Source organism: Pezoporus wallicus, unplaced genomic scaffold (genome assembly GCF_028554395.1).
Source record: "Pezoporus wallicus isolate ANWC-B61680 ecotype Strahan unplaced genomic scaffold, APGP_CSIRO_Pwel_v1 contig_3952, whole genome shotgun sequence".
Lineage (NCBI taxonomy): Eukaryota > Metazoa > Chordata > Aves > Psittaciformes > Psittacidae > Pezoporus > Pezoporus wallicus.
The window spans coordinates 963273-1035361 of record NW_026635034.1 but is presented as its reverse complement, the minus strand read 5'-3'; the positions used below and the strand labels follow the sequence as shown (position 1 = coordinate 1035361).

Below are 72089 nucleotides of genomic sequence, written 5' to 3'. Positions count from 1 at the left end.
GTCCAAATGACCACTCTCCAGCCACACAATAGGATGAGATGATCTATTGCAACAGCATGCTACTTGAATAATTTTGTCTTCCATCTTAATTTATGTTTAAATGTACAAAGTGTATTAAACTATTCCTAGAAAATAATTGTCATTAGATTACAGTAGTTTGCATTTTGACCTTATATATTGTTCAGTTCTCTGCAAGACTGGGGGCTAAAGATACTATTTACTTGCAGGCAGCTATAAACACAACCCCGAAAGCACAACTCTTCAAGTTAAAGATGAACATGGTCTGTCCATCTTACAGCTTAGGCTTTGTGTATGTTATACCTTTTTCAATTAATGAAAGCTCAACATGCAGAGGTACTATGAAATATGGCTTTCTATGAATGGATTCCAACCCATGCTGATCAACTAGACTGGAAATCTTATTTCCTGATATTTTAAAAGTGCATTTCCTTCCTAATTAGCAAGCAGAACATGGAGCACTGTAAGTATACAGTTCCCTCTCATAATTATTTTATCTCTATTTTAAAAACAGAATACTCTAATCATTTACTTAGAGATCATTTAAAAGACAGGAGCTTATGCCCATTAGAAAGAGAACTCCTCTCTGAAAACTGACTTTGTGTCACCAAAATACTTGTGAGGTTCTAAAAATATTTTGACACATTTTACTTTTCAGTCGGTATAAAAGAATTTTTTGGTACATATTCCTATTGTGTCCTCATTTCCAGAATTGTTTTTAATTAAAAAAAAAGACTGTTTTGTTACAATGGATGTTTTCAACCCAAAAAATATCCTATTGTGCTTGCTATCAAAACAAACAGGTGCACACAGCAGCGTGCACGGTATGCAGTGCAATTGAGCAAACCGTTTATGTAAAGATTTAAGCTCATCTGAACAATGTGAGTTCAAGTGATATGAATTGAAGCCAAGTATTCTGGATGAAGGGCTCAGTTCTGAGGGGCTCTGGATGGCGCCCAGAACCTGTTGATCTTTGTGGGAACTGTGGGAGCTTTGTACCATGTCAGAGATGACAGCCTCTGTCGGGATTAGTTTCTCGGTTTGAAATACCTATGAATTTTTATCAACAGGAGAGCTACTTTTCTATTGAAACACCATGCTCCCTCCTGCCCACATATGAAAAACTCTTTCTGCTCAGATGTTTGCTGAGGCTTCACAAGATAGGAAGATACTGAAGCAGAAATCTGCTAGAAGTCAAAGTAAAGATGACTAGAAGTTAAATAAAGATATCTGTGAAGTTTCAGGACGTATCGATTTCCTATGTGGTTGTCCTTTACGGATGATAAAATTAATTATTTTTATTCCTGGACTGCCAAGGTACTCAGTATTAAATTCTCATGGAGAAAACACAGTTTACAGCAATTGTGCCTTTCCTTCCTGCAGTCTGAGTTGTGAGGGTAGGGAAAACAAAGGGACAATGATAGAGTAAAATTCTTCTTACTAAAAGTTAAAGCAACCTGTCCTTTACTGACAGTGTGTCGTGTGGCTGTCTATGAATATTTCATTAATGCTGGGCTAGGGCCACTGATTCAGATCAGACTCCCAATTAGCACTCTGCACCTAACTGTCTGTTGTTATCTCTTTTTACTCTTCTATGATGTCTTCATTTATCTCAAGTGGATGGTTCCTTTCTGTCTCACCCTTCCTACTCTTCTGCTCCCTTTCATGATATTGTGATGCCTGTAAGTTCTTGTGTCCTCGTCCTGCAATGGAAAGAGCTGCTTGCCAGGAATCCTTGGGAACTCTCTGGGGAAGGAGTTCATTGTCTCACTGTCCCACAGACATCCTGATCATAATAGCAGTAAATATTTTCCTAACGTGGTCTGTGGTGTTACTGCTTTTACTGGCCAAATACCCTGATTTCTCAAATTGCTGAGGAACCCCTCCACCAGTTATCCCTTTCTCTCTCCTCTACATGAACAGTTGCTACATGCTGTTCTGGCTCTGATCTAGGTTTTAATCTCTTCTATATAAACCAAAACCTTTATTTGTTCTGAAGAAAGCTATGCACACCCGTAGTACAATTTCTATTAATAATATGAATTTATTCTAAAGCCCAGTTAGAATTAAACTTAGCTAGAGGTATTAAAGATAACAGGAAGGGATTCTACAAGTACATAGCAAATAAAAAACAGACTAGGGAGAATGTAGGCCCCCTCAGGAAACTCCCAGGAGAACTGGCTACACAGGATTTGGAGAAGGCTGAGGTTCTGAATGACTTCTTTGCCTCGGTCTTCACTGGCAAAGGCTCTGACCAAACCACCCAAGTCTTGGAAGGCAGATGCAGGGACTGTGAGAATGAAGACCTTGCGCCCGCTGTAGGAGAGGAACTGGTTCGAGACCATCTTAAAAATCTGAACGTGCACAAATCTGTGGGTCCTGATGAGATCCATCTGCGGGTCCTGAAGGAGCTGGCAAATGAAGTTGTGAAGCCGCTGGCCATCATATTTGAGAAATCATGGCAGTCAGGTGAAGTTCCCGATGACTGGAAAAAGGGAAATATAACCCCCATTTTCAAGAAGGGGAAAATGGATGACCTGGGGAATTACAGACCAGTCAGTCTCACTGGCAAAATCTTGGAGCAGATTCCCCTGGATGGCATGCTAAGGCACATGAAAATCAACATGGTGACAGCCAGCATGGCTTCACTAAGGGGAAATCCTGCCTGACCAATTTGGTGGCCTTCTATGATGGGGCTACAGAACTGATGGACAGGGGTAGAGCAGTTGATGTCATCTATCTGGACTTGTGCAAAGCGTTCGACACTGTCCCACATGACATCCTTGTCTCTAAATTGGAGAGACATCAATTTGATGGATGGAGCACTCGGTGGATAAAGAACTGGCTGGATGGCTGCACACAAAGAGTTGTGGTCAATGGCTCAATGTCCGGCTGGAGACCAGTAATGAGTGGTGTCCCTCAGGGATCAGTGTTGGGACCAGTCTTGTTTAACATCTTCGTCGCTGACATGGACAGTGGGATTGAGTGCACCCTCAGCAAGTTTGCCGATGACATCAAGCTGTGTGGTTCGGTTGATACCCTGAAGGGAAGGAATGCCATCCAGAGGGACCTCAACACACTTGTGAGGTGGGTGGGCTGATGCCAACCTCATGAAGTTTAACCATGCCAAGTTCAAGGTCCTACACCTGGGTCGGAGCAATCCCAGGCACAGCAACAGGTTGGGCAGAGAAGAGATTCAGAGCAGCCCTGAGGAGAAAAACTTGGTTGATGAGAAAATGAATATGAATTATTATCCAGTGTGCTCTTGCAGCCCAGAAAGCCAACTGTATCCTGGGCTGCATCAAAAGGAACGTGACCAGCAGGTCGAAGGAGGTGATCCTGCCCCTCTACTGTGCTCTTGTGAGACCTCACCTGGAGCATTGTGTGCAGTTCTGGTGTCCTCAACATAAAAAGGACATGGAACTGTTGGAACAAGTCCAGAGAAGGGCCACGAGGATGATCAGGGGACTGGAGCACCTCCTGTATGAAGACAGACTGAGAAAGTTGGGGCTGTTCAGCCTGGAGAAGGGAAGGCTGTGTGGAGACCTCATAGCAGCCTACCAGTATCTGAAGGGGGCCTATAAGGATGCTGGGGAGGGACCCTTCATTAGGGACTGTAGTGACAGGATAAGGGGTAACGGGTTAAAACTTAAACAGGGGAAGTTTAGATTGGATACAAGAAGGAAATTCTTTCCTGTTAGGGTGGTGAGGCACTGGAATGGGTTGCCCAGGGAGGTTGTGAATGCTCCATCCCTGGCAGTGTTCAAGGCCAGGTTGGACGAGGCCTTGGGTGATATGATTTAGTGTCAGGTGTCCCTGCCCACGGCAGGGGGGGCGGAACTGGATGATCTTAAGGTCCTTTCCAGCCCTAACTATTCTATGATTCTATTCTGGTCACGTACATTCCAGAAGATCCTGGACACAGCAAAAGATGACTCTCCCAGGGTCTGGAGATGTGGGATTCCCCAAAGTGAGTTGTGGTGTACAGTGATAATAAACAGAGCAACCTGGTCGAGTGGAAGGTGTCCCTGCCCATGGCAGGGGATTGGAACTAGATGATTTTTAAGGTCCTTTCCAACCCAAACCCTCCTATGACTCTGTTTTTATCTGAAAATGTTTGGAATTCTGAACTATACCAAATTGTTTTATTCTAAGATATTAAAAACATCTGAATCCCTGCAATTCAGCAAGTAGAAATTCCTCCACCTCGAAGTGGAGTTGGAGAGTGGAAGGAAGTAAGTGCTTTTCAATGTGAAACTCCTAAGTAGACAGTATCATTTTTCCCAATTAACTGTTACAGTGATCCCATACTTCTACACAGGAAAATACTTGACCATCAGAACGTAGTTATTGGCTCAAAGAAGGAGAAAACACATCTGTTCCTGATAGGTGCATGACTCATTACGTGTTAGCCTCTAATTCTGGATGGTCATTATAAAACTTTGACTATGCATACAGGGACAGGTACAGCCTTTGAGGGCAGGAGATGGTTTAGTTTTGTTCCTACTTTCATTAATTTCTACTTCTGTTATTTGAGAAAATCTTATATTGTAAAATATATGCTTATATTTATTTAGACACTATTACATGTGCATTCAGGTTGTATGTGAAGGGTCTTTATTCATCTACCATCTTGATATAGGATGTAATGGCTATAAGAGAGTAAATGGAAGACAAGTTTTTTCCTTGGAGAGCTGTAATGAGAGTTGTAAGCTTTATTAGATAAATTTAATCTCATAGACATTTTGTGAATAATTCTCCATGGGCTGGTTCCTTCTGGGTCCTTGCTTTTATTTCCAGTAGTCAAAGTATTAATAGGGTTAAAGGTGCTGGCATGGTGAATTTATGGTCGACATCTCATAGTCCGTTAAAGCAAGATCACTAATGGGTGACCTTGAGGTTCGGCTGTTCCAGACTCAGGAAGATCAAGTCTCAGACCCCTCCTGCAAGTGCTCTGACCTCTCCATTCTTCCCCTCCATGGCCTAACCTTTAACTCACTGATCTTTGACCAAATTATTAAGCAAACACCTGCTTAGGTCTCTGACCAAAGACTGTAGACCAGGAGAGCTACCATAATTTTATGTGAATTAGCTTTAATAATAACAATACTAGCCTAAGGAGAAAATCAGAGGGTAGGTTTACAGTAAATAATCATGCTGCTACAGAGCACATACAGAACGGACCCTTCAACAGCTCTTACCTACAGTAAATCAATGCTAATCTATTTGACTGTGATAATAACGGCTTGTCAGCAGATATAGTTTCTTTATTTGACTTGACTAGGACAATGACTAGGTGAAATTTATTTCCTATTACTAGAGCAAGACAAAGACTAAAATTAATCCTTTGATGCCAGGGATTTCCCGTTGGTAATATTGCACAAACTGCATTAGTGTTCAACACAGTTGCTAAGAGTAACTGGAACAGAAAAAAAGGGTGAAAAATATTAAGCCTGTGTAATGTTACCTGAATTACAAATGGGAAGAATGGTCTGAATTTCCCCAGATTTCCTTGGATTGCCTGTTCTTTTTTTAGCTCTTGAGGTGTGATTTTATAGATCTGCATCATCTGAGATTAACATGCACCTGAGTAATCCTACCATATGGATTCTTCCTCACTAAATTGACTGTGAATTTTTTTAAGATGTTAATCACAAAAAGTAGTGGAATCTGAATTATTACACAATAATAGCAGACCCGTAACAGACCAGTGTAATTTACTAAATATAGATTTTTCAGTTTAAGTTAAGACAATTATGAACACATGCTTACTCATAGCTGACTTTACCTGCTAGCTAACAACGGATGCCTTGTGCCTCTTCACAGAGGCAATCTGCATGGCATTTGCAAATGTAATTGTAATGGTCTCATGCAAAGTCCATCTTTTAACTCTCATCTTTAAAGAGAATTATGAAGATAGTTTATTGTGGTAGGGGATGGATTTAACCTTTAGTGCTGTTAATAGAAGAGGAAAATGAGATGAATTGGATGAGGTTTGGTTATAATGTTATGAGCAATTGAAACAAAGCTGCTTGGAGTTAGTGGATGCTATCGGATAAAAACCTCTCAAAGCTCTAAATATATGAATCAGTTGTGTGTTAGCCATTTTGAAAGTCAAGCAGTTTTAGTACCAACCTAAAGCTCACTAGAGTTAGAGGCTTTTTATTGACTGCTAAGGCAGTGCACCAGTCCTGTCTTTCCCCATGTGTGCAAACTTGCATGGCTCTCTTTCTGCATTACTTTGTGCTCTTTTGATCTGTTTTCCAGGATATTGTTGTCCTTCCCGAAGATGTATGGTTATATTTTCATTAGCAGAATAAAATCTAGCTAATAATATTGTGAATGAAATTAAAGGCAACTTAATAGACACCCATCTTCGGTCTGTAAAACAGCATTAAGTGTTTGTTTGATCAATGCATACTGTTTCCTGTGTACAGTGTTATTCAGACTGCCCAAGTTTAAACTGATTTGCATAGATTATTACTTTCCATTCCCTGACTGCATTAGTTGTAAGATTAAACCTGGTACGGTTGCCTAGATAATGTCATGGAGTACATGCACGTATATACTTGAGGATATTTGTAAGTCGCTTATATATGTGTATTCGCTAGTGCCAGGGGGGTTGGAACTAGGTGACTTTTGAGGTCCCTTCGAACCCAAACTCTTCTGTGATTCACTCCCAGAGAGGCCTGCAGAAGCTTTACAGGAGGTCCAGAAAAATGTTGGATAACGAAGTCTGTGGCATAAAATCTGCACTGGCTGGTACTGTGGCCTTAAACAAAATTGGTGGCTTCTTTTCTGGAGAAAAGAAATGGAATTACTTCTTGGTATTGGTTTGAGAGAGGAGGTAGGTTAAAAGGCAATCAATATTCAGTAAAAGTTACAAAGCCAGGACTGTAAAGAGTAAATGGATTTTAAAATGATGTTTGTTTGAATGCTCTTGCTTTACACAGCCATTAATTAGTAAAACACAAGACCAGATGATTACAGCACAACAGAGATGTTTAGTTAAACACATTGTCTATTTCTTTTCTTATCTGTCAGTATACAAGGTCAGCTTTTGCCCAGATTTACACAAATGCAGCATCGTTGAACTCATTTGCTGCCCTCAGTCAGATCAGACAATTCCACAGATGATGAATTTTTCCATTTAATGAAAAAATACACATAGTCAAGAGCTTGATTGAAAGCCCATTAGAATCACTGGAAATCTTTCCTTTGACCAGTTAGCTTTGAATCAAACCTTATATAGTTGTGAAATATCCATAAGATATTTGGCCTTGCATCAATCTGTGCTATACTGTATATTTGTATTTTATTGATATAATATTTTATTAATAAAATCTAGTTCACTTCACATTTTCTGTTACATGTGCAGAAATGGATGCTTAAGACGGGTCAGAATTGGATTGTGGGTGTGTTGGAAGTCATACAAATATGAGGAAAAATACTAGTCCATAAAGCTTTCAAATGTTTTAACATTTATTCCATGAATGATAGCACGCCTTCTTTGGAAAAAAAATAAAGAAGTAATGATAATATAAGAGTTTATTACTAATTTTTAATGTAGATGTGGGCAAGTCTTACTGGCATGTATTTAAGTTCTTTGTTGTTTATATCGTCCTGATGCATAAAGTAGCTAAATTTATAAACCCAGAAAATGTGTGTGTGTGTTGGGGAATGTGTTAAAGAAAGGTTTTCTTACAATAAGAAAGAAAAATAGAAATGTTTCTGCCTTTGTTCATATCTGCTCCTAGTGGTTAAAGGTTGCATTCATAACATTATAAAACAAGGATATATAACGTGATTTTATGTGAAGAGTGAAGTGATTTTGTGCTTACTGATAGCTCAGGCAGAGAACTGCAGGTAATGTCAAAAGGAAAGCAGGTGCTCTGGCATATGTAAGACTAGAAAAAGAGGGTATTCCTGAAAGAATCACATCAGTCAAAGGCATCAATAAATAAAGCTCTTTTTCATATGTAAATGGGAATTTCTGAAGTAAAGAAGGTATTGTTTTATAAATAGTGAGATAATATTCTTGAAAAAGGTTACCAGCGATTACATAAGTTATCTCTTCCATAAAGAAATTTAGAGCTCATAGTTGCTCTTTTCATTAAAAAGGCTTTCATCTACTCTTATGCAGAAAGCCAAGCTCTGCATTTTAATTAGAGATAATAAACAATTATATCACTTAGGAAACTGAAACTATTAAAGTCTTTTTCTGACACTGTATAGCTATATTTCTCTCTAAATATACAAGCATGTGTATTCAGCTTTTGATTCACAGATCATATTAATGGAGATATTATACTGCTCATATAAACATGAACAGTGTTCAGGGCCTTTTGACAAAGGGCAGAATACCTTTATATGGTTGCAGTAGAATAAAGCATCTTAAAATCTAACCAAACTGGCCAAAATATTAAGTGGCCTCAGTATAAATAAAAATAAAGACAATAACGCCCTCATCACTCCCTGCATCACCCTCCAAAAATATTGTACTTAGGAAATATCACATGATTGGATTTCAATGGGGAATATGTTCCCCTTGATGTCAGAAAACTTTGGATGAAGTCCTGCCAGAGCAAGAGAATGGTATCACTTTTAACACTGCTACCTCAGCTTTAAAGGAAATGCTGGATCCATCTCATTCGGTCTTCTAAGCATAAATTTCTCTTTCTTATCATCACACATAGGAGCATCCTCTCTGTCTGAAATTAGTGCACCAGAGTCAAGGGCAGAAAAAACTGCACAGACAGACTTCCCCAACTTATACACCCCACAGGGACCAGCTGACGTTGAAAAAGCAGAGAAGTGAGCCATTAAAGTACGGTTTGGGATTGACACTGACCTAGGCCTGCCATCCGGCATTGTCCTGCCATCTGCACAGACGTGAACTTTGCCTCTAAAATTTGGCTTCTCAATTAACATGTCCAGCTGGGGGGAGAATTCCGTCATTTGCCTAATATTATTATTGCCACTGCTCTGACATATTAATACTAAAAATATATGTGAACAGATCAAGGATTTGCCAAAGCACTTCTCTTTTTATTTCGCATAATAGGCAGGAGGTGAAAGAAGACACAATATAATTTGAAAAGCATAACCCTGATTAGGCAGTACACAGCTAGAGCTTACATTTAAAAACATTTTCATTATTAGCAATGCCTGTCAGATACAATTCTTCCTTTTTTTTCTCCCTGTTGTGCAAGTAGATGCAAGGTCATGTGATGTTCTGAGGTTTCAGTAAACTGAAAATGAGTTATATCTGACCAAGGTATTTGTAGAATAAACATTTTAAGATGGTATTTTTGCCAGCAGACATTCTTTTCTAATTGGTGATTTAGTGAAAGCTAGACGTGGCCTTCAGTTGCATTCACACAGGGTGGTGAAATCAGTGACTTCCCTGGGAACTGGATCAAGCCTTAGGATAAAGAATGAGACCTTAACTATTGGGAGCTGGGGAGACCGGAGGTAGTGTATGTTTGTAAATCTTGGCACGATGCAGCTTCTCCTAAGCTCAAAGATGCTTTAAATGGATAACTAATAATAACATTATATTTATTTCCAGTCCCCACTGGAGAAAATAACATGCTTTCCACAGCCTCTGCAACATTATACTGTATGCAATGTTGTGCTGCCTTCAACAAATGCTTTTAACATGAAGAAGTCACCTTGAAAATATTCATATTCTGCCTGCCTCCGAGTTCTGGGCTGTTTTAAGCCTTGAGCATGTAAACGTGTGCGTACTTGCTTACTTTTTATACCTCCGAGTAATCACATTGAACTCTCAACACCTTGTGAGTAAATCTAAATCTACCAATAACTGAACACCTCTCTGTGAAATCCACAAGCTCCGTTGAAAATTACTCCCTTCACGTGTTTGTAAAAGGTGGGAAATCTCACAAACATCTCAGTTGCTTACGCATACAAACATCAGTGGGTTACTAAGTCCCTATACTACCTACCTGACATACGCACTGACAAAAAAACCCAAAACAAAACCCCACAAACTAGTCTTTTTCCTACAAAATGCCGTTTTTCTCAGGTGTTTCCTTCTGACTTTTAAGTCATGGGTAATTCACTTCTCTGTTATAACTAGCCCTTTTGGTGCTAGATTAAATGGTGCTAGTTTCCAGATACTAATATGAGCCTTTATAGTGAATTTAATTATTTCTGGTCTTGTCTTAAATCAGTATCAGTGCAAAACACAGATGAGAACTGAGACTTCCATTAATAAAAGGTTCTGAGGATTAAATAGTTTCTCTAAATGTATCACATATTTTATCATAACAAAATAGGACTGTGTTGTCTGTCCCTTGTTGAAATATGCTTGTCTCTGATTTAATCTTAAATGAAAGAAGTTCTACGTCCTTATATTCTAGATGCAGTGGAGGACCTAATTTATGGCAACTTCTGCCTGTTAACCCTGAAGCCATGAAACTATTCCTGACGTTTACCCATGCAGTGCATTAGGTACACTGTAACTTCTTCTCAGAACGTTTTAACTCTGATGCAAAGTAGAAAAAGCAATAGAAAAGAAAACCAAAATAGAGTAGCAGTAGGAAGAAAATGCCTTTTAGGTACTGGCTGCAGAGAGCAGAAATTCCGTATCACTGTTTCTCCAAACTGTTTGGAGTGCTGCTGAGCACAGCCAGTCAGTGGCTGAGAGGAGATGGGAACAGCTGATAAACACGTGGCACATTCCCAACAAGGCAGTTTGTATCTTGGGGGTGTTTGTGTGGCCTTTTGTGACTTGAAATGTTATGAGTGATTCAATCTCCTTTTAAATCTTGCCTTAAACACGGTGGATTTGCTGTTGGATCTCCTCTGTAAGCTTGTCCTGCTGAAGTTGTTGGTATTTATTCAACTAACCTGTGTTAAAATGGCCGAGTGATCAGCTGCTGGCAGGGAGGCAACTCTAAGAGATAGATACTGATTTTCTCAGTAGTGTCTAGGCTGGGGATGTCCTCAGACACTACCCTCATCCCCTCCATGATTTCTTTCCCTTCTCAGTGAGAACAAATTTACCAGAAATGCTTCAAGCTTGGTTTTACAGCATTTTCAGCTGTTTCCTCCCTCCAGGGCTGTTTTTCTTTGAGAGGTAGATGATATCCCTGTTGCTGGGTTTATTTCCCCTTGTGAAAAATAAATCTTTTTCAGAAATGCTTCAGATACTTTCCTGTGGGCAATTCTGTCTTTTGTCTTACGCCCCAAAGGCACTCTGAGCTGAGCTGATTTAAGGATTTTGAAGAGGGACACTGGAAATGTTGATACACAGTATAACTGTAAGGCACCTTCTTAAGCATCTGCTAAAAATGGATTATGGCTTTTATTCTTTACTCACATTTCATTTTTCCAAATGGTTGATTACAGTTTTCCGCTGTTTATTTCAACATCATGTAGTGGGCAAGAAGAAATCTACATCCTGTTTCTGTTCCCAGCTTCTACTACTTATGATTGCAATCAGACCAGTAAGGACCATAGTTCAGAACTGGCCAGGAGCTGGTCTGGGTTTTGGTTTCCATGTTGACACGTGCAGCCTGGTCGTCAGAGGGTTTGAGCATCAATAAATGCAACAAAGCTGAGTGAGCCTAGGACTTCTAGAAATCACTGTAGTAAAAATATCTATAGTAAAAATAAAGCCAAAGTGATTGGAAATTTCTGGAAATATAATTTGTACATTCTTACAGTTTCCATTTGCCATACCAAAGAGTGATCCCAAATAATTTTACTGACACAGGTGAATTGGGCCTAAAAAATTACTGGAAAAGTATTTCAGATGACTGATAGCAAGTTGATACTTTGTTTTACTACATTCTTGGATTCCAGGGTATAGAAATTTTTTGAATGTAAGGCACATCTTTAGATTTATGTAACCTCTGGGTTGTAGTTGTCAAGGCAATTCTTCAATAAATTCAATAGTTGCATTTGGTCTTAGGAACTTATAGGGAAGGTCAGGATTACAGACCTTGGCTGAGAACACTGTAAATTCTACTTCTAAATATCCATTATAAAATGAGTTATTTTGTAATGGATTGAAAAAAACAAGTGTTTTCTGTAGATATTTTTGCTAAATCCTCCGGAATTTTGTGGGGTAAGCAGCACAATGGCAACAACACAATGACAATATATTTGGTGAAATAAGACCCTCAGAATTAATAGATGTCACAAATGCTGAAGGTTAAACTGAAGTCATCCTTTGTGGATCACATTTGTGTTGGTTCTTAGAGTTTCACCAAGATGTTTTGATATCCACGGTGTATGTGTTACCCTACTGATGCGGCTAAACCCAGGGCTTTATTCTTGATTCAGAGTCTTTTCTATTATCTGTTATAGCTTAGCAACAATTAACACATCTTCTCACTTTCATAGTTGGTACTTATTCTACCAACACTTTAGACAGTTTCAAAGGCTGTAACTTCGTTTTTTTTTTCCTCTTTGGCACATGAACTTCTCTGCCTTGTTCTTATTACATGGAAATGCTACATAACTATTGCAAGGAGGCTCAGACTGAAACTGGACCAGAAACATTAACTAGCTCAAATGAGAAATACAAACTAAAAAGCTGTCTGTCCATTTTGGAAACATGTAGATAATGTGTATGTCACTTGAAATTCACATGCATTTGGGATCTGCAAAGAAAAGTAATATACAGCAATGATATCTTTGATCATTGAAAGAACTCAGAAACATAGGAACTGTGTCGAGTGTTGTTATCATCAACCCATTTTCTATTCCCAGTGCACAAATCATTTCATGCATTCTACAACCCAAGCCACGATGCTGGGCTTCAAAAGCAATTTCAGCAGCAAAATAAGGTGCTTTTCTTCAATTTTCAAGCCATTTGTACGAGGTTAGTGTTGTTTACCCACCTGGTACACTGATATTTACATACCCCTTTAAAGAAAATTGGTAGGTATGATTTATGGAGTACTGTAAGAGCACAATTTTCCATGTAGTGCACCTAATCTGAAAGGGCACTTGCAAAGGTCACTCTGGCCATACAAATACCAAGTCTTCTCTTTGGAATAAGTTAGGATATTCATTTTTCTTGGAAAATGTCAGCAGTACCCTACTCCAGGGGTTAGTTTATGCAGATAAATGCGTAAGCCTTTAATCTTAAGGCAAAAATACTCCACACAAATGTAAGAGAAGTCCATCTATCACTGTTAAGATGTGTAATTTGTTTTTATTTAAATCCCAAGCCAGGGCAGCCTGGGCAACAAAATCGTTAACATGGTAGCTCACATCTGAGCCAAGATTAAAGTATATAAACATACATCTGCTTTCAACCTGGGTGAACAATACACCATGTCTTCTGAAAGCCATAATCTGGATTTTGAGCATCTTCAATATCTGTTCTTGTTGTGCTACTGTGAAGTCTCAGAGTGCCTGACCCTAGCATGTTAAATTGTCCAATAAGTGCACAGTGGATTTCCAGCATTTTATCTCTCAATGAAGAACAGTGACAAATGTTTTTATAGTAAACACACCATAACTAAAAAAAGGATTCATTTTCCAACTTTGGACAATAAGTACATAAACCTAAGAATTGCTTTAAATAATTCCAGTGCTATTTTTCATATAAAATATTGATTTTTTTTTTTTTTAATGTAGGGAATGCTTTATGTTTTTTTTTTTTTCCCATTTATAATGGCCTGTCTTAATCATTACTAGAAGTTGTTATTGACAACAAGAAATGCTTCCATCTTGATTGTTAATCCTAGCCACGTGGGAAGTTGTTTTTACAGATAGTTTTTCATGCCTTGTTTTAAATCATGTTGCAGAATACTTTATAATGAGGAGTCTCAGCTTTATTGGAGTTCTCTCAATAGCCAGAAACAACGAATGAGATCTTAATGAGGTCTAGGAGATTTTAAAATCAGATAAATGGAAATCATGTTGAAGTGCTTTTTAAAAGTGGTGTTTCAAATATCTAAACTAGGGAAACTAATGCATCTTTCCTTTTTTAGAAAATGCTGGTTGGTACTACTGAAATTTGTCATGGTCTATAGTATTTCATACTGCATAAGAATGATGAACATAGTTGGTGGATCCATGTCTACTGTTATCATCCTCCCACTTGTTTTTTTTCCTCCTATTTAAATAAGGAAAGGGTGATGCAATATATAATGCTTGTGCCTCCTATTTCACAGGAGCCATCTTAAAAGAGATCTGTACTTTGTGCAATTTATTACAACAATAGCAAAGATGTGCAGTTCAAATAAGGTGAACCAATGAATTAGGAAGCTCCCCAAGACTTCATGCAACACAATGGCTTCTTTGGAAGGATAAATCTCTTTCATGCATTGCAGAATGAGAAAATAGGACTTTAAAATGAAATCTTAATGCATGTTTTTGTTAGTTATCTTTGATTATCTCCTATGTGCCTTTTACCAGTTCTCTCTAAAGGTAGAGTCATTTCGTCTGCAAGGTGACATGCAGGTAAAACCTCAGACAAAAACCTATCTCCAAATCCAGTCCTTCCATGTCCTTAGTAACCTTGGATAATATCCTGGTCCCTTAAAGTCAAGACAGCATACACCTATGTATGAACACTGAGATACTAACGCTGTTGAATGCTTCTCAAAATAGGGATTGACCTATAGACTGAACCATAGTCCTGGCAGTGAAAATAAATCTTTAGAAGACACTTTTAATTGCAGAGAGCAAGAGGTAATTTTTTTTTCTTTCTAGATTTGTGGGTACTGTTGGGTTCATCTTCTCTTTGGTGCTTACTTTATCTGTACACTGTTTCACTTAGAAGCAATGCACCCATGAAATGGAGATAAGCTGTAGTACCTGAAACTTAATGGCTCTGTGAGCATATATTCATTAAGGTTATTAATCTTGAAGTAGCTCAGCTGTTTCTACAGGATACTGAACTACATAGTTATTTTGTAAGGCAAAAAAGGTCTCCATATATTCACAAAAGGTGTAACCACAAGACAGAAACGATTTGGGGACTGAAGTGCAGGTAGCCTTGTTACCATAAGAGATAGTAATTAGGAATAAGTGTGAACCTGAGTGAAAGCTGTGCAAAAAGGAACCCGCTCTGTACTGAAAGCTATGAGTGAACCAAAGAGCTGAAGTAGATGAAAACACTGGCTTAAAATCATTGTTTCATTTGAAACATCAAAAAACTCCACCAATGATCTTTTATAGGACTTGAGAATATGACACTCCTCAGAGGGCTTTTTTTTTTTAGATCAATCTGTTGTATTCTTTGCCTAATTAGAACAAACTCTAACATAAGGAAATGAAGTCCTTCCATGGAAGAATGCAAGGCTGGTCTTAATAGTTTAATTTTCTTTTTACTAATACCTCTGAAAGTGATGTAAAAAAATACTCCTGTTAGAGAATCTAAAACTTCCTCTATGGACCATGTTGAAATGTTCTTCAGCATCTCCATACTGCCATTACAAAGAGTAACACAAACTGGATGAGGTTCCAAACAGGCAATTAGTTTGCCATTGAAGCATAACCAATGCCTCAACTAAAACAAGCAAACAAGCAGTCAAACACGTTAACATAATTTTCTAGCATTTCTTTTTGATGTGGATCGGATGGAAAAAATCTGGGATGCAAGCCATGATGTAGATTTTCAAAATTGATTAGCATTTTTGGACAGGGGCAGCAATTTCTGTGGTGGGGTAATTTATTTTAAGCTAAAATTGATTAGTGTTTTTTTTGAAAAATGTGCACCAAAATTGCTATGCAAATCAAGGTAAATGGAGCCATGAAATGATGGTAGAAACACAAACTATAGTAACATGGAAGCTCAGCCTAGTGAAGGCCAGTCAATATGGCAGTATATATAAGATAACTGTGAAGAGTTTGCTTTGATTTTAGATTAGTGATTTATAATTGTGTAAACCATCATATTGTGGACGAAAGGTTGTTGTGCTCATTGTTGTAACATTAATAATGGATAAATTCACTTTAATTCTAGTGTGGATGAAAATATAATTCCATATAAATTCCATTTGTAGCTTAATGTTACTTTAATGTTTTGGTGACTTTAAGAATTGTCATTGTGAATGTTCAGTCAATCCCAGCTGACTGCTAGTATAAATGAATTGTATTTCTGCAGTTCTTTGACTTTCTCTCTATTTCCAAGATACACAAATGATCCATACAGAAACTATGTTCTTTTGGTGTTATCAAACAGAAACAGAAAGTTAAGGAGTGAGTCATACCAGGGCAATTCTCAAAAGAATGAGATCCTGCAAAGGTCAGCTTTTCTTGCTCATCAATTGTTGACATTTAAGCATTTATTTCAGACGTTGCTGATAATGTTTTTGGAGATAGTGGGGAAGAATTGCTGTGGTGGTATGCAATTATGAGCATAATGAGATGCAAAAATGCAAATAAGGTGATACGTGCCAGTCCTTTGGAGTGCCTTTTGTCAGAATTGCAGGCACCATGAGACTTTGATAGATACCATGTCAGTACTCATTGCTAAAGCTGTGATATCTTTTAAAGAAGCATCTCTAACATGTTATCACTGGATGCTAATTAGAAGTAACCTTTGAAGATGAAAAATCTAGAGGTCATATTCTCTAAACTCTAAAACCAGCATTGAACTAATTGTGTCAATATCATTTTGCTGCACAAGCCAGCACTACCCTTTTTTAGGCTGTATTTATACATCAACACTGTAATATCCAGTCCAGTGATACTCAGCATCCCTTCTCCCCCCTTTTTTCATGTGGTTATACCCTGCTCATTAAAGCTCTGCATTTTTGGGTAAACCTTGAAGATATATTTTTGCATATTTCTTAAAAGCTGTAGACACTGTCCAAGGTCTTCATAACTCAGGATGATATTAGATCAGACAAAGAACAGTTGGATAGAATGGATATGATAAGCTACAAATACACTGAGGCTGAAAATCAGAAAAAGAGCGGCTGCTGTAGTGGAGCAATGAAGCAATAGGTGTAAACTGTTTTGGTAATGTTAAGATGGAATTTACTACTTTTAAATTGTTTTTTTATGACATAGTTGCCTGCAGTAACTGGGACATGACTTTGATGAACTAGAAGGTCCCAAGTTCATAAAAAGTGCTGGATTTTCACACTCATGTACCATACCTTTTCAAGCAAACAAAACTATTTCATACTTTAGACTAGAATGAGCATGCTGGTCTGATAATGCTGATCTTTCAAAGCAGATGCTTTAAATTCAGCATTTCAATCATTCCATTAATTTTGGCATCCTGAATCACACTTCCTGGAATGACTTCCTACAGAGGAAGGCACTTAAAAAGTTCACCACTGTTTTGGAGCTGGTATTTCAGCCCATTAGAGATTCAGACTCAAAAGTCTTCATGGTTATTCCACCTTATAACATTGGGCATGGATCATATTTTGTTAAGTGATCATGACCTAGAAATGATAATTAAAAAGTTGTATCTGCAAGTTCTGCCCATCAGAGGAGCAGGATTCAGGCATGTGAAATGATTCACTGTTACAAACTCAAAATACACTCAAATGTCAGATCCAGGTAAATGTGAAATAAAAACAGAAAACAAAAGGAGGAAGTACTTTAAAACAGGGGACTGTCTTAATGAGTCCTTGTACCAGTTAGCTCTTGTAATTCCCCTAGAATCAGGGATGAATCAGTTCCTGAAATAATTTCTTCAAAAAATTGTTTCTGTTGCCAAATGTTCCTGTGAAACTGAGAAGAAAATTCCAAAGGCAAACACAGTTGTTCAGCAGCCACTGAAAAAGGGGGCATGTTGAGCTTAATTGCATAGAATAGCTACAGCTGTCAATACTTTATTCTCTTTTGCAGCATCTGATGTATTCAGATTTTAAGTTTTTGACATGGAAGCCTTGAAAGAAATAGAATATTTTCTCTGTTTGTGGGTTGTTTTGCATACAATATATATCAGCTTTGATGTTATTTCACCAGGGAGCTAGTTGTCAATCCCTGTGTATAATACTTTCCAAAACTTTTAATGTGGTTTTCTTTTATGATGCTCTCTCAGATAGAAAGCTAATGTACTTTGGCTACCAACTTAATCAATCCTCATTATAATTACACTGAGCATATTATCAACTTTGTATTGCAGTCAAAATTACTTGCCCCTGGGGAACAATGCTAATAAGAATACGAAACAGATCTCAGGCAAAACTTCTGTCTCTCATATTTCTTGAAGATTTAATTTTAGAGGGCTATCTTTGTCACTTTTGAAATAGAAGATGCTGCATTCTGAAAACCCCTTTCTTCCTCCGTCTTTCGTATTTGTCTGTGATAGGTTCTAACCATCATCTAAGGCTCCCATGTGCTATCATAATGAAAGTGATAATTTTTAGTGTTACTGGAAGACTGTTTTACCTCTGTCAGAAAAGCTTGGCTGTAATGCGAAATCTCTATTATACCAGGACCAACTAGATAAATTAAAGTGATGAGTGTACACCTGCTACTTTAGTCCTATTTTCTGCAGAATGTCAGTAAATTTAGGTTATAGGACTGTTAAACTAAAAAGATGTGGGGTGAAATCCTTACTGAATTTAGAAGGATAAAACCATTCACTACCCATGTTTGCAAAGTTTATTTCCAGTTGTCTAAATGAAAATTATACAATTCAACTGTTTTTACTGTCATACTTCCCAGTATTCCATTTCACTATCAAACTGGGACCAAACACATATAATCAAGATTTGTCCTTTGCAAGGATTGCTGCTCTGTGTTACAGTTCAGGGAGGGATACTATGAACCAGGGCATCCTTGTGTTGGATCTGTGTCTCATCACTGTTTATTCCTAAATATGCCAGTTCAGTTCTGCTACTGGGTGTACAGACACAAAGTCCAGCCTGTGCCTCATTCTGCCAGCTTTGTTTCTCATCCAGAAAAACATGAGCAGCTGCCAGGACTGGGTTCAACAAGGAGTGACTCAGTTTTGGAACTTACTGCATTTATTTGTGGCTTAATGACATTGCAGCAAGTAAAATTAATGGTTAAGCTTAGTTCAAGACCTAAGAACTAGATGAAGTTTTCTAGTGGAGGTACATGCTCTCACCAAAACACAAAAACCCCACGAGGGTACATTGCTTGTCTTCTTGGTCTAATAGTCTGTCTGTACAGATTTCCCCACAGCTCTAAGAAGGCTGCTGATAATTGTTTTCCAGTGAAACAGACTCTAGACTGATTTCAGATCTAATCCCCAGTCAATTTGACATTTTTATCTGACATATAGTTTGAAGGAAAAGTCCGCACAAGTGGCAAATGGTTTCTCTTCTTCGGAAAGGCTGGGAACAGTATGATTTATTTTCCTTGATTCCCACTGAAGCTTACAGGCGTTTTTCTCATACTGATGCTGTTAGGGATATGATAGACATGAAATCTACAAAGTTGGTAGCATATCATGAATTGGTTTGTTTTCTACACTGTGTTCCTTCCAGGTGTCATAGAAACAGAAAGTAAAATGCCACTAAGAAGCTGTATTCTGACCCAGTGCATCCTTTCTCATTGAAAGTATACAGTTATCTCAGCCTGGGTTTCTTAAAAATTAGGTTCGTGGTCCATACAAAGGAGGAGAACATCCATCTGCAATGTATATAGTAACCCATTTTTTTGTGGAAGGAGGTAAATATACAATAAATCGACATTTTCATTGGATGGCTGTTGTTTTAATGTTCCCCTCCTTTACTCCTAAATTTGTTTCTGAGAACAAGGGAATGTGGCTACTGAGGCATTCACCTGTGCTGCAGTGCACTCTGAAATTCAGCACTCTAAATAAAAAGACAAACGTCTGAAGCCTACACTGCCATGTCTGTGCCAGGTGAAGATAAATGTGGCTCAGCTTCCTCCCTGCTCTGACCAGCCTGCTTTTAAAAGACATATTTATAATTCCCATCACCTGAAAAAATCCAGATTTGCTTTTTAATTGAGAAAGCTCACGTGCTCATAGAAATGCTTAAAATCTTTTAAAATCACGTGATTTAATGTAGTCAAGGTAACCCATGCAAAAGAAGAGCCGCTTGGCAGACTACATTTCCCAGGATCCCACCTAGGTGGAAGCAGAGGGCACAACCTGCTCCCAGGTATAAATGCTCACATGTGAGTGCCCGAGGGCACAGTTGGAGCCTGTTTGGGGTAGCTGGTTGCTGGTTTTGGCGCAGAGACGGTTGCGCGGCTCCAGTGCGCCTGTGTGAAGGTAACTTTCTGGCAATTATTACACGTTTTTCCAATGTCTAATTGCTTCCTTCAGTATCTACTTTTCTTTTAATTAATGCTTTTGCTCTTCTAAGAGCCATAAAAGCATGTACTTTTTAAAATATCCTGTTTCTTTGTGCTCACTGCTCCATGTTTTGCTGTAAGCTCTGTGTATGTCCTGTGCTATCGTAAGACAAGAAATGTCCTCCTGGCTCTCCTGTTGAAGTTGGTTGTAACAGAGTTGTGAGTACCTGTGTTTCTGGTGGCAGGTATTTATACTCCTTGGTCTAGGCAGTGAATGCTGTAACTACAATAAGCTGCTTCATCCTAATAAGTATTAGGTTGTGAGCTAATTAATTTCAGATGCTTCTGTGCCTGTGAACAGTGATACCCAGGGGTGGTGGTGGCTTCAGGGGTGCCAGGGGAGAGTGTTAAAGATCAGTTTCTTTGAAGACTCTGCTTCCTTACTGGTTCCCCTGCCTTAGTTTTTGGGAGAGAGTGAGAACACATCCTAGTCCATCCTGCTCAGACATGGCCTGTCTGACCCAACTAATGCTGCTGAACTGCATGATTTCTATCTCTGGATTCTCCAGTGCAAGCAGCCAATTTATGGTTCCTTCCACTGATGAGGGAAGCAGCTCTTTGTGCCCTTTAAGCCCCACTCATAAAAGTCTGGACTTAATTTGGCCCATGTGAATTAGGCCTGTAAAAACAAAAGGCAGGTGATTTTTGCAGCACCGGGCTGACTGAATAAATCAACTCTATTCTTTTCTTTTTTTTTTTTCTTTTCTTCTTTTTTAATATGTTAATGTGATACAGTGAGCCTAAAATAAAACACTCATTAATGAAGGAAAAATAAAGCGCCTCATGAACTGTATGCCACAGCCATGCATGTGACACTCCTCCACTTTATTAGCCTGCTGCAGTACCTCACCAGTGATCTCAGCCTGCTGAGCTGGGCTGCCCATTTGTTCCCTGGGCTGGGAGGGTAATTAGTTCTTCATGCTGGCTGTGTCCTGGGCCTCTCCTGAGCAGAAGCTGACAGCCATGTGTAGCATTGTGATGTGGAATACCGGTCGTTAGGGACAGAGCTGAGATTACCTATCTTATTTCCTTTCTGACCTTAGGTCAGAACTGAAGCACAGTCCCCGAGGTGAAGGGCTTTTGCTTTGTACCTAACACCACCATGCTAACTAGCTCCCTCAGAGCTGGCACCTTAGGGAGACAGCAAATCTAAAATAAACATCATAACTAACACACGTAATGTGAATGAAATGGCCCTCTCTGAACAGAAACACACCGCCATTTATGGCCGGTGTTACCAGGAAGGCAAAGATAGACTTCAGTATGTGTGTTTTGACACTTGCATTAGTTGTAGTCTCAAGTCCATGTTCCTTACGCTGGTTTCATGGTGTAATTCCAAAGGGGAGAAAGAAACAAACCCAAATGTGCCTAAGTCAAAGACTACTTTATTTCTGGTGTAGAAAGAGTGTAACAGGGACTGATAATTCCCCACTGCAGGAAGTTCCAGAGTGTTACAGAGTTCTGTGAGTATAGGAGAAAGCTGCTGTGGGATTTTTGGAGAAAATATTGCTGTGCCATGGCAATGCTCTCTGGCAGTCAAGATCACTGACTCCTACCTGAAGAGGTCTTCCGATGCCATACAGCGGGGGATAGGGAGGCTCTGAAAGAAATGAGGCAACTGATGGAGCAAGGAGATGGCACCAGGGACCTGACAGAGAAAGGAAGGAAAAGAATGAAGAACAGTTAGGCAGGTTTCTGGTAATAGTGGCCCAGAGTAGCCATGAGCCTGGGCTAAAGTGAGATGGCTGCTCTGCAATTATTTTCTCTTGGCTCCCCTTAGAACTTATGGGACCCAAGGAAGTCCTAACTATACCATTATAAGCAATACACATTATCAATTCAATCTTCCTAATAATCTGGCTCTAATGTGATTATTTCAGAATTAAAGAATCACATGCAACGGAATATTCCCCCCCCCCCCCTTTTTTTGTTTAACTCATTGTTCCATTACTGAATCTACATAATCGTTATGTTCTGAGTATGGCAGAAACCTGTGCATAAAAACAAACAAAAGCATATAAATTATAAATCACCTCTTAAAACTCAGAGCTGTAATTAAAAACATATTTGTTTTACTGAAAATTGCATTCAGGAAATCTTTATATAAAGCAAGATTTTTATCTCTGTATCTATATAATTTAAGTAATACAATAAACTTGATCAGTCAACATTAGTTGAAATCAGGAAATATCATGAGGAATTTAATAGTAGTGACTATTTTGTCACAATTCAGTATGTTATTTTACAGCTGGCTTCTACCACTGCTGGTAGGTAACTATGTGATATATAACTTGCAAGCAGTCCTGCTGTTTGTTACTGGCAATTAATTTCTCTGGTGCCTTTCTTCCATTCAGGCCAGGCCTTTATGTTCCAAATCCAGCTATTCTAATACTCCCCACTTCTGCTGTGTAGAAAAGACTCAGACTGACAGATTATCGCAGGGCAGTTAAGCATGTAATTGCTCAAATGAGTTAAAATCCCTTCAAATATCTGTCTTTGTACCTCATCACACCACTTCATGGACTCAAATATTTGACAATTGATGAAGATAAACTAAAAGGATCTTCATTAGCTACCAACCACCGTGACAAGCTTCTTTCAGCTAAAGGCTGGTGAAGTTTGGGACTTATTATCTACTTAAAAACTGCAGGAAAGCAGAAAAATACTTCAGTGTACTTTAGACCAGAGAAAACTAGAAGCTTACATGGTAGCTGGGGTCAAACAAAACTGTGGTTTGCTAATCTAGAGCTGTACTTATTACAAATGTGCAGTAAAAGACCCGTGGAATCTTACAGGATAAAAACATAAAGAAAGTAGTTCAAGCTTCTGGTAGTGGCAATCACCACAACCTCCCGGCTAATGGCAAATACAGTGATCTTACTCATTACACTACGTGTGCATCAAAAATCCATTTGTCAAATAATGCCCCCTTTTTATTGCAGTTTCCTTGGCGGGAATAAAAACTTTGACTTTTAGTACAGCCACCTGGATTTCAGGTGCTGGTTTTGAGGATGCTGGACATCATTTGTACCTAACAGAAAACCCAGGCCGGGGTGGGCTGGGCAGGCTCATTGCTCACATACAAGAGATCTGATGATGCCCCAAGTCACCTTACATCTTAACCACTTGGGTTTTATGTTGACTAGGAGTTTTACAATCAGCTGATCATGATGCTGAAGAGGACTGTTGGAGCACTGCAGGAATTATTGGATGAAATCATAGCTATATGGAAATAAGAGGGTGCTGGTCTGTTGCTTATCAGGGGAAAATGCTCTATGAGTATCTATGTGTGCACCTATACGTGTCCATGGCACACATATGCTTTATTTTCACTCTTCTGCGTAGCAAAGAACAGGTTTTAAAGTGTAAAAAAAGATTTATACCCCCTATAGGAAGGTAGGTATTTGACCTAAGATGAGGTGAAGTGGCATGGACAACACTGTATTTAGTATGAGGTCTACTGAGACAAAGTTGCACTGTAGGGTTTTGTGAACAGGCTTTAAAGGGTAGATGAGGTTTGTACTAGGGCAGTACTTTATAAAGACACAGGGTGTTTTAATGTAAGAGAGATAACTGTGAATAGCAGATGTTTTAGGAAGTTGTGCGTTGTCTACAATTAGACCTGTACAGCAAAGCACAAATCCATAAGATCTTGGCATGAATCAGCAATAGTAAGGATGCTTTCTTGAGTCTCCTAGAAAAATGCATTATAATTTTATATTCTGTATCATACCTGCTATGAGTTTTTAAACCATAATAAGTATTTCCTGGAACAGTCCCAGATTTTTTGTCCTCAGAATACCATTCCAACACAGGTAAATCTAGACTGTGCAGTCCCGCAGGTTATGCAAAGGCTGCAAATAACAGTGTCATCCATTCACAGTCTGAACCAGGTGGAAGAATCTTTCCCAAACATATTTGTTCTCATTTTCCTTGAGAACTGGTAGTTTGGGGGGTGGGTTGTTGATGTGCCATGGTGCTGTTCCACAGGGATGTCCTTGCACTGGCATGGATTGCTCGTGGCGTGCAGCCCCTCAGGGAAACGTGCTGCATCGTGGGGTCCCCCTCAGGCATGGCGTGCCTCCGAGCCTCCGGCCATGTCCCCTTCGCAGAGCCTCCCTTGCTCCGTTCAGAGCACGCTGCCTCCTCCATCACCCCCCGCCTCTCCTCAGCCCCTCACACTGCAGGGCCCTTCCTTCCCGCTCCCTCCCACAGTGCCTGCTCCCGGGCTGGCCGCGGTCCTGCCGGTCAGAACCGGTCGGGACCGGCGCGGGGCGGTCTGAGGGGCGGTGTCCTCGCTCCCTCACGACGCCCTGCAGCCTCGGCACCCAAACCGCTGCTCTTTAGACCCAAAATAACCCCTGAACTCTGTCAGACTAGGGCTTGCCCTGTTGTGGTCTGTCACTGGGGGTTGTGTGACCGTATTCCGAGGATGGGGGGAAAAATAATCGTTGTTGCAGTCACATTTACCTAAGTAAGGGTTTTTTTGTTGTTGTTACAACCATCTATCATGTTTATTTGGAATGTAATGTGTTCTATAACGTGTGGAAGTTTTTTCTGCAGTGTATTTAATTAAAATGGTTTCTGTGGTGGTAAGGCCCCTTTTTGGACCTCTCTCTGGCTCTGTTAAAAGGAGGAACCTCTGACAGACTTTCCTGCTACTACAGACTTATGGTCAAAGAAATTGGTTTCCTTAATCTCTAGTGGAACATTAGACTTGTTGCATTTTAATCTACCACCTGGAATTAAAATATAGTGCTTCACATTTCAGGCATGTTTCAAAAAGCATGATGCCTAAGAAGCTTTGGGGCTTGTTCCTTCAAGGGTTGGATATTCTTTCATGATCATGATTCTGTGATCTTATTCACCACCTGTGTGTTTGTTTGTTTTTCATAAACAAACAAGAATCTGGACCATCTGCATTGAGTCACGATTCTGTGCTCTTTTAAACCTAAACAAGCAAGCCTTAGACAAAACAACATTATGTTTTTCCTAGATCCAGCCACACACTGATGATCTGAGTGACCAGTGTAAACCCTTCCACTCCTTTAGTTTCCTTCCACTGAGATGAAGCTTGAAGTGTTCTCCAAAAGAATTGTGCTTGAATCCCCCAGCTCATAGTAAGTTAAACTTTACGCTTTCTATTGAAGTTAATCACACTTTCTCTCATGAGTAAGAATGTTTTTAACATGAAACAATACTCCACTGAGGTTTGACAAACTGTATTTTAATTGTAATTGATTTGTACCAAAAGATAAAATGAGTTAATTAGGGCAAGCTATCAGAATTAGTGACAAGGGAAATACTCTATACAGCTGGCAGGTAGGGGGTAGGAGATGAGAGGTTTGAAAGGGAATAGGACACTGGCATTTTTAACCTCCTAGTACTGAACTGAGTAATGAAAATATTCTACCTCTGGCTTTTGCACAGTGTGTGTTTTTTCTGTAATATGGAGTCTAGATAGAGGTTGAATGCAGTCCAGAGATTTAATTGGATCTTACTGGTACTCCTTTGTATGGTGTGGATAGTTTTTTGTTGTTGTTCCATCAACAACATAAGAATGTTTCTTTGGTCTCAGTTTCTAGGTGGTGTAAGCAAGGTTCTGCTTCTATTAAGGATGCCAAGCTAAGCATGTACTACCCAATATGAGTAAAGCTTAGGAAACAGTCCTTAGTTATTGGTAATGTTTCTGGTCATATTGACAAGTTCCAGTTCAATCTGTTGTAAGCAGGTGTCACTTTATGGTGCTTGGCAGTGGTGTGCAGTATGTCATCATTATGGCTGTAATTTGGTCATGGAAAGCTTAGTAAAAATCCAGTTATCATGGTGGAGGCATTATGTGGGGTTATCTTGTCATCAAAAATATGTCTTATGTGGGCTTGTCATTGTGGTGACATAAGTCATGGACTGTGCTAAAAATGAGATGTGCGTTTAGCTTATATATGCTCTTCAGGGTGAAGTGTTGTGTGGGTAGGGCTGTGTCAGCAATCTAAGGTAAACCCTTTTTCCAATTTGAGCATAACAATAATTGCTGTTGTGTGAAGTAATATATGTGTGTTGTTCAAAATGATGCTTGCTTTTATCTGGAAAAAATACCCCTTTTTGTTCCAGTTTTATATGGAATTATTTTCAAAGTGGGTTGAGGTTTATCAATTAAAGCTGTTATTCTGGTGTCAGAACATTCAAAACACAAGAAGCTGTATGATATTTAAGCCAAATTTAAGTCTATCCCTTGAAGATTTAAGCCTAGAAAGATTGCATTTTAGGATGTCAGTTCCTATGTGATACGTCATAGAAGAAATAGTATCTCCAGGAGATGCTACACGTCTGAGATGCATGTATGCAGACAGCATGTAACGGTCACGGAGGGAGCACTGTTTCCCTCACAGAACTCTTGCAGGTAATTTATACACTTTTGAAGATACAGTTGGATATTCTGGTTTAATATTGCAAGGCTGAAATTTGATGGGAAAGAGCTCGGAAAGTTATATGTATCACTTCAGGGATGATGGTCTAATTTACTCTCCTTATGGTCTCTATCAGAAATGTGTCCATGCCAACATGATAGGTTTCTCATTTTATCTGTACATGATTCAGGTAATTTGGGTTCTGCTATTGTAATATCTGAGATAAAGTAATTGTTTATGAACATTGGTATCAGAGAAGACTTTAAAATGTTATGGAAGTATTGTTGCATGTGAAGAAATTACTGTTGTTAGGAAAGGTTTAAAATCTACTAATGTTAATTTTGCGAATGAATCTGGGCTATCTGCATATTCCTGTTTGGTTTGAGTTGCCTTGAGGCCCTACAGCAATAGGAAAACTAGTTAATTTGGTAAATTTTTAGGCTAAATCTCTTTTTAAAATTGGACTGTTTCTAATCACAAAAATATACCCAGCAACAACAGAGAAAGGATCTGGCAAAATTTAGTGCAGCCCTCTGCATTTCACCTTTGTCCTTCTCATCCTTTTGTGGAGTCCTTTTCCCCTGTTACTGCTCTCCTCCTGCATGACAGGTGAGGTTGGATGTGAAATAGTCAATAAAGTTTCTCATGTATATTTCAAAGAACAGCAGTCAATTAACCTTGAGAGAGTTGGACATTCTCTTGTCTATAACAATAGGCCAGTACGCTAAATGCAATCAGGCTATGGGGACATACGGAAAAAGCTTCTGGCACTCACATACAACTAAGTCATACTGAGGTCCTCTCTCCGCTTTTGAAAACACCTTTAAAAATATATTACCAAGAAATCTTCTAATCTGTAGCAGAATTTCTCCCAGTGCACCAGGATGTTGGTATTACTATTTCAATAGCAGCATATTAAATTCACCTTTATATGAGCTTGAAGACGGACAGGGGTCATTGATCAGAGTGTGGCTAAACGAAACTTGGTCAAAGATGCAATGAGACGAACTGTCAGTAGGATGAGAAGGTAGGCTGGATAATCATCATTAATCTTTCTAGTGATGTGGCCAGATTTAGAGTTTTCAGGCTTTTTGTAAGACCATGTTAAACTGCTTTGTAATTTAAAGTTTGTTTTTACCACTGATATCTCAAAGACAGGAAATAGTTTTGGGAGAAGTGTCAATAACCCTGGACTTCCCTTTTGCATTCTGGAAATCTTTTAGTCTGTTAACACATACCACTGTCAAGTCAGAATTGTACCCGTTTTCTTTGCTATAATTGTAGCATTCACATTTTAATAAGACCATAGGCATAAAAGCAACAAATTATGCCTTTAAAAGAAGAGTTGCTATTATAATGACCTAACTTTTTCTTAAATCAAAGATGCAGAGAATATTAGAGTATGGTATGTTGATTTTTAGGTAATATTCTTTTCAGGTGAGGAGTCTTGTGTGTATGTATGTGAAAGGCATTTTATATGCAGGAAAGATCACACGAAAGTAGCAGAATGGAAATTACTTTTTCATATCTGTTAGAAAGAAACCCCTGTAGACATTGATATCCTTGCAAGGACTCATCTTCACCTTATATAAGGACTGCAGTCATCTGGTTATTTTAAATTGGTTGCAAAATACAATTATACATAAAGCAGCACAGTAGAGAGCTATATCAAATGCACTAGAGCAGTAAATACTGTTTTCAATTAAACACTAATCTAAAGGATATTATTTCACTGTCCAAGACCTCTCCAGATTTTTTTTTTAAACAAACATGTTTTAATTACAGAATTTCATTTGCTGGCTCTGAAAGTTTGTCCTTTTAATGAAGAAGATACTTTAAAATTGCTTACTGTAGTTCCTTGCAGAAGGCCTCATTCTGAATTTCATTAAGCACACAATCCCTTTGAAGTGTTCTTTTTTTAGTGAAAACATTATGAGGCCCAGAGTTTGTGGTATGATACTGAAAAGGAGCGCGGGTCAAAGTCTCTAACGAGGCAAATTAGTACAACTCTGATTTAAATGAAGTTGGTAATTTACTTCAAATGGGACTCTGAACAACTATTTTAAAGTCTGAAGGTGTAGTATAGGACTTAAGCATTTTAAAAGCATATAAATACGTACTTTTCAGTGTCTGAATTTTGGTTCAAATAAGATATTCACAGAATATCAAATAGGCTTCTGCCATTCTTGAAAGTGCCTCGTAGCCTCTATATTGCTGCGGTACTAATTACACTGTACTTTTAGAGGTGATTAAACAGGTATCTGGTAATGAGATTCAACTGTAAACTACTGCAGAAAAATGGGCAGGTAATTAGAACTCTGTTCTCACCTCAGCTCAACAACATGAGCAAACACACCTTTCCTAGAGGTCACTCTGGGACAGTGCTAAACACCACAGTTATTTGTGTATGCAGTGTGCGTGATGCTGAGCTGCCTGGATTTGCTGTACAAAGCAGCAGTCAGTTTTAATTTTCAAGAGGCATATGCACAGAGGTATGGGAACAATGAATAAAATATGTTTTTGGAAAGTTACTTTGCAGGTTCTTGTTGGTCCAAATCTTAAATTCACATGATTGGCAGCTATATGGCAGGTAATCTATATACACACTGATGTTGTCAATACAAAAGAGTAATCAATAATCACTGAATTCGATAATAATAGATAGCCTCTTGGGTCCCTGTAGTGGCAGCAGTTAATACTGACTCTCTAAAAGAAGCTTTTCCATGTTCCCTGTGCTTTCTGGGAAAGTTTCCCAGACAAGAATTTCATAAAAAGCATTTATCAGGTTCATATCATTTATGTATTTTTTAATAGTTTTTTCCTTGAATTTTTCAGTGTTGAGGGCTGTTAAAATGATCAGGTGTAGCAAGAATAAATTATTTGTGAGTACTTTTAAGGCTCTTATCCATTCTTGTGATTGCACATCAGCATGTTAGACCCACCTAGATCCAATCCTGTTCTTAGAGATTCAACACGGGGAAGTTAGGGTGGGGATGGCATTGGCTTACCATCAAACTGATACTCACGCATGTGAATAAAATGGCATGCTTAATTTCTAAAATAGAGGCATTTTGTCCTTGAAACAGTTATTTATGTTTGAGAAACATTGTTCTAAGTAGTGCTGGGTTTTCCAAACACCTCTGGAATAGGTATCCTAATTCCATTAAAGGTTAATAGGCTTTGTATGCCTAAACCCCTTGGAGCCCTCTGAAAATCCCACTTGTAGGACATGGCATTATTGGTTTAAACCATTCAAGACCACTTTACTCATTTGCTAGAAGGACCCTACAGATTTCTTTGATCTCTTCCTGAGAAGTTCCCAGTGGTTTTGAAGGTATAACTGCTTGTTTAGGAAGCAGAAAGCTGCCACACACGCTGTGTTTAACCCTCATAGCATGTAGCTGTTGCAATGTTGTGAAGAAACTACATCTAAACCTGTAGCTGATAGTTGGAGTCCACGTAGCACCTTTACCATAATCTAATAATGTCCAGCCACTTTAGTTTTGTAATCTGTTCTGTCTCTGCTTGTTTCATCGTCCAGGACTATGACCTCAGGGACACTGCTGCTCCACATGAAAGATTACTAGGCTAAAATTAAAACATGTAAGAAACTTGTTAAATGTTGTCGGGGTTTATAATTTAAAACTACTGTGTTATTAGATATTGGAACAGCACAAAAGGTAACTCGTGCAAAGATTTTAACCTCTGGCCCCTTCTATACCAATTAAAGTATAATGTATAATGAAATTTTAATCTCATATAATTAAACACACTATTAATTTTGTAAAACTAGAGAGGCTTTTTAACCTGTATTAATCTTCCTTTTTGAAGAAAATAAGTGTGTTTCCTGCTAGTTGCATTGTTAAATTTGTTTATACAAGTTCGTAAAATATTTTCCTCTCTTTTCTCCAAGGTTAAATATCAAAAGCCAGTTGTTTGAGTTTTTTTTCTTACAAAAAAAAGCATTGTTGAATATCATAGTGTCCTCAGGGTAAGGTAATAGACTACACAGATTTAATTAATCAAGAATATATTTATACTGTAAAATGTCTAATATATAATTAAATCCTTTCCTCCTTTGCCACACAGAATCTCTGCTCAGAAGGTATTAAGATCTTAATAAGACTTATTCATTAATTGTTTTAACTAAAATTCTTGTAGTTGCTGTATATATTTGTGTACATACACACACACAAACACATTGCTTGTAAGCATTCTCATTTTTCAAGAGTTACATAGCAAGATTTCCAATGGCCATTATCAGAATATGCCCTTATGGGACGGAAACAATATTGTAACATGAGACTGCTGATAAAATGTCTGGGAATGGTATAAGGAAATGTCTGTAGCCTAATAATTGCTTTCTTTAAAAGTTAAACAAAAATGTGTGGCTGGAAAAGACTCTAGGAATTTTGGGGAAGATGCACATGATAACTAAGAATGCATTAAGGGCTCTGACGTTAGTGTATAATGGATAATTTGGACTCATTACTGGTGACATCTTGGTGTGTATCATCTCTGTGGCCTTGGTAGCATCAGGCTTAAAGCAAATGAAGCACAGTTTTGTTTTGCCGTGGGTAAGTGTTGTCTTCAGTGCTCAAGAGTGTCACTGCTAATTCACTGGGACAGAACATGGGTGGAAGGACTTCAGAGTTTCTTAATGCAAACTACAAACTAATGCCCTAGCTTGCTTTGGCCAGTGCCTCCATGTGGTTATGCAAAATAAAGAAAATGGTGTCATACTTGTATCTGTTGCATTTTAATCCCCACTTTTTCCACCCAGAAAATCTTGGGGTAATACCCAGCGACAGTTTTAGTAACATGGCAAAAGCTGTTCCTAGAAATATTACCCACATTTCAGAATAGGCATCATGCTTGATGAGCAGTGTGACATTTTGGTAATGTTCTTGCCTTTCTATTTGAAACGAAAGGCAGCATAAAGCTTAGGTTACCAAAGGAAGAGGATCTTTGGCTTTTATCGATACATTCACTAGACTGTCAATGATGACGGATAGCAGGCAACTAAGATAAATTAGCATCCTGTCAGCCCTGAATAGCCTGGCAAACAGCTTTCATCCATAGCAATATAACTGCCCTGTGAGTATATGGTGCAACTGGGTAATGCATTTGGAGAAACCAAGTCATTTCTATGATGCTTCCTGATACAGACAACAGCTGTAGGGTCTCATCACAAGAGTTTACCGATAGTACTACGAGTCCTAATTCTTGGTGGAACTGATGTTTTGAGATTTGTGCTGAGGTTTGTTATTACAGGACTGGTGTTGTAGAACGATAGAAGGACAAGGTGATAAAATATCCACTGTTTGCAAGTTACGTAGGAACTGTGAAGCTGTTGATGAATGGATGTACCTTCAATACATAGAAAGCAGGATTGGAACTAGTGCATTTTTCAGGTGAAAAAGCAAGGTACTCATGCTTTCTGTATACATGTTTGGTTAAAAAAAATTAGTATTTTTCAAAGGCTATTGGCATAACATTATTTTGTCAGTTCTAAACTTGGTGGCATAGAAAAGCAATTGGAAGGATTGTCTTCGTCCAGCAGTGAGCTTTGGGAAGACAGCTGAAGGAATCTAAGAGATCAATTTAGCATTGTCCCTTCTGTGTGTAAAGCGAGTAGTCTCTTTATGCGTCTGCCAACTTATGGGCCTAGTCATACTTCCACAGTGGTCAGTAAAATAATTGGGCAAAGGCAGAGTGAAATATGTATTGTTCTGTGGGTAGTACAAAGCTCCTAACTCTACCATCAGCATATTGCCTCATACAGCCCTATCCCACTTGGAGTCTTGTTTCCTGGGAGCAGTTCTTAGATGGCAGAATATCTGCATGTAATTAAGAAACAAAAAGTATGGCTTACAAAAAAAGTCTTGTGTTCATGACACTCAAGCCTAGCATAAGCTTATTTAAAGTGAGCATAGACACTGGAAAACATGGAAGCTAAAAGAATAGAAAACAAAATAGGACAATGGAAGGAGAGGGATTTCAGTAATATTAGAATAAAAAGATTCTGCACTGGGCAAGTTTTCCCCAGATTACCTGCCTCTAATATTAAATTATTGTTTTCTGGCAGGATCATCTGCAAAACTCTGATTTTTGTTTCTTCTTCTGTTCATAGTCTGATAATTGAGGCTGAATTCCCTTGTCTTTAATATGCCATATATTCTCCACCTGGCAAAGGACTCAGACAGATACAGATAAATACCCTGTAGACATACAGACAGAGAAACTGCTGTAATTGCTTTCATAATGACTCTCACACATCAAAGGAAGGCAAATAATGGTATTTAACACTGTTTCCATTCTTTAGCTGAAATCTAATTTTATAGAGTTATTGTCAGGCAGCACAGTGAATGTACAAGTGCAACTGTCATAGTCTACTCATATTAATTAGCTGCCCACAAGAGGTCCAGGATAGTAATGGCAAAGTTCTCCTCATTTCAGATGGTCTGATATTCAGACAGAACCATAAGTACAATAGCTTGATTAACATAGTTGCTTAGATCAGGTTTTCCCTAGGAGTATGTCAATTGGCATTTTGAAGAATCAATTAATTAGCACTCCAAATAATCCATTCTTGGGTTAATGAAAGTATTTTGTACAGCTGAAAAAACTTACATGAAATAAAATCCAAGCCTTTCCAAAGTGCCAAGGTGGAAGACTTGTAATTTGGAGAATGCTGTTTACTCCATGGCCAACTTCATAATAAAAAGTTATTAAAAGAAATTCAGTTGACCAGAATTTATCCAACAATTGAACTGGTTTTGATTAGTTTATTTATTTTCCAGCGGAGAAGGGTATTCAGGGCATATAACAGTGGAATAGAAATCAGAATTTTGCTATGCAGTGGTATGATTAAAATACAAGGTTAATCAGGGCAACCAAATATCAACAGTTTGCCTAATGTTACTTTCCACTTATGGAAGTTAGATCTTGAAGATAATTTAGTTGGTTTAGATTCTGCAAAGCTATACTCATATAAGCAGTCAGTCAAAACCCATGTGATTACTTTCACTGAATTTTTGTTGATGGCCCAAAAGGCTTTGAAATTAATGGAAGCGTCTACCCAAGCCAAATTCTTCATGTCAGGGAACTTTCAGAAATAAGCCTTTACATCCAAATCCCCTAGCAGTGAGATTTGAATCCTGTACGGATGGAAATTGGGAACTGGGGGGAAGACTTTTAATTGCAGCTGTAAAAATGTAGCATGTCTTAAAAGACACTTGACTTGACTTGCAAGATTTTGTTGTGTTTAAAACTCTTAAAAGTACTAAAAATTATGACTTTCTACCACATACTTTTTTTCTTTTAAGCCAATTTTTCATGTTTTTTTCTTGATGTTCTTATTAGTGATGTGCCAAGGTAGAGTACTTACATGAAAATGCAGCTTGTTTTCTGTCAGCTGGCTATATGTAAATCCAGACTCAGCCCACATCAGGCATCGTGCATTCTAAAATTCAGAGTATATTGCCACACTAAAAAGTGTGGTAATTTCAGGTGTGGTAATTTCAGGATGCCATTAAGTATCATTCTATAAAATACTGGAGTATATATACCAGAACTTTATGCTAATACTAGAAATAGTCAGTTGGAGCTAAACAATAATTTAATTTCCTAGAAAAAAAAAATAGTCTTTCACCTAGGCAAGAGCCAAAGTATGAGAGAAATAAGGTGCTCCTGTATTTGGGGATAATACTGTTAGGCTCAGTTTCAGTCCATTTCTGTTTCAAGGCCTCATACTCTTGGATGAATTTCATTTCAAATCAATGGTGACTGCATGGAAAAAATGTAGAAGTGAAATTCCAATGGACTTACTTATCCTTCGTCAATGGAGTATATTCTATCATATCTTCTGGTCTTAACAGATTTTCAACTCAGATAGTTGCTCCAAAGCTTGGTTAGGCTTTACACTTTGCTAAACGGTGTTTTATGATATATTCTATTAATCTAGCTCATTTAATCACACTGAAAGAGAATGTCATTTGGCTTCATCACTTCATATCAAAACCCCTGAAATACCACTAGATAAAGCTCTATATTCAAAAGAACTGAGAACTTGCAATGCTGCAGTGATCTGAGGTAGACAAAGAGGGTGGGCCCTGTGGAAAAAAAGGTGATAGACTGACCCTGAGTTGAGCTGGATTAACTTCTGATCTACAAGATTTCTGTGTGTGTCACTGTGCCTCAGCTTCCCATATTTAAAATGAGACTAAAGCTTTTTGGTTTTTTTTTTTGTCTCTTTAAAGCCTGGTATCTTCTACAATTCTTACTGCAGATACCTAGAATACCTTGTATATGTTTAGCTTGTGATTCAGATGCATGTGTATAACAAAACCTAGAATTTTTTCGAGGCTCAGTTAATTTTACCAAGTGAAAGGTCACTGGTATGCGTTAAATAATTCACTTTTATGCTAAATAAAATGAAATACTATGTAATTTTCTTTATACATTTACTTCCCTTTCCATGAATGGATTTTGGAAGCTAAGTCATGCTGTACAACTAATTGAAAATAGAATTATGAACAGGAAAATAAGTCTGAGTATTTGCAATGCATATTTCCTGTGTTGGAAAAAAAGCTTGTTTTCTAGCTTTCTAGAAAGACTGTTGCATTCCTGATGTTCTGAATCTTCCTTTTACTATAGCCAGCGTTTAGGAACTGGTTTGGGTGTATTTATTCCACATTTGTAGGTCCCTTTTGTTTCAAATGCCTAACTTCAGAGTTAGTTGTCAGAGCTTATTATGGACTTCTGCCAGAAGTGAGATCTTCCTTATTTTGCTAATCAGCTTCCTCCATATCTGCATGCTCATTTTCTGATATCTGATGAGGCGACAAGGTCATTGGACGTACAAGTACTTATTTAAAAACCGACATGAGAGTGGGATAGAGGTTAGTTGGGTCTATCAGAGCTGTCAATCAATTAATGAAAATTATTGAGCAAGGACACCGTGGGGGAAGCGAACAGAAGGAATGAAAATGACCATGGAGATGCAACATAGGGAAAATGACAGAACTGACTAAATGTGCTCACGTGAGTACTAAAAGCAGACATGCTCACAGAGCAAATGAAAGACAGCACTGGGAGATGCTAGGGCCAGAATATATGCCATTATATGGACCAAAAGACTGGCAGGTTATTTCAGCCTTTTGTCCAAAAGCACACTGAATGCTGCATTTGCTAAGTAAAGAAAAAAAGTTGAGCAGTCCCCAATGCATTCTGAATGGCTTTTGTTAAGATTCTGCATCCTCACTGCAGATTTATAGCATATAAAAAAATTCTATGTCTAGGGCTAGGCTAGAATTTGCTGCTGTGGGCTGGAATTTGAAATTAGTTGAGGGGGTATAGAACAGATTCCTACCTGTAAATAAACTGCAGATATAAATAGCAAAATAGGGCAGCACTGACAGAGCCTCACAAAAGCTCACTTAAAAGCTGCACTATCACTACAGTACATGGTGTACTGGCACAAGACAAGAGTATACTGTTTATCAGTACAAAAAAGAAATAATTTATAACTTGATCCTTGGGGGGGAAAATGGAGAAATAAAAAATAGACAAAAAAAGAAACAAGAGAGGAGAAAAATTGCCAATATGTTTGTGTGAATGAAAGATAGTGAGGGGAAAAATGAAAAGAGAGCGAAGTCAGAAGCAGGGAGATACTGACACCAAATCTCTGCAAAGCATTCAAAATTCTCCAGCTGCCATGCTTTTAATTTGCTACCATTCTAATTAAAATGCAAATTAAATTTATAATTAGCATCAGCGCTTTCTAAAGAAACCTCCTTGTGTGCAGCACAAACATATGGGATGATGGTATAGTGTAAAGTTTGTAAAAACAGAAGGAGAGACACAAATGGAAGGACAAAAATGTTGCTACCAAATAAGTTTCAGAGTAGGAGGGGGCAGGGGAGCAAATGGGGAGACACAGTGGATTTTAAGGAATGGAATTGGGTAAGTGTCCCAGTGTAACAAAGAGATTGCTGAATATGAAAGATCTGTCCGGGAGTTACTTTTTGTTGAATCAGGTGTCAGAGGTCATACTGCATGTCATTGGTGTTGTATAGAGCATGCCAAAAAGGCATAAAGGGTCACAGCTTTTAATCAAAAAGTCTATGACCAAAAATGAACCGCTGCTTGCTTCCAGATAATTAATTTAAAAATTGATGGGAAACAAAGTACTAAAATCACATCATGATTTGAGAGCATACATGATCCTAAAGCTCACCACTTCCCATGTGAGAATCAAACCAGAAAAGCTGGAGTCAGTGACACGGAACATGCAGAGTCCTTGTACCTTCACATATTTCTGTAAACCTGGTGAAATTTCATTGTAGGAGCTTTTATTTTCTTATTAATTTATTATGGCTGGTGTGGAGTAGAAGTTGGAAGCAACTAGAAAATATTCAAGCACTTTGAAATGGATTGCTCTGGTTAAATGTGTGTCATCATTTTCATAACTATGTCTTAGCAGGGAAAACCAGTTGTGTTCATTTTATTTGCAATTGTGCCTTTAAGATTCGCATGTAAACCTTGTACCATCAATACCTTTGCAGCACCCAATCGGCAGGGAAAATGGTGTCATGTGATACACCAGACACATCACCACTGAGACACTGTCCCAAATTAAACTGTTAATCAGAACAAACTGTGGCACACACACTGCTTTTTGTGACTATTTTTATTATTATTCCATTTATAGAAAGCTCGTGGCTATTTCATGAGTAGCAAAAGCAGCTGCATAAATCTGATAAATATTTTGTTGCAAATTTTGCCTTCATCTCTATTGAGAATGCAGTTGGGTGCTGGTGCTTTTCTGTTGCTGCTTTCACTGTGTATTAAGCAGCTAATGTGGTATTAAAGACTTGATAAAACTACTAAGGACAAAATTGGCTTCATTCTGATATCGTTTGGTTGTAGGGGTGTCTTTGAGTTCTCGGGGAATGGGAGGGGAAGAAGTCTAATCTCAAAAGCAGTAGTGTGTTTATTTTCCCACTAAGGATCCTTGCAAAAGCTTGAGTGCTTTTAATATTCTGGTAACTCAGCTCTATTTATTAGCCAGGCTTTCCATCAGATATTTCAGAATTTGAATGCACCAGGAATGAATATTTCATAGCTGTGTGTTAAATTATTACAGAATTGATGCAAAGCAGGATTGCAGGAATATTTTTATAAGTCATAAAGTCAATTAAGAAATGATAAGCCTATAATGTTGTCATTGTGATAGTACAAAAATGCATTTTGCATATCCTGTCTTGGGCATGTGGACAAATTGTGACAAACAAAGTTTCCTGCTGAAATTCTCTAGAATTTGGAGAGGAAATTTGTTTGGTTTGTTTTTAGGGGCATGAGAAAGATGTATTCTCTTCCAGTGTCCAAGGTGGTATGTGCTGGCTGTGGTCTTTTGGCATTACTGCACTGAATTCCACTGCATTTTAGATTCTTTGTCTTTTAATAAAGTTAAGAAACCACACTTATTCCACTTATTTTAATCAATATTTAATAGATTACCTAAGAATAACTGAATGTACAATGTCAGCTGAAGTATGCCTTTGTTCTGCAATGTAATGTATATCCTGTGAGCAAACACGTGGCAGCTCCATTCTTTGTTATCCAACACTGGTTCAATTTTTGGAAGTTCTAAACACTTGCAACTCCAACTGACTTCACTGGAAGTCTTATTGATTAGCTCTGAAAGTCTGGCTGTGGATTCCACTGTCCATATGGATGATATCGTTCTGTCCTGTTCCATATCAACATATGTCTATCAAAAGTGCTAAGGAATTGTGATCAACCAAAATAAGGGGGAGGGTAGTGTGTAGAATAGTGATGAAAGAATAAATCATAGTGGTCTGAAGTTTCTAGAAGAAAAAGTTATTTAGGATTTCATGGAATACATAGAATATATGGAAGCTTGAACGTGTTCTAAATGCAGATTGTCTTAAGCCTGGTTTTCAGAAACAGACAACTCAGTGCCATGTTACAGCTCTTTTGGGGTACTGTATGTATGCGTCAGTATTACTATTAGTCTGCAGAGTCTGGAAAATGCATTCTTTATTCAAACTGCTGCTCCTGTACGTAGCCCTAGCCCAGATGACTGCAGGAGGGCTGCTTGCCTGAAAGGGTGAAGTTAGGCATTTGGAAGGTACTGCAGATTTAGCCAATCTAGATTTTGTCTGAGCACGGGGCCTGAAGCCAGGATTGTGAGCATTTGCCCTTTAACCTAACAGTAAGCAATTATTTGAGACACTTAGAGGCAAAGTTTCCTTTTGTTCTGTGAGCACCAGAGATCGGGGAAAAAGCCTTTACAGAGAAGCTCTGCATACATGAGGCAAATTGTGGAAATACTTTCTTTTTGACTAGGGATCTAACTTCAGGTAAGTGGAATCCAAAACACAACACTTCAGCAGTCTGAAGAATTGTAAGTTAACAAAACCCTACGCTTTGGAATGAACTTTGGCCCACATTGTAAAGCTTTGCAAACAGATTTTAGAATAACTCATTGGTTTTATAGAAGCTGACAACATGAAATTGAAGTATTTTCTAGCAGCGAAATAGTTCTACCAGCACCATGATTTGCGAAGCATTGTCTTCTGCACAGAATCGGAGTTCCAGGCATTTGAGAAGGGAGGCAATGAGCCTAAATAAAGTCTTCTGTTCCTCAGACAAAGAGTGAAAACCGAAAAGGCATAAAAGGATTGCTTTGTGTAATTTTTAATTGTTGTCCTTTTCTTGTTCAGTAAATGAAGTCACCTTTGTAGTGGTTTCATGAACCGCTGGGTAATCAAAATTATTATGCTGCCACCTGTTGTCCGTTAATTATTCTGAGAAGATACTCATAAATCATAACACTGGACAATAAATCAAACTGTCAGGACCCAGGTCAAAGGTGATGCATGAAAAGTTATAGGTCACCAACAGGGTGTGAAAGATCAGGGTTGTGGAGCATCGCTCATTGTCAAGTAATGTTGAGAGAAGTGCCAATGGAACAAAAGAAAACCTAAAGTACAGAAGAATTCAGGCCCAAAGATAGGCTCCAAGCTCATGCACAAAAGGAATCAAATTGACATGTCATTACACTGCATATCTGACAACCAGCAAGATTGTCTAGCAGTGCCCTGACTCAAATACTTTTTCTCAACTGATCGTTGGTGCAAGTCAAGGCTTCTTTTGAAATGTTTCATGTATCTGGGCCAGATTCTGCTCCTGCAAGAAGTCAGTGAGTGTCTTGGTCTCTATGTATTTGGAATTTAAAGCACTGTTAACTTTTTCTGCACTTGCTGAAGAAGCATGAGAGAGACTGTATTTGCCAGGGCTGAAATTCATGAGCCTCTTCTCAAGTCTAAGTTATTTGGTATCCAGGGTTTATCTTCCTTGGGATGAATTAATACCCTGGCAGAAAAGTAAGTCCAGTGTTACAAAAAAGTTCTTATTCCAACCTGTACTCAGGCCTATGTAAGTCTTTGAAAAGGCATAAGCAGATGCGCTACATCTGTCTTTCCTTAAGCCAAGGTAGTGGGCTTCACACTGGTTCTGACTATTGCAGTCTCAACAGCAGAAGTAATGTCAGGGCCACCTCTCCTGCTGGATCTGTGCTCATGTCAGGAGACTGGCTTTCTGTGAAAAGATAAAGGAATGCAAACCTTGTGATGTAGTTTCCCTGAACTAATTCTTTTCTTGCCCTTTCTTCCTATTCCTCCAGCCCTGGGCAGCTGGCTGTTCCCGGTGTTACGGGTTATATAGATGCACCTCAGAATGAAGCAGCTGAGACTAAGCAGTGCGTGCACTTGCTCTGCACCTTCTCTCTTTTCACCACAGGTTTCAGCAGGTGTTTGCAATGCCCAGATCCATCAGCTTAAACCTGTGCTGGTTCAGCATTACCAGCAGCAGGGAGAAAGTACATTTCTTCCCTCTAAGCAGAGGTGGGATGCCATTATGAGGTTCAGGTCTGTCTGTACTTTCCTAGTTCAGAAGTGGAGATCAGGTCTTCCTGGGGGGAAGGTATTATTGAAGGACTTTGACTTGGATTCTGGAACAATGGGTGAGTTCAGTCCTCTCTTTTTGTATTAAAAGTAAAAGGTTTCAGCAAAGGTGCATAGCGTGCTGGTATGCTCTGTTCTATGGTTTGTGTCTGCTCTTAAAAACTTCAGCTTCAGTTCATATCCTTCAACTTACATTAAATTGCATGTATTTAAAATAGAGTAATTACTTGAAAGCAAATGTGCACTGACAGAAAATCACTGATTTAAAACTTGGCTGGAGCTAAATTGTTTCTGATGTGAAAGAAGTGACTTTAGGAAATAAAAGAAGTGCTGTCTGCTGTTAACTTGCTGTTAGGGTCATCTGCTGTAGGTTTTGCAGCTAATGGACAAGCGACTTCAATTTAAAAACATGATTTATTTCCATAAAGCATTATGAGTTGGGTTTGTTTTCGCTGGGTTGTTTTTGCCCAGGTAATTTGGATTTTGTGGTATTTAATAAAGAAATTAAAATTAATTCAAGCTCAACAATACTGTTAACTTCAGCACTGACTTGGTGTTGATCTATCTCCCTATGAGCTCAGACCTGGATGAATTTCTTCCTTCTCACTCTGGGGAGGTCACTGAAGAATTGAGGTATGGGTCTCGCCTAACTAGAGAAAAACTTGCTTGTAAATTAGAAGCAATTGAGGTTTTGATTAGATGTGTTCATTTCCCTTTGGTCCTGGTTCCTGAACATTTGCATAAGTGGAGTTCAAAGAAATAGCCATGAGCAGTATTTTTTACAGTTTTTATAAGGCTTTTAGAAAGATGCAGAATTCATTGATGAGGAATAAATTTATGATGTAGAACTTCAGAACTGTTAAAATCACTTGGGGCTCTGACTTAGTGTTTCACCCTGGATTTCTATTTGTGGGTAAGAGTAAACTAAAATATTGTACAAGGAGCAACTATTTTCTTTCCTTTTGAAACACAAGAAGTTTGAGTTCATGATGGCTGCTATAAAAACAGCTGCTGGTTGTTAGATGCACACTGGTGATGGAAAGCAGTGTTAAACTTGAAACTTTATTTGCATGGAAGGAGGGAGATTTGTTTTCTGTTTGAGGAAATAGACTTGTGACTTAACAGTAAATATCACAGTTCAGCTACAAATGTTTTCTTGCTCAGTACCTGCCATGGACATTCTGAGGAAGAGCTGATGTCGTGTAACAGCAAGCAAACTTATTTGAAGATCTGTGATTAGAGTGAATTGTTAAAATCTATATGTAGATAGGTGTTCCACAAAATGGGGAACTTAAACAGTGCTCAATATCTTCTTTATAACAGTTTTACTAATTATGTTAATGTCTTGAAGAACCAACCACTGTATGTACACAGGAACTACCCAAAAGTGTCAGCCTGTAAGGAGCATTGATTGCCACTCTTGCAAATGTCTTGCTTTCTTCACTGTCATACTTGATTTCCTAATAATCTTGTATGCATAAAATGGGTCTGGCTGTGGAAGTTTCCTACAAGCCTAATTGTTGTAACAGTACATAAAATATCCTCTAAAAAATATCTCTCTCTTCTACTGAGTGGAAACATCACTGAAATGGGTGTTTCTTCTTATTTTATCACTTTGGCAGGATCCTGAATATTATTTAATGGAACTTCATTGCATCAGTATTTAACACGCATATGCAGGAGAACAGCCAGTGAATAATGTAGCACATGTAGGAACTCAATTCTCTGCTCGCAGATGTAAAACTCTTCAGACAATATTCTAGGCAGCTTTACAGGAGGCGAGAACGAAACCGCTTTTAATGGAGAGTCTGGAAGAGGCTGAACCAGACCCCAAAATATTTGCAACCTATTGGGCACATACAGATTCACTGTATCCCTGTGTTTTGTTAACATCATCACAGTGGCGCCTCTCAGCCTGTGAACCTCTCCCCACTTGGATTTCCCAGGGTGCACAGGCCCACACAATAAACCCTACAATTATTCTCTGTATCTTTTGGTTTTGATCATTTATCCTATGAATGTGTGAACTCTGTGCAGAGAATGAGAAAACTGAGCGCAGGTCCATGGTCATCAAAATAGTTGTGAACTTTCTATTCCAAAAGTGAGATTTCACTTCTTGCATGTTACAGGGTTATTTTCCTTGTGATTCTTATGGATAATTATCTTTTTCTTTTTTATTCGCAGTGATAGTAATGAACAATTTAGCCATCTACTCCCATTTCACATGAAAAGCAATTTCTGGCAATTCACTGAAGGTCAATGAATAATACCCAATGCTTTGATTTGAAACACTTAAGGACATAAGTAACTTGACCCCAGAACTTTTTACAGAATCAGGCTGTGAGTGCTCAAGTAGTGTTCCCATGACACTTGGACTCTATCAGGAAGAAAACCCAACTATACTTTGGATTAGTTGTATCATTTTTGGGGTACAATTTGCTATCAAAATGGATTGAAATTAAAATTTTGCAGAAGTTGTTAGGAAAATGACATTTCATTTTGATAGAGAGGCGATGAGGCAGAACATTTTGCATGTTTGCAAAGTAAGTTTCATTTTGATGTGTTTGGCATTACCGATTATATTAATTAACTTAACAGCAAGTGTGAAGATTATTTATGATGCATTAAAAATGATTGCATCTTAATTGCTTCCCTGTAAGAACAAGAAAGTTGAATTTCAGGTTGTGGAGAACTCCACAGTTAGTCTTTTCTCTGGCTTTTAACTGTTGTGCTTTAGAGGCAAACTAATTGAAGTAAAACTAACTCATAGTACTGAAAATGGTTGCTGCTTGTGCTTGAGCAGTTTAGGCTGATGACACTCATCTGGTTTGTTCTAAGTCTGTTACTTCATTAATACTCCATTATTTACCTGATTTCCAGAATTACTTGGGTAGGGAAGATCTTGCAATCAAACTCAAGAAGTGAGTTCCTTCATGGAAGTCAATTCCTTCGTGAGTGCATCACTCAGTTATGACCAGTGAATGTAGTTTTTAGAAACATTGATGAACTCACTTTCTTTAAGAGTATGTTTATACAACAAACTGTTGTACAAGATGCAGCTTTTTGATGTTCTGTCATAGCATCTGTTACATGAAGGTGAAAGTACCTTCTTTTTTACACATGAAAAATTAGTTAATTTCGTTTTCAGCTTCTTTAACAAAAACTTCTTCACTTAGCATAAAGCAGATGCTATCTTAAACCTAAAGTGAGAAAGATTGGTATCCTAAGCACTGGCTTGCCAGCAGAGGTGCTTCAGATTGTGGTTATTATAACCACAAAAAGCAGGTTTGTTGATACCTTTTTATCCTTAATACATTTAAAATTGTGTAGTTGATAGCATAGTTGGTATGAGAGCATGCGTAATATCTGTTTGATAAGTGTCTTCTCACACCCTGAGGTCTGTTACAGGCAATTTGCGTTCTACAATGAGAGAAATCAGCTGGAGGGGGTTTATTGTTTTGTATAATAGAAAGGAGTGTGAAAATATTCCAGTCTTGCAGGTGGTGTTGCTCGTTAGCCCTGAACATACACATGCAGAAATATTGTTTCCCCTTATAATACAGGGTCTCCCTTTCTTTGCCTCATACAATCTGTTTATAAAGGGAAATCCGTAGCGTGGTTGTATTGGAGTCAGTTGTTCTTGAAAATAATAGGTTAAAGTCCTTCTTGAACTTTGACATGCCGGATGGTTTAGAGATGATGGAGAACAAACGCTTCCTTCTCTTCACTGTTGTCTGAATACAGAGCCCTAGGTGTCTATACTAAGAGCTGCTTTCCTAAAAAGTGAAAGGATAAAGCTAAGCTCTTCCACATAGAAGTAAAGAAAGCCCGATTTGATAAAATTTTAAATTTATAGACAGAGGTGGATCGATGCAGACATTTGTCTAAAATCTGGCATACTTAAGTTTCAAGAGTGTCAGAAAGTTGAAGATGCTGAGTAGTGAATGTATCGTGGGACAGTCAAAGACCATATGAAGTCTTCCCAGTATATTCAAGGCTTGTGAGGTGGAAGGGCTCCTTTTGACTCTCATGCCCTTTGGTTTATATCCTAAAAACTGTATTTTGCTTAAGTTGGAAACTGAACTATGACTTTCGTCAGTCTCTCAGCAGCAGCCAGTAAGAACTTAAGTGCTTAGCTTTATTAATTGAGGACACCACACTGAGGAAAGACTCTTCTATGTTCAAAATCATATGAATCCAAGACTAGAACAGTCAGGTCTCATGCCTCAGCTTTAGAAAAGGAGAGTTATGAACCTCCTTTTATGACCAGCTGCAAGGTGCTGCAGCTGCTATTGGAGGCATTTCACTTGGAAGGTCTACATAAATCCAAGTACTTTGGTATTGCAGGAGGCAGCAGGCAAAGGTGACTTACTGTCTGGGGATTTGTTTTGCATGGCACTCTAAATGGTGCACGGGCAACTGCTTTCTTGTACCAGTGCTCATGACTTTTGCCCAAGGTATTTGTTATTCCTGGAAGTTGTATGTGGCAAAACAGTTGCATAAAATGACAGAAATTGAGGATGTTTGATTAACTTTTTTTCCCAGTTAAGCAGTTGTTTTCATACTGTTATGATAATTGACAGTATTCAGAACTTAACCTGAGTTCACAGTACTGTCATTTGCAAATTGGTCCCAAGTCTGTGCCCATAAAAAGTGTCCTCAGGAATCTCACTGGGACTGAGCATGACTGTAATCTCTTTACACTGCTGTTCTTTGGCCTTTTCTCCTTATTCAGTGAAAAGAGTTTTTGCAGATGTGGGTGCATGCATCTATAAATTCCACAATGAGTAACCGGAGGTGGAAAGACATGGTAGGAATAAGCATAATAACAGAATTAAGAGAAAGAATCTTCCTTCCTTCATGGTCCTCTAGGTCTTAAGTGTGCTCTGTTCAGTATCACCTGCCCATCAAAACCTGCCATAACACAAGGTATTAAAAGGAATCAGTCTTGCAGTACATGCAAATTGAAATAAGATACAGATTTCTAGAAGAGGTAAGCAAAGGGAAAGCTCCAAATGGTGATGCTCTTATTAAATTCAGACATTGAAGAAATAATATTACAGAATTACAGCTATTCAATATTAATTGCATTATAATATTGTCTGAAATATAGACTTATTTTGAAAACAGTAGCAAGAAGGACCATATGTGACTCCCAGATACATCACAGAATTGTGCATATAGTTATCTAATTTGTCTCTTTTATAAAGCTGTGTTTGATGGGTGGTGCTGTGAATTGTTTATGTCAATTAAGAACAGCTCAAGAGACTGGAGTGTTGAGGGTATCAGGCACTTACACTGTAGAAATAAAAGTGCTGCTCATGTGAGAGGCTTTTGGCCTTTCATTATACCTGTCAAACCATCTTCTTTTTTCTTGTGCTTTGCATGATGCTGATAGCTTTATACCAGGCACTTCCACATCCTTTCTCAAGTCCAGCTTCTGATATTTTGGAATTGCTTTCTACAGTGTCAGTGTCCATCCCCTTTCCCCATCTTACCCTTGTTTTATTTGGTTTCATCTATGGGCACATCTCTTCCGGGTTCCTTTTGTTGGGTAATGAAGTTCCTCATTTTATTCACTGAAGATTTTACATGTTAAATGAGCATTTGTTGATTACTGCTTCAGAAATAAGCCTGTAGTTGCAGCAGCTTCTGTACAAATTTAATTCCTGTTCCATCTTTTGGCATTCTGAATGAAAGCACTGTAAGCAAATCTGGGAAATTGAGTTCCTAATACTTGTAGAATTTATAACTCTGCAGAAAGCCCTACAGTCTTTTAATAGTTCAGGGCTGAGGTGACGATACAGCAAGGAAGGAGTTGCTCCGCCACATAGCACTGTGCACGTGGCATGGTGCTTTTCATGTAGGTGTCTGGATTACTTCAGTGATGGAAGCAGGACGTGGAGCTAGGCAGGCTCAAATCTGTTCTCAAATAGCTATTCCAATTGTATATTCCTTATGGAAAAGTCACTCTGCTTAATAACCTCCAATGCTGGTGGTTCATCAAGACATTGATTTTAAAGCTTTATTGATTGTTTATAAAACGTTGCACAGCCACTTTTCAAGCTATTTAAGTGATTTGTTTGTCCCATATATTTTACAATGATGAGACTACTGAAAATCCCTGTGCAGATTCACTCAGACCATTACACATTATTAGTTTTCTCTTGCAAAATTTCCCCTCCTCCAGGGATTGTCAGTGTGAAGCACCTTGCTATTGCAAGGTCTTATACGGTGTGTTTGTTTTATACGTGCTCATAACAGGATAATTATAGTGCTACCTGAAACACTTTGGCATGTGAACTGGAAGAGGGCTCTATGTAATAGTGATTGATAGTTTGAGCTTAAAAATTGTTATGGTGCATTAAAAGTGTACCAACATTTATTACTTTTTACAAGGCTACAGACATTTAGATTACAGTCCAGGCTTCCAGAGCTATCACACATCTGCAGACGGAAGCAAACACAGTGGGTGCTTTCGCTGTCTTTCTCTTGCATTTCTCTTTTCATATGTTTTTACTGGGTGGAATGGCCAGTTTAAGAGGCAGCTTATTCTTTACTTTTAATAGCTACCATTTAGCTATAAACAAAGAAGCAAGGTGGAAAGTCTCCAAAGTTCCAGTTCTAAAAAGAAATCTGTAGGGACTTTAAAACTTCTTAAGTCTCAATATTCAAATCCAGTAGGCAGCCTGGAAAGGTTCTGAGTCAGGATTCCTCCCTCCCTATCCTCCCCTGATATTGGCATAAAAAACAAGACAGACTTTAGTTTGCTGAATGGTTTTGGGCTTTTTTTTTTTTTTTAATATCTCTAGGTTGTACTTCAAAGCTTTTTTTTTATTTTCTAATTGTGAATGACAGCTGATATGCTGCTGTGTTCAGATGACATAAATTTTGAGACTTGGTGATGCTGGGCACATGTGTGCCTGAGTTTCACAATCGCAGACTCTCATGTGTATCCTAGAATAGGGAATTAAGGTAATGAATCCAGCTGATGACTGTGAAAAATGACATCAGCTATTGAAGCAAATAAAATATGTTCTTTTGCAGTATAAATACATAAAATCTCCTTCACAAAAAGTGTCTTCTGCCACCGTTATGTTTAAATTTCACTCGTTCCTTTTTGGCCCTATTGTGCTCAATAGAATGGTTAAAATTTGTACTGTGCTCTTTCATAAGCCTTATTGAAATAGAAAGTGATGCTGCACCTAAAATTTTGTGGGAGGAATTCTGTATGGTAAAACCAGAATAATTTGCTTGCAAACTTTCAACCACTAATGCAGTCTGTGTGGCACTTTATAATACTTACACATTCCACAGTCCCAGCTATCTGCAGGTTAGACCTATGGGATACACTTCAGAAAAGTTACATAAACAACTCTGAACCCTCAGCTGAGAAAATGTATACTTTGAACATGTTGAAACTATCCATATTAAGTCAGTTTAGCACTTTGATTAAAGAGTTTAATCAATCACCATCCTAAGCTGTTTATTAATCACTTTATCAAGCAGTTGATGCATTGCTGGTTTTAATAGAATCCATTTATTTTGATTTCTACCTACTTCATCTTTCCAAAGGGCTTTCTGAATCAGCTGTGATAAAAAAAGATGGGGAGGAAAAAAAAAGGCTTGGTTGCATCTAAACACTGGAAGGTAAGAGCTCAGACCTCCCTTGCACATACTTCATTATCAACATTCTGCACTGACTTAGCCAATTTATTAAGGGTAAAAAAAAAAACAGCAACCCTGCTTGGAGTGAGTCTTTTGGTGAACCACACGGTTTAGCTCAGATAAACAGAGGCCATTCGTTTGCTTTCACACCTGACAACCTCATGATATACGATCCTAATAAGATTAATCTCCTCCCTCCCCCCATACACACTTTTGTTTTGTTTAGTGGCTGACTTAGTGATCTTCTCTCATTCCCCTCATTGGGCACTTTTAATGCCTTTGGTTTCGGTTGGTGGTTAGAAGTAAAACAAACAAATAATCAATCCACCACCCCACTCATAGGCACTTTCTCATTCCAGGGTAACAAGATTAATATAACAAGAGATACAAAGTAAGCAAGGGAATATCTGTTACAAAGCAGAATGTATATAGAACAAATTCCTCTTTTATGCAGTTTGCCTTGAAAAGCATTAAGCACATGAACAATCTGTGTCATCAAATCCATACTTTGTAAATTGTGCGGAAGAGAAACAAACAAGCCCTGAACAAACAAAAGCATCACATGAGAAACCCACAATTTGGGCCACAGCTGACTTCTATTTTACTGCCTTTTGGGAGGTTTCATTTAACTCTTGCTGTGTATGATCTCTGAACTTCAGAAATCTAGGGGGTTTTGCCTGATTTGCTTTCAGTAGGAAGCATTAATGTGCAGTTTTGAAATGCATTAGCACCTATGCACACTTTCTATTTTGAGTATATTTGAGTTTTATCAGCTTCATGCTGACATCACCAAACCCCAGAGTTCATAAACATTGTCCCATAAAGGTGATGGGGGTCCTTGGAAATAGGAATTCTTTGGCAAGAATGTAAAAATACCCATTTTTTCAAAATTCTGGTGTCTTATGTCCTATATTCAATACAATGATACAGCAGAGTCAGAATTCTTATAATGAATTTTAAACTCCCATGTAGATTCTGTCAGACATCCATTATTAATACAGCTTAATGATGTTAATTGAGGAGTATGTATTCTTTCTGTGGGAAACCAAGTCTCCCCTCTCAAAATGAGCTGATAATATATTACTTTGTATGTATACAGGCATGTTTACACAGGGGGTTGTTCCTGTCCTAGTTATGAGTTACAGGAACTTTTAAAACATCTCGTATAAAATCAGATCTGCTGAGGTGCAATGTAATAGGCACTGATGAGAATTTTCCTGATGAGAATAAATTTGTGCTTCATGGGTAAGACATTTCTAAGAATGTCTAACTTTAAAGGCTTGGTGTTAACTATAAAGTAACAGCAATATAACCTGAACCATTCTATGATATGCTGGAAGTAACCTGGAGAGACGTCAAAACTCTGACTTGTGGCATCATGAGGTCACTGTGCTGGTGTAGGTTTAGAGCTCTGTTCTGAAGCAAGATCCAACTGACTACTGAGAGCGACAGTGCGGCCACCACCAAGCTGCTGAGGAGCACTTCCAGAAATATTAATTACGGCTGTAAACAGTGCTGCAAAATTAGGGATATTGCAGCCTCCCTGGGCATTGGATCGGCAGCCCAGCTGTGAAAATCACTTCCAGTCAGCTATCAATTGAGATGGAATGGCCATACAGCTGAATTGCAACGTTTCCAAAAATGTTAATTAAGAACAGGCCACTGCTGCGAAGCGGCAGCTTTGTAGCACTTTTGAAGCTGTACTGCAGTTGCTGTGAAGTGCCATGGCATTGTACTGGTAAAGCAGCTTATAGCCATCCTCCTCTTGCATCACCCACAAAAATAGTACTGCTGATGAACTGGAATCAGAGGACCTGGCTCAGGGTCTTAATCAGCAATTTGGACATTAATCTTAATGCCATAAGTGTCTTCCGGTTTTTTAGTGGTTTCCCCTCCTGCTTGTATGGGCAGTACTGTTTAACCGCATGCAGCTCCTGCTTAGAGAAAATGAGATATTGTGTAAGGACTGACATTGTGTAAGGACTAAGTTGGATCACTGAGATTTTATCCTAGGCTTACCTTCTGTACTGTCTCACTAGTCCACTGATAAGAATTTATTCTGTGAGAAACTAATTTCGGTTAAAGGATTGAATTGCTGTTAGGGTATAGAAGAGTATCTGAACCTCTTCTAAAAGCAGAAATAAGTTCAGCAGAACCGTCTTTCCATGTTGTATGCAGTTCTTGAGCAAAAGAACAACTTTATTTTTAATTTTATGTTTTGAAATAGAGGCCATTAATAAACTGAGACAATAAATATTTAAGATGGTTACCGTAGGAAACATGTAAGTGTACATTCAAACAACCTTGTTTACAAATACAAGTCTTTGAAGAAGTTATTAATGACTGTGTTGAAGTACCAATGAGACTTTTATGTTTGAAATGTGACTTGCCAAGTACAGTAACTACTCTCTGAAAACACTTCAGGAAGTCATGGTTTTCACCTAATTCATCTGGGGATGTGTTAAGTCCTATTTATGGAGAGATGGTAATGAAAAAAAGTCAGAAGCAAGTGTTTCAGGTCTTTTCATGCTTTGATTCTACCTGCTATATGCCCTGAGAAGTCATTTCTCATCTCTGTGCCTTTCCTCTTGTCTGCCACTTCTACCTCGATAGAATTTGTTCAGGGCAAGGAATTTCTCACTGTGTATTCAGTAATTTCTTACACTTAACATAATGTGGTGGAAAATATGGCTAAGATAGGGCTGCATTGTAAATGCTATATGCTTATATTTCACTCTCCCTCAGTTCATCACTGAAATATCCAAGTGTTCTAGTTTGGTGCAGTGATAACATTGTACCTGTCTTCTTCCTAATTTTATCTGTTTGGCTTCAAAGAATTAGCACAGGTATTCGACATTCACTGAGAGTCAGAATAAAACCAAGAAGGCAAACTGGCCACAGTAATCCTGGACAGCAAAAAAGGCACTTTTTTCACCATTTGTTCTGACCAGAAAAGAGTGTGTCAGTGAACCTTTGGGGAATGTCGTGAAATGAAATTTCCCTGAAAAACTGCTGATGGTTGCAGTTGGATGCACCCAGAGCAAGCCCGTTGTAAGGTCTCTGGGGTGGTATAGGATTATGGGTGGTTTTTTTTTGTCTTGCCCTTTTCACTTCTGGACAGACTGTACGTAAATTCTTTGCACAAGTCTAACAGGGCTTACATGCAACAGATGGTAACGGTAGAAATAACTGCTTGGTGTTAGGTTTTAAATTGGTACTTAGATGGTTTTGTGGAAGCTAGTGTTGAAACATTGAAACAATAGGATAATTTTACTTAATGAGTTCATTTTTATAAGGAAGAAATAAGTTATTTAGAGCTGAGCTGGAGAAGAAGCTGATCTGGGGTAAGGAGGCATGTGCATACTGGTAGGCTTGGGTAAATGCTTAAGATTTAAACTTAGTTTAGGCCACATTGCCTGAAATCAAGCCAATTCTAATTTCTCTGCATTTGCAAGGGCCCTGCAGCACTTGTGGGTAACTAACATGGTTCAGCCATGTATTAGAACTTACTGCTGTGCCTGTCTTCTCTGCAGCGCCCCTGAGCCCTCTGGACATGTGCTATGGAAGAAACTAAAGCTGCAACAAAATAGCATTGTTTGCAGAATATAAGTAAACCCTGGAGGAAAAGAAAAAAAAAAAAAGCCAAACCAAACCCAAAACCCCCGAGAAGGAAATAGGAACAAACAAGAAATCCGTATTGTTTTGTTTCACTGGTTAAGAAAACAGGCAGCATTGGCAATTCATTTGAAAAGCCGTGTGGCAGAACTTGGTGCATGTCCTAGAGTTTAAGTTCTTCCATTAAATACTTTCAGTATTTTTCATACTAATGCATGAAAAGTTATAAGCATGGGCTGATCCACTACTTCCTGAAGAGCACACATGAGATGATGGCAAAGTCTAAACTTTGATACATAAACTAATTCCCTTCCAAGTAGCTAATGCAGAAGAAATGCAAGCTGCAAGGAAGACAACGCAAGTAATAAGTTTTTAGGTGAGGTTTCAGTAAGCACTGTGGTCACAAACAGGTGGGATGCATGATTACTAACTCTGTGTTGAATTTCAGTGTAGGGTAAAGTAGTAGTTGAGCGTCTGGTCACTGTGGCTGTCTTAGGCAAGAGGGAACCGTTAGCAGAGTTTTCTGGTTGTGCTGGTTCATTGGTGATCTGCAGGGACAAATAGTTTGGAAAAACTGTTTCAAAAGACAGTTGATGTAGTAAGTAGTAAAATACAGCCTTAAATTCAGCTTCTCTTATCTGTATGTGTGCCTTTGCACATTCAAATTGTGTCATATTTAGCTCCAAATATTGTGAGTATTACACAGATCATAGCCACATACCTTCCAAAGAGAAATGAAAGCTCATGGATATACAGATACGTTTAATTTTCGTCTAAAATACTAGCATATTTTGAAATAACACTTGCCTTACAAAGAAGTTTCAGCATGGAGAGCATTTACAGTGCTAACTACTGTTGATAATTCACAATGGATTAAGTAATTATTAGCTCTGTTATTACAGACTGGTTTCTCACTAGCACTAATTGAATAATTACAAGGAGTGTACATCAAAAAGTTTACCATCCTGAAGAAGCAACTTGTTTGGCCTCAAGTGGGTATTTGTATTTACTTCTCTTGAGTTTTTTGCATTAATAACTGTAGAAGATGGTGGGAACAAATATGAATAATTATTCTTGGCTTGAGGAAGAAATACACACCAAACCCCTGTAAGGAACAGAACATAGTTGTTTAGTCACAATCTGAAAGAGTCTATAAGCCTCTATCCTATAGCTTCATTGCGAATAAAAAACAGACTAGGTACAATGTGGGCCCTCTCTGGAAGCTATCAGGAGAACTGGCAACCCTGGATTTGGAGAAGGCTGAGGTTCTTAATAGCTTCTTTGCCTCAGTCTTCACTGGCAAATGCTCTGACCACACCACCCAAGTCTTGGAAGGCAGATGCAGGGACTGAGAACGAAGACTTTAGGCCCACTGTAGGAGAGGATCTGGTTCAAGACCATCTTAAGAACCTGAATGTACACAATTCCCTGGGACATGATGAAATCCATCTGTGGGTCCTGAAGGAGCTGGCAAATGAAGTTGCTAAGGCACTGTCCATCCTATTTGGAAAATCCTGGCAGTCAGGTGAAGCTTCTGACGACTGGAAAAAGAGTGATCTAACCCCCTTTTTCAAGAAGGGGAAAATGGAAAACCCAGGGAACTACAGAACAGTCAGTCTCACCTCGGTGCCTGGCAAAATCTTGGAGCAGATTCTCCTGGAAGGCATGCTAAGGCACATGGAAAAACAGTGGTTCAGTGTCCAGCTGGAGACCAGTGGTGTCCCTCAGGGATTGGTTTTGGGACCAGTCTTGTTCAGCATCTTTGTTGGTGACATGGACAGTGGGATTGAGTGTGCCCTCAGCAAGTCTGCCGATGACACCAAGCTGTGTGGTTCGGTTGATACGCTGGAGGGAAGGAATGCCATCCAGAGGGACCTCGACATGCTTGTGAGGTGGGTGGGCTGATTATGGAGTTTAACCATGCCAAGTGCAAGGTCCTACACCTGGGTCGGAGCAATCCCAGGCACAGCAACAGGTTGGGCAGAGAAGAGATTCAGAACAGCCCTGAGGAGCAGGACTTGGGGGGGTGCTGGTCGATGAGAACCTTAACATGAGCCAGCTTCAGTGTGTGCTCGCAGCCCAGAAAGCCAACCATATCCTGGGCTGCATCAAAAGGAACACGACCAGCAGGTCAAAGGAGGTGATCCTGCCCCTCTACTGTGCTCTTGTGAGACCTCACTTGGAGTATTGTGTGCAGTTCTGGTGTCCTCAACATAAAAAGGACATGGAACTGTTGGAACAAGTCCAGAGAAGGGCCATGAGGATGATCAGGGGACTGGAGCACCTCCCGTATGAAGACAGGCTGAGAAAGTTGGGGCTGTTCAGCCTGGAGAAGGGAAGGCTGTGTGGAGACCTCATAGCAGCCTTCCAGTATCTGAAGGGGGCCTATAGGGATGCTGGGGAGGGACTCTTCATTAGGGACTGTAGTGATAGGACAAAGGGTAACGGGTTAAAACTTAAATGTGAAATTTAGATTGGATAAGGAAGAATTTTTTTATTGTAAGGGTGGTGAGGCACTGGAATGGGTTGCCCAGGGAGGTTGTGAATGCTTCATCCTTGGCAGTGTTCAAGGCCAGGTTGGACAGAGCCTTGGGTGGCAGAGTTTAGTGTGATGTGTCCCTGCCCATGGCAGGGGGGTTGAAACTAGATGATCTTGGGGTTCTTTCCAGCCCTCACTATTTTATGATTGTATGATTCTATGATTCTAACCTAAAAGACAAATTCAGAGTAGGACTTGTAGAAAACTAATTTGGAAGAGTTTGTGTGGTTTTTTTAAATGATCTGAATTTAAAAATTTTGATGTGTCAGTTTTTTGGAAGGTGCATATTTAAAGAGGAAAAATATAATGAAAACCTGAAGATCAGTTTTCAGAAGCTCCACTCATCTGCTCTCTTCAGCAGGGTACTATGACGGTCTTACAAGTGAAGTGCACGATGGAAACATGCCATCGTTAGGACAGTCTAATTGGCTCATGATTTGTCCCAGAAAAGTATCTGGTTACCAACTAATTGCTGTAAAGTGATTAACCCTTTTCCTAGCATCCCATTCACCACTTTCTTTTACTTCATAGAGTCCGGTAAGGGTCAGGACTCTGTTGTGCTACACACTGTGCAAGCACAAATCAAAAAGGCAAACCATACCCCAAAGAGCTTACAACTTACGTATTGTAGGGGAGGTGATACCTGCACACAGAAAAGATTTATAATGAATGGCTTCATACCAGTTAGTGTGTTTGGCAGTGGTCTTATCTGAGCAGCAGCTGGACACTTCTCAGGGCTTTTACAGACCTCAGAAAAGAAATAAGAAAAGGAAAAACTTAAGGAGTATTTGAAGACACATAATGAAGTGTCTCTGTAGGTGTTTCTCCCATGAGTGAAGGGCAGAATGTGCGACAGTGGAAAGGTGCTCTTTTGAAAATTGTAATAAGTCTGCAATGGAAACTGGCATTATTGGCTCCTTGGAGATGAGGTTCAGCATCCTGACAAAGAAAGAGATGACTGGTAGCATAGGTATTACCTCTGAAGGGCCTGGAAAGTGAAGACAAGTACCTTCTAGTTGATGCAGTTTGGTATGGGAGGGTGGCAGACAGCTGAAGATGTGACATGGTCAAAGCAATGCGCTAGGAAAAGTGATCCTTACGGAAATACTCTGAAAGGATATGAGCAGGGCAAGGTTGATTTGTCAAAGCTGAGGCAAAAGATGTTTTGTTAACCATGATGCAACATGGCAACAGTTTTAACCAGAAGAGACAAGGCTGTATTTTTGAGAACTAATTAGGGTCTTCAAAAGTAAAGGCTGGGTTATAGGTGTGAGGAATAGGCAGGATAAAGGTGATGTCCATGGTGGCTAAAGAAGAGGTAGAGTTGGGGGAGCTGAGGAGAGTGCTTGTTGCTCTGTTTGTTACATTGAGATTGGGCTGGCTTCTAAATTTCTGAATGGTGATGCTGAGAAGAGATTTACCTTGGACAGGAGACACATCTGGAGTAAGTGGAGAACTATGAGTCAGCAGCATAAAGATAATTGAATTTCTCAGCTGAACTGGCCCAGAGATGAGGGTAGGAAGAGAAAGATGGGTCCAACTGAGAAGACGAAATGTTCACAGAAAGTTGAGCAGTGTCAGGATCAGCTAGGAGGTTGAGAGGAGAGCATGAAAGGTCAGTGTCACGGCAGTCAAAGAATAGCAAACACTAATGAAGAACATCATGGAAAACTGTGTCAGAAAGACCTTGGTGTAATGAGAAGGGTATGGCTGGAGCCTCGACTAAGAAGAGGTCACCGGAGACTCTGGTGAGAACTGTGTCAATTGACTGTAATAGGCAGAAATGAGATTAGGAACAGTTTAGGACAAAATGGAAGGAGAACTGACAGCAGCTATAAACAGCTTGTACAATGAAAATGAGAGGAAGCGGTGATTGGAGAGACAGGAGTGGGCTAGAGTGTGTATGTTTTCATTTTTAGATGAGAGACACTACAGCATGCCTGTATTGTGGTGGGAATCAGAAGAATAAGAGCAGTAGAAAGTCTGACAACTGTGCTGGAGTTTGAGTGTAAAATGATAGGGGAAACTTTGTGCAGCTTCAAAATACCAGGTCCTTACATTAAAATACCTACAGGCAGCACCAGCTTTTCTGTGCAGTTTAGAGTTCTACAATTTAGAATGTTCCTATTATTGTACAAAGCAATAAGTGTAAGATTCGTGGTGTGGCCTGTTGTCTTCCCCTATTTATGTGCAAGCAAGCAGGACCTACTTGTGCCACCACTGGGTAGCAGAAGACTAAATCCCCTCCCCTTCATCATAATTTAATGTTGAATTGGTTGGGTATTTGAGTGTCATCTGTAGGTGCTGTACCAATTCTGCATTCTCTTCTACAAGCACTTCTAAACCAAATTGCATTTTGAGCCTTATTCTGTAAATGAACAACTGTCTTCCATGAAAAAGCTCCCTGTGCCAAAATAAAGTGTCATATTTTTATAGGTAATTAAAAGTTTTCATTCACAAATGTCAGTTCTGCTGTATGCATGGCGAGAAGTGCTGAAACAATTTCTCATTTCCTGCTTTTCATCACACTTTATTTGAATTTAAAAAGTTTTCTGTGATTCCCCTTATTTTACCAGAATGAAACATTAACTGAAACACTGAAGATCTGAACTGAAATACTTTGATTTCTTGGAATTGGTCTTCCTTATATATATATTTTTATTTTCCTGTGTTACCTGTACACGTTTCAGGTTTCTGAGTTGGAATAGTGATGCACAAAACAACAACCAAAGGATCTAGATTCATCTCCCCAAGCCAGAGGTTACATGCATAAATTCATGTCCATCATGCTCTGAATAAATTCTTTTGTTTATGCAACAGTCTGCGCAAGCACAACACACTTGCAGCTGAGCACCAGTTGGTTTACAGCTTTCTGTGCCATTCTCACTTCTGGGTGGGGGGGTTGAGTGCATTGAACCCCACAGCTGGTAAAACCAGTCCAGTGGGAGCTGATTTACATCTCAGAAGCCCTGGTTCCAAAGGTGCTGTGACTTGGCTTGCACTTGCATGTGCAGGTTGCTAAGCACAGACCCTGCCTGGTGTGTGCACTTTTTGAGCACTATTACTTGATACTGAGAGTGAAAAAATTTACAGATGCTTAACTTTTACTGAAACCAATGGAAAGATTTTTCACTGACATCTGAGTACTGGGTCCGTTCCTAAACTTTAGAGGGTTTGTGCATTTTCAATGCAGGGGTGCATGAATGATAATGAAGGTTTGTCTTGTTTTTCTGTTAGAATTTATTGTGTTTTCTTGCAAGCAGAAATGACACTTCTCTTGCGATGAGGCTGGCAAGAGGTGTGATCTTCTTTCTTTTTGTGGAGCCCAGCTTCACAAGGGCTCACTCCATGAATGAATTAGTGTTGCTTCTGATTCACAGACATACAAGTGAGAAGGGAAGCATGGTTTAAGGTATGCTGTACCCTGATGTTACAGAATAAGTGCTACTTTGATGGAATGTTTTAAATCCAGAGCCACTTGACTCCACTTGAAATAGATGGTAGCTCTACTTGTGTGATTTCTTAACACACAAAGTTTTGTGAGGATGCAGATAAACTCTTCAGGTTTGATGTAGCTTGCTTGCATTGCCAATGTTGGCCTGCTTGGGAGATTACAGAAGCAACAGAGAGAAACCTTTTGGCAGGCATTTAGTGAGGGCTGCAGGTGGAGGGACTAAAAGCAGTTTCATGCAGGGGTCTGAGAGACACGTTTCTGGTTTTCCCCTCAAGCTCACCTCCCTTGGCTGAGCACAAAAGGCCATAACTGAGCACATCTCTTGCACAAATACTTCATCAGCTTCACACCATTGGAGCTATTTCACATCTCCTCCCCTTGCTCCAAACTGATATATGTGGCTCTGCATTTAAAACGAAAAGTCCTCAGACAATTCTAATCATATTGTCAGTCAGATAGTCATCTTCTGAAAGGGGATCCTTTACCTTTAAGAATGCATGTACAATAGTGATATGTAAGCAGCTCAAAGACTCAATACCCCTTTTTTCTGCAAAGCAAGGCTAGGTTAGGAAAAAAAATCAATATGTTAGAAATAAAGGTCATACAAGGAAAAGTGACATGAAACAGTCTTCATGAAGGATATTGTTCCCTTCGTTTTGTTTGAAGTTTTCTTTATCCTTGCGCTAGTCTTAGAACAAATATATTTTGTCCTAGAATAGGAACATATTTTTATTCACCTTTAAAAATCTGTATTTTAAATATTTGTATGTTGGGGCATGCTCATGTTATAGCTTGTTTGGGTTTTGTCCTATGGGTGAAGTAATCCTTGGAGAAAAGAATATTGTGTGCATGCCATACCAGTGCATTTGCTGGTTACGGTTCCTTTAGAAATGGAAGTATATAATGCACACAAATATATTTGCCTATCTTTTTAACAGTTCTCAATTTACTTTTCAAGTGGGCCAGATGCAATACTATAGCTCTTACAAGGGTCAGGAACATCTCCTTATTTCCCCACACTCTGTACTTATTGCTTGGGTATAGTTTTAAAGTAGTCCATGAACCCTTTTCACTCTTGCAACACATTTACCCACAATTAACAATCAAACCATCCTTACTTCATTCAGGCTCCCATTCTCTCTCTGCCTCATTTTCCCTGCCTCTCTCTTGATCTGCCATTGTGCCGAAAGCTGTTTGTGCCATCGCAATTTGCCCTCCTTACCAGCCACACAAGGATGGGGAGGGGGGGAGAGAAAAAGCACACAGCATTCAGGCACTGAATAGCAAATTGCTCTTGAGTGTCCTTGCTTCCCCCATCTCTCCCCCTTCCTTCAGAAGGACAAGGGGGCCCCTGAAAGCAACTATACATTTTGCTTAGTGCTCTTGAAAACAAGCGTTTCACACCTGAAGCCTTTCACGGCAGCCCAGAAGCACCCCTTCAAACCACTTAATTGCCAATTGCTTCTGAGCTCGTTGTAAAAGTCCATTATGTCAGGCAGCTCTATGGCGAGTGACAAAGTCTGGGAAATGAAAGAGTCCTCCTCGCAGGGCCAATGCGGTCTTAAAAATCCCCAGCTCATTGGTTTGCTTGCTGTTAACAGACAGTTACTGGCCACAGTCAAAGGTATGCCAAAACCTCTCTGTTGTATTATTATTATTTTTGTTCCATGAAAGGTACTGTTTTCCTTCTGTTCTTTCACATGTGTCTGTATACAAACATAAAAGCAGATTTAAATGTGGCTGGGGAAGATGTCTTCACACGGACTTCATCTGCACTTGTGCACATCAGACTGTAACACTGCCACTATTGTTCTGTTTAGGGTTCGTTTTTTGTTTCCATTAGGTAAAGTAAAGAAAGGGTAAAAGTGGTGTCCTGATTTTCAAGGTTGAAACAATGTTGTTTAGGTGCTAAGGAAGAAACATACAGGTGCTCGCTTGAAGAAGGGAGATCACCTTGAAGAGAATAATAATCATAAAAAAAAGAAACAGTCGGGCTGAATCTCACTGTAAAGGATCATTTGGAGACTGTATGTGCCTGCCTTGTGACTAAGCACAAGAGGTTAGTGTTTGAGCTGAGCCAGAAGTGCATGGATATAACTTTATACCGCAAGGCAGATATTGCAAACATTCCCTGGTTTTATTGCAGTATTTCTAATCAATTTGGTTTATGATCTGATTTGGCCTTTGTGGAACTCAGCAGAAAACCTCCAGCTGATTCTCAGAAGTTCTTGATTTCAGACTCTCACTGCTGATGTTTGCATTCCTACCAGGAGACATTCCAGTGAATTTGTTTCCTTAATTGTGAAAGAAATTCAAGCTAATGCTTGGGAATATTTGCAACACTATCAAAGCTGGTTGATTCAAAAGGCTGTGTGCTTAGTATACCACCTGATTCTAAAAGTGTCTCTCTGACCTATGCTGGAATAGGAATAACAACATAGAACATTGTATCAAGTCATAAATAACCAACTGCAACTCTAGCTATTAAATACAGCAAACTGATTACTGAGGAGCTGCAGATCTGAAGAAATCATTTTCATAGGTTTTGAATAACAAGTTCAAGAAAATTGCTCTTTATAGGTAGACAATTCCTGGGTCAGAAAAGGGGGAGCATTAATTACTTAAACTGTTCATTATGAACTAATCACCCAGTTCTAATTAACACCTTTTAGTGGATTTTAAAGAAAAACAACATTACATAAACAGATGTAATGTAAACTTGACTAAATGCAGTACTCTTAAAGATAAGTAAATTCTTAGAAATGGGTTCTACAGTATTATTAAATCATGTATGTAAATAGTACTCAGTTTTTAGGCTTACATCAATGAAACATGGGAAGACAAAATGATCGCAAAGATGCCTTTTTAGAACTGAAACTTGCCCCCCCAATATACTTTAAAGATGTCTCTTGTGGTTTTTGAATGGGTTTACAGACGTTACTTTCAAGTGTGGTGTCTATCAGGTGCTTTGGATAGTTGTATCAGCTATGTTGGAGGTATTTAATGGCAGGCTGGTGTTTGTTAACCAGAAATGAACAGAAACAACCCCCTTCATCTCCCTTACTCAGTGGAGTACTGTGCTACAAAGGTGTTAAGTAAATGAAATAACTAACTCAGTAAATGTCATTTCTAAGGACTTTTCACTAAAACAAGGGCCCAGGTACTCAGGAGTAGAGCTGTCACTATCCCTAGAGGCTGCTGAACTACACCTGCTGAAATCTACACTATGTTTGGATGAATATGTGTCCTGTTTTGTCAGTAAGAGCTACCCTTGTGTTAAAGAACCACCAAAAACATCTATTGAAACTGATCATTTTATAATTAGTGTTGAAACTGGCCACTTAGTGATTTCCTTTACTTTCCCAACAAGCTCTTTATCTACTGGGTTGATTTCTCTATGAAATGTGGTAGTTCCTGTCATCTGGCACAGCGCAGGACTCTAGAAAGTTCTGTTGCTCAGCATTTGGCACAAGCATTTGAAGTCCCTGTTCAGTGACAGAAGAAAACGTGTAAAATGTTGTTAAACAAAAAAATAAATGAAGGTATATTTAGCTTCCTTTAGTATTTGCCAGACAGTATTGAATTGAATAAAAACATCATTGAGAAACTTCTCCAGGACCTCTCTTACAAAACCCCCTCCATCTCAAGGTTCAAATTGGAGGACACACAATGTGATTTTTCTGAGCAGAGATGACTTCCCAGACAGCATTATCTTCCTTTGCTGTGAGAACACACATTCATCACTCCTTTTCATCAGACTCTACAGCAATTAGACATTCTCCTATGTATTTCACACTGCTATGTAATTTTTTCTGACAGCTCATCAGTCTCTTTGACTCTTGACCTGTAAAGCTAGTGCCATCCTTGGGTTTTTGAGATGTTTGTTTGTTTTTTTTCCCCCATCAGGAGATGTGAGCACATATTATCATAGATGCATAAGGCCTATCAGTCATTTTTTCAGAAGGTATCCAGTAATAGAGCAATACTCTTCCCTCTCCTCCCACTTGTGAGTTTTTTCTCTTACCAATTTCCCTCAACTCCCTGAAAATAGCAGGTGCTTCTCTTCATTCACCTCCGCTTCATCCAGCCCATCTGTCTGGTTCTTCTATGAGAAAGATTAATGGGACATAACTCACTTCATCTCCTGGTTTTTAACAGATCAGGGCGGAGGGGTAGGTGGAAATTCTATCCAATTTTAGATAGATGTTTCATGATGAAGACCTGATGATGATATTGTTGCAGTAAATTTGGGATCTTTCATAGTGTTGGTCTGTTTCCAATGTATTTCACAGGCTTGTGTTTTGAATGTCACCATAAGTAAGTTGCTCTCTACCCACCCATCTCAAAAGCCATCACTACTGTACCAATTAGATGTCTTAAGTATAGTTGTGATAATATTGTTTTCTCTTTTAGAGAGGCTAAAAACACATTGATCCCATATTTGGCCTGCATGCCTGTGCAGAATCAGTCTTGGGAGGAGTGTTTGTAGAGGTTATAGGGGTTATTTGTTTTAAAACATATTTTCAAGTAGCCTGTTAAAAAGCCCTTTCCCCCCTTCTGATATACCTCTGTCTGTTTTCTCTTATTGTAAACATCACAATGTCTTTTTATTTTTAGTGCCAAATGACTAAGTTGTTTTTGTTGTTAAATTTTTTGACTTTGATTACTACTTTGCTCTGATTGTGGTCCTTTAGAACAAAATGGAAATACATGAGTAGGAAGATGCTCCTGTGTATGTGGTAATATGACATGCCCTGACATCTGTTGTTTTCCAGATCTATATTCAACCTCTCTTACAGGTCTTTAGTAGTGTTGTAGTGTTACAAAACCAGCCAACTTACTTTCTGTCCCACTCTAGTAGAGGCTCAGCAATGTAAGAAATAGCACATCTTGGTGCAAGGAGCAGACTGGTTGATTTCTACTTTTTGTGCATGTTTGGAGCATACCCATGTATCAGACTTGGGTCAAATGGTTCATTCTGAAGGTGATACTTTGCCTTCTCTTGATGTATCTGTGTCAGCTACTAGAGCTGGCAGCTTCACATGTGAGTTCTGAAGAGCTTAGGTTTGCCTAGAAAGATGAGTATAGTTACCTGTAAATATACTGTATTAGCGAGTGCAGAGTGGGTACAAGCATCCACTTTTGAAGCTGTAATGACCACACATGAATCTTCAAGAGGTTGCTGTTTTACCACCCCCTTGTAAAGTTAGTCCTTAAAATCTCATTGTGCATGGGAGTTTCGGAACCACAAAGTCTACTTTTCTATTCTGTACTTCCACCAGTTTTATTTACAAAGATGGTAATGGTCTATAGGCATATGCTACGACCTTTTGGAATCCTCTTTGCTCTTTCAGGGCATTACCTAAAGTGTAAGTTAATGCAAAATTTGTCTTTAATTCTTCCAGTCTGATCATATCCACGAGGCTTGTCACTTTTGTGCTATGTTGTAAAGCGAGCCCTACAAGAGAATTCCACAATCTAACCAAGGAGAGGTTCAGTAGTTCAGTATCTGCACAGAGGCAGGTGGAGTGGTTGTAGTCTGTGGTGCCAAACTAGAGTCTCCAATAACTTTTGATTTAGCATGACCAGCACCCTGAAAATGAAGCTGCCTGAAAGCTACCTCTCCTCTAGGACCAGTCTGCATTGTTCCACTAAGGCCAAGAGCTTTGCTGCTGTGCCCCTAATTCTGAACCCACATCTGTCATGATTTGTCTAAGATCTTACAGTGTTGTTCTTAGTCTTACAATTTTCTAGGTATTCTGGTTTTCCAAGGATTTGTTTGTCTTTAGGCTGACAATGAAGGCATAGCAGCATGCTGATTTTTTGTTCTGTGATGCTGTGTGATAATAAAGGTTTGAGACTTTCGCTCTGTGTGGGAGGAGGAAAAACTTCAGTGTAAAACTTTTTGTCATGTATTAAAAGAGTCAACACTTTTTCGGATCCTCTATTTCAAAAAAGTAAACAATGGGGAATAAAGCACTCTTGCAAAGAAGTAGGTGTTAGAAAAACAGGATTCGCTTTACTAAGAGGCAACTGGTGATGACAGTGTGCTATATCTGTCTTTGCAACTCTTAAATTCTCTTTCTACTTGAGTTGGCTCTTGAAGCGAAGCACATGCTGTGTACAGTGTGTGCAGTGCTCTGTGTACTTTGATTTTTGTCTTATTTTTCTATGAAGAAAAACAGGCACCAGAACTTGCCAGTAAACATGAAACTCTGAAATTCCAGCAGTTCCCTCTTGTTACATCTGTGTGCAATGAAGGGTGGTACTTTCTGATCTTACCCAGAAGGTGAAAGCCATAAAGCTAGGATAGGCAAGAGACTTGTGTGTCTTTCAGAACCTCAGTGCTCTCAATTGCATGGGACACCTGGAGCATTCTACAAATTGTCTCATGTTCAAAGACCTCAGTGCCAATAATGTAAACAGAAAATACCAGTTTATTGACATAAAGAATACATCTGTACACTGGCAAGAACGTGAAGCTGTCTTTCATTGATAGCCTTCTGATCTGGCCAAGGTTAGAAGGATGACATCTTTAACATCAGTGTATTATGATGTTTGGGGACAGTAGTATATGCTGCACTGTTGTTGGCTTAGGGTACAGAATGAAGGGAATGAGTCAGTTAAAAATGTGTGTGTTTGGGGTAATTGTTTTGCTGGCAATCAAACATTACAGGTAAACATGATGTTTTATGTGGAGTTAAAGTTTTTATGTATACAAAAAAGGAAAGAAATAGAACTTATTTCTGCATCCAGGAGTTGAATGGAATTTTTTTTTTTTGCAGTCCCTCCAGTGAAAATGGCAGATGTCTGCTACAAAGAGCTTGACCGAAGAATTTTGCATTACTTAATTTTTATCTTAAAACTATAGAGGAAAAATAAAGATTTAAGATACTGGAGTTGTATTGGTTGGTTTACTTCAGTTGATACCAGGCCACGCCATAGGCAGAGCTTGTGTTGTAAGTCATCTTCTGAAACTCTCCAGTGTTAATTTCCGGATACAGAACACATTACAAAAAATAATCCTCCCATTTTTATGTGGGCAAAGGTCTTGAAAGTCTCCAAAGGGAATTTTTGCTCCAGAATATTCCCTAGCATAGGATAGCTCTTAATTTATGAGCACAGGACTTTAAAAACTATAATTTAACAAAACGACTCCAGAGGTTCAGTAATGCTCTAAAATAAACATGGCAAATTGTGTATTTGTTTTATTAGGAAATGAATATTGAGTTTAATGTAAAAGAGAACAAATACAGAAAATACATTCAAGTTGTGTGGAAATGAGTACTGCCAATAGAAATTTCCTATTTTATAGGAATCATTGTCAGAGTCTTGGAAAGTACTCTAAGTTTAAAGCTCAGTGTACCAGAATATCATGCACTTACCTAGTATGGTCAGCTCTAGATGAATGTAAACGAAGTGTTTAGCCATTTAACTCATGGTAGCTGATACTAACAACTGCAAGTGCTCCAGGTCATAGTAGTCTAAGACTGTATATTTCTACAAAGTTTTTAGTGAAGTTCCTATGAGTCTGTTGAAATACATTTGAAAGATACAATGACTGTTAAAAAAGACCAAAGAATGCTTATGAGGAGAGGTTTTTGATGGGACCACATTGCTTTTCACTCTTAATCAGCAGCATACTGAATTTTGGTTGAAATATTTGTCTATTTGCTCTAATTCTCTGGTTTCATTTTAAATTCTGAGTTTCCCTACTAAAATCTATAACTAAGGTTAGACTTAGTCTAAGATTTTGCTCCATTTTTACATCTAACAGATATTGATTCTCTTAGAAGCTTGGTCATTTGTTCCATTCAACAACATGACTATTTTGCAGGCAGTAAACTACAGGTCTAATTTAAACTTGGACTGTTGTCTTGTGTGTAGGTTGGGAAATATGTGTCTATTGCATGTAGAAGGAACAGTGAAATTCAACAGATGTTTTAAATCACTACGCTATTGCAATTAAAATGTTTGGAAGACTTATAGCAAGTTGAGGCATAAGAGCTAAAATTGTGCAAAGCTGTTTAAAGCAGGGTGAAGGGTGTTGAGGAAGGAATAAAGGATGTTTTCCTTGGAATATTTGTTTTCAGCATGGAATTCCTGCTCAAGAGTAATCATAACTTATCTTTTCCTTCATTCTTCACCCATCAGTTTTTCTTCCTTTTTCTTTCTTAGTCTGAGCTCGGCTGCTGCTCTCTGTCCTGACCCACACAGCAGCTCAGAGGGGTGATACAAGCATTCAGTGTTCTGCAGGGAAAAACTTAATCAAAAAAATAATCATCTTCCTTGCAGTGGAGAGGAAAAAAGGGCGACTTGGCACGCATGACAGAACATGCGTGGACCACCAGACAAGCGTGGTGAGGTTGGAAGGTGGTAGAGCTCTTTTTTTTAGAACAAGCTGATCAGAAGGCAAGCCTCTAAAAGGAAAAGGAATCCGAAAAGAGTGTTGAAGTGCCAGAATGCCCCAGTTAATAACTTTAAATAGTTCATTGAGTCTTCCGGAATTTTTTTTGTTCTTCTTCAGGAATAATCTGCTTACATCGTTAAGACCTCAGCTAAGCTCAGGAACACAAATTACCAGATGTTGTATCCCCTACTTTTTCCCATCAAAAGACCAACCACCAAGCTTGTTGAAAGAGAGAGGTCATTGTCCTTCCTGGGCAAGAAAACTATTTTTGCAACTCCTAAGCAATGAAATGAGAATACCTTTCAGCTGTAGAGGGGATCCTATCTCCTGCTTCTTCCAAGTTTCCCTGTTTGGCTTTGTTATTTTCTAATAATGCACTCATGTGTAAGCTAATAATGTGAACAGAGGGAAAATGAAGAGTTTAAAAAAAAAAAAGAAAGAAAGAAAGCAGAATGAATTAGGGCAATTGAGGTCGCTCTCTTTCATTTTTGCTGGCAGGATTTTAGCCCTAGTTTTTACCTTATCGCTTATTACACAATTTATGATAAAATGAGATGTGATTCCATTCTTATTGTTGCGCTATAGCCTATTGAACATGCATATATAGAATTCATTTCAAATTTAAACACTATCTTAATTATAAATTGAATAAAATGGACAACCTATCAGATTCCTTAAATTGCATTCTAGCAAATAATTTCATTTTCCATTACTTTTCCACCAATGATACAGTGGGCAGAACAATGTTGAGTATACACCCTGCTCCTCCACTTTAATTGTGCCAGAGATTTTGCTGTGTGACAACTGTTTCTCTGTGGGCATGTGTGTTTCTTGCCCTTTGTTCCATAAGCTGGTTTTTAGGTTTTTAGTAAAGCTATAGAAAGCCCTGGAAAATATTTATATATGTTTTATTTTAGCTTGTCCTTTAAGTCTCTTTCTACCCCAGGCATTCCAATTCACAGCTTGTAGTTTTACATGCACAGCTCAGGTTGAACTAGGTTTATTCAGCTTTAAAATCCATGGACAACTCAGATTCCGTAAGGATTTTTAACTTATGTAGGATCTGCACTCAGTCCATACCTTAACTGGAATTCGACAGATAGCAGCAAACCAGATCTAACAAAGTGACTGATGTCTATTCATCACTATTTTCTAAAATAATTTGGAATTTAGATAATATTTTCTATGGAAAACCAAGCTGGTAAAATTAAAACCAGAATTAAAAAAGCATTACAAGATTTAGTGATGTTTTCTACTCACTTTTAAAGAAGCATTTAAGAAATTAAGATGTGGTAAAATTATAATGAGTAAATACACCAAAAAATGATGCAAGTGGGGAAAAGGGATAGGAATGTGTTGGCTGCTTTATAAAACCCATGACTCTTTAATTCTATATATAAAACTCTGCTTAGATTTTAACTCAACTTTACCATTTACTCCCATTGTGATACCTCAAAAAAATGGCAGTGATAAAATATAACAGATTTTGCCTCTTTTTCATTACACTGCTTATACGTTCTAAATAAACTTCGGTGTATTTTAAGATTTCTAACGTATTTCAGCCAGTAACTGGTTTTTACACTTGGCAAATGATCGGTTGTATTTAAAAAGAGTCAAACATCTGTTTGTTTTTTTTTAACATGCAGTTTATAATTTAGTTAGATCTTAGTTATGTTTCATTTGGCTTCAAAGAGCAAATATGCCACCAAACTCTGATGTCTCAAAGGACTGCTTTAAAATGGTTGTACTTTCATAGAATTATTTTATAGATTATTAAATATGATTTAAAGGCTAAATGCTGAGGTAGGCAACACTAATTTGTTACAGTTTTTGAGTCTATAAAGTAAGTTAATTCACTTGAGCAACATTGAGACTTTCATCAGGAGAAACAAAATTGTTCAATAAACACATTTGAATGTTCTTAATGTAGCATTTTTCTCATCATAAAGATTATATTCAAATTCCTCCTCCCTTTAACTTGCTTTTAAAAGTATCTTTTATTTTTATTTGCATTCCTTCAGCTTTTTCATAGCATAAATGACTTGCAGATCTTGTAGTCTTAAACTGGCAAAAATAAATATATAAAATACTTGTTGCTTCTCAAAGGATATTTCTTCCCCTCTGAAGCTTGAAGATAGGGCATCAAATCTAATAGTGCCTCAGAAATTCTAGGACCAAGTTGAAATATCCCAGCACTGTAGCACTGAAGATAGCTCTGAGCTTTAGACACAATATCCTGTTCCTCTTTATTTCGTATTTTGTGCTTTCGGAGTTTTATCCAACACAAAACCTACAATTTTTAGCCATTTCCCCCCCAGTTGAAATGATTTGCTATCACTAGAACTCGATCTGTTATCTCCCAAATAGTTTCAACTGTGTTAATGTGTGCATGTACTCCCCCCCCCCCCCCCCTTATCAGGCTCTCGGCAGCATTTGTGATTCATAGCAGTCATCAAAGTGATAATAAACTCATTCACAATACTAACAAACATGGGGCTCCCAGTTATTTACGAGGCAAATTCACTGCAATGCTGGGCAGTGGAACAGGGGAGAATCAAGATGGTGTTGATTGATAAATTGACAGGTTAATTTACAAGTGGATAATAGGAGTTAGACCCAGAGGGAGGACGGCAGCCGCAGCTCTCGCTGGGCTGCACTGCCATCTGTCTTGTGCCTGCGATGCTGCAGGAGCGAGCCACGGCAGGACCTGGCGCTCAAAGCTCGCCCGAATCGAGACGAACCCCTTCGTTAGGGTGATGTGTATGTGTTTGCTGGCTCAGCGCAGCACACTGGACACCCCTCCCCGCTTGCATCTCCCTGCCAGCCAAGCGACATATACCTACACAAGTGCCGACAGCCTCTCGTCACTTAATACGTGTTGTTTCTAAGTCCTGGAGTACTTCTGCTCTGCTTTTAATTGTAGGGAGAAGATAAATATTTTTGTAGGCTATAGTAGGATATACAGTTATGTGCTGTTTGCATAGCTTAAAAAGCGACTGCATTGTTTTCTGTTTCATAGCCTCCTGAAATATATTTTTAAAGTCAGTGGATGAAACAAAACTTTTATTACTAACTTTTTTAAAGATTATCCTGGTTTTCTCTCGGAAAATACATACATTTTGCTCTTCACCGTCTGGCTGGCAGGAACTTAGCTTTGTAACCGAATATTTCTTCTATTTAGTTGGGAATGTTGAATAACTTCTGAGAGTCTTCTCATTCTGTAGTCCCTAGGAGCCGTTTTATGGCAATCAATCACTGTTTTTTATGTCATTAAGCATTTAACTAAACTGGTTGTTGGCTTCCCCACAATGACCTGAAATTTGATGGAATTCAAGATCAAGGAGCAGTTGCCATTATGTGTCTTTGAAGTTAATATGTTCCAGTCTTGCATTTTAGCATTAAGAAAGTTTTATTGGGAAATAAAAAGGGTGGTCAGAAATACAGTTTACTTTTTACAGTAAGTGTTAAACACTGGAAGAAGTGTTTTGTTTTAAATATGTAGTGTGCTTTAGCTGTAGTTGCCATCAGCTGCCCTGTGCCTTCAGCACAGGATCTCAAAGCCAGGCGATAGAGTGTGCTTATGGCTCCAGCTGTTAGCCCCTTACTGCATGCCAGCTTCTGGGATGCAGAGTCCTGCAGCACCCGGCAAGACTGTGAATCCTGGCTTTCATTCTGCAGCACAAGATCAGAGGGGGTAAAAAAGCACTCAGCACTTGAATGTCTGCTGATTTTGTTTTCTTTTCAATTGTTACTAAGGGATGGCCAGCGCACCTCTCGGATCTAGGTTTGTCTTCCCAGTTGCTTCTGGCACTGCAGTGGAGGAGTTAGGTGCTGGTGGGCTTGCACAGAATGTAAATTTTTGCCGCTTGTCTCTGGTGAACAGTAGTGATTCGTAATGCTTTAGATGAAGTTGTGAAGGCATTCAGGGGCAAATCCTTTCCTCCACGCCTAGCCCAAATGTAGAGGCTTGATGTGGGGGAACTCTGCAGGGAGCAGGGGAAAGGAATAAACCTTCCCTTGCATGGGCCATGGACCCACTTGGCTGTGGTCTCCAAGCTACAGGCGCCCTCCTCTGTGGTTTTGCCTGTCTGTCAAAGGGTAAATCGCTGGTGGATCTGCATAGTAACAGTGCTTCTAGCTCTGCCATTGCTCACTCCATCTCTGGTGTCAGCAAAGAGGACCCCCTACGTACCGTCAGAGCACATAATGTCCTGATATTGTGCTAAAACTCTTCAATGAGGCAGCGTCGTTTTCTGATGCTTTACTGAGCAGCAGAATGTTCTCTCCGTTGTATGAGGCAGGTTGAGCTGCTCAGGGGCTGCAGCTGTACCAAAACTCACACTTTTTCATTACTTTCTTTTTTAAACAGCCAGACTCTAGTGATGAAACCCGTGTTTCCTATGCACAAAAACCAGTCAACCAAAGTTTTACAAAGATAACAAAACCACAGGGAAGTTGGGATCTTACAGGAAGAAACTTTAAAATAATAATCTTTCCCTCTTTACTGCTGAGTTAAGAAGGCATTCCTGGGATTTATACCAGACAAAGGGCTCACAGCTGAATTCAGTCTGCCTCATCCTGCCCACTATTTCGTCTGAGCGGTTGTTCTGAACTAATTTGGGCTTTTTGGAGGAAGAAATGAGATTTTGTTGCACAAAATTGTTTAGTTAAAACCATAATGAAAACCAGTGCTTGGGAAGACAGATACTCATTTACTATAAACAAAAAAAACAGAGTAATAAACTCTGAAGTACGAGCACTGGAAAGAAGAGGAAAGTTTTAAAGCATAGGTGAGATGAGGGTTCCCTTGACAGGAGTTTGACAGTTGTGAATCATCCCAATCCAGTACTTTACCTGAGGGGCTTTGCTGGCATTCCAGCATGCATTTAGCGCCCCCTTCACCTGCTCTGTACTGATTTGACTCTATTTGTTTTGCGGTAGCTGTTCAATTGACGTGATTTAGTTTTGTTTGGTTGTTGTTTTATACCCCTCCTTTATTTCTCTTGAGCTGTCTGCACAGTGGCGTGTTTATAGGATCATAGATTATAGTAGAAATTATGCTTAGAAATTAGTTTTAAACTGATATTTTGAAATAGCTGAAATATTTTTGCAGATGCTGAGTGACAACAGCAATGTAATAGGAGTGAGGGTGATGTTTGGTCCTGCTTTTTATAGTATAATGTGAGAACTGTGAATGTTTAAAACAAAGTGTGTGTGTCCATGCACACATATGTGAATGTTACCAATTGTCCCCTGAGTTCAGGTGCCTTTTTCTTTTTAATGCTGCAGCACAGGGCTACAAATAACCTGAAATGAAAAAAGTGCAGATGCATTTAAATCCCTTTCTCTCCTGGGGACAGACAGAACCAGAGCGAACAAGAGGTGAGTTGCAAATAGAGAATATCTAGACCCATTGATTTTCATTATTACTTCCTTCTCCTTCCATATGCCTCATCAAAGTGTGGTGGTATTCTGTTTGGAAAGGAGATCAATGCAAGGAGGTAGGACTGGTCCTTGCTATTCAACAGGAATTTCCAAATTCAGTGGGTGACAGAGGATAAAAGTGCCCCTGGATTTGTTGTGACTGTTTCCTTAAGTTTAGCCAGACATACTGCACAAAAAGAAACAAATACTGAGATTCTGGCTTTGTACAAAAACTATTCTCTTAATTGAAACTTACTTAAAAACTTAGATATTCTTTTCAGCTATAATGCTTGAAGATTGTCTTGACTTC

General features: G+C 38.8%; 1 long non-coding RNA gene across 1 annotated transcript; it reads left to right on the top strand.

The window, feature by feature from the left end:
* The first annotated feature begins 24702 nt into the window (after window positions 1–24702).
* LOC130601380 (uncharacterized) lies at window positions 24703–38147 on the top strand. Its single transcript, XR_008972662.1, has 3 exons — window positions 24703–24742; window positions 25265–25388; window positions 38060–38147. It is a non-coding gene; the product is annotated as an uncharacterized LOC130601380 (long non-coding RNA).
* The last annotated feature ends 33942 nt before the right edge of the window (window positions 38148–72089 follow it).